The sequence below is a fragment of the Centruroides vittatus genome, unplaced genomic scaffold, assembly GCF_030686945.1.
Source record: "Centruroides vittatus isolate TY-2023 unplaced genomic scaffold, ASM3068694v2 scaffold_435, whole genome shotgun sequence".
NCBI lineage: Eukaryota > Metazoa > Arthropoda > Arachnida > Scorpiones > Buthidae > Centruroides > Centruroides vittatus.
The window spans coordinates 4,265,840-4,321,655 of NW_027122708.1; the positions used below are offsets into that span (position 1 = coordinate 4,265,840).

General features: G+C 29.5%; 1 protein-coding gene across 2 annotated transcripts; it reads right to left on the bottom strand.

Moving 5' to 3' along the window:
* Window positions 1-5,098: 5,098 nt before the first annotated feature.
* On the bottom strand, window positions 5,099-53,039 carry ATP6AP2 (ATPase H(+)-transporting accessory protein 2). 2 transcript variants are annotated; one of them, XM_067287170.1, is made up of 8 exons: window positions 52,929-53,039; window positions 46,106-46,252; window positions 40,854-40,985; window positions 38,067-38,165; window positions 34,132-34,323; window positions 25,561-25,710; window positions 7,447-7,566; window positions 5,099-5,774 (listed from the first exon to the last, which is right to left on the bottom strand). In XM_067287170.1, the coding sequence occupies exons 1-8, from the start codon at window positions 52,953-52,955 to the stop codon at window positions 5,589-5,591; spliced, it is 1,053 nt and encodes a 350-aa protein (XP_067143271.1). In that variant the 5' UTR covers window positions 52,956-53,039; the 3' UTR covers window positions 5,099-5,588. The 2 variants fall into 2 exon arrangements, with proteins under 2 accessions (XP_067143271.1, XP_067143270.1); XM_067287169.1 differs by having other exon boundaries at window positions 46,106-46,248; window positions 52,925-53,039.
* Window positions 53,040-55,816: the final 2,777 nt, after the last annotated feature.

Genomic DNA, 55,816 nt, shown 5'->3' on the forward strand with positions numbered 1-55,816 from the left:
AAACCAAAATATCGAATTCGCATATATTAATAGACTTTATGTTCGATATTTAATAGACTATTTCCACCATTTTTGAAATTATTCTAAGCGTTTACCGCCTCCATTCAATCAGCTCTGTAAGTATAAAAGATTAATGCTTTAGATAAAATTATTACATTAAATTGAAAATTTGTTTCGGCATTTCTTTATTCTCTAATAAAATTTCCAATATATATTTTATTTTTATTTTTCTTGCTTTTTTTCCCTCTTCGTTAATAGCGTATGGTCTCAGATGAATACCGGGATCTTTTCGAATCCAATACAATGACTGCCAGCCATAAGCGTGGCTCGATATCGATGGAAAAGAAGTTTCGAATTTAAGAAAACTGCAGGGATATAATGGTTAGGACCTTATTTTGCGCCCGTAGTTCGCTGCAAAAAAGAAGAAGGGGGAAAAAAGATTGCATAAGAAACTTGATAAAAACGAAGACGTTGTTTTCTACCTCGAAGGTCCATTGTTCGCGTAGAGAAGAGAAAAAGATCTCTTTTGGATTTGGCAAAGAAAGCCCGTTATTAGTCTAATGAGCGTAGAAGGTCGGCCATTAGTCAGATGAGTTGCGCCACCTGCTAGCAGTAGCGAGAACTAACGAGATAAAGCAATTAAATCGAGTGCAGCGGCAGATAGATTAAAGCGGGCGGCAGATTGCTTGAAATTCTAAGTAGCTTTTTGATAGAATAGGCGATTGAAATACGTATCGGATGCTGGCAATCGGCGGTCGACACTCTTCAATGCTCCAACGTTTTCTTATTAACAAAAAAAAAAAACAAAAAAAAAAAAAAAAATCGTTGCTCTCTTTCTTGTCTTCGTTTTCGTAAGAATTAATAATAATTCTAATTGTACAGTACGTAAAGTTGAAAAATAACTTTGCCATCCTATATGCCCTTTATTCCACGAAAGAAAATACCGAAACTATTTAATATTTTCTACTGAAATTGTTTAGGCCTGAAAGTCAATTAAAATTGTGAAAATCCGTGGACATATTTACATTATCTCCAGATTAATACCTTGTGTTAATATCTATTTAAATATATTCTACAAATAAGACTTTGTTTAACTAACGTATATTAGCCGGTTCTCTAATAATACGGGTTTATTACTAATTAATTTGACGTAATTATATTTTATTCTGTAGAAATGAACTTTTTAAATATAATTCTCTTTTTTGATAGATTATAGCAAGATGGTCTGATGCTGCAGTATCATAAAAACCCTCATGTAAAACGAATTCTTCTTTTTATGAGGATTTTTGTATGTCCTATCGTTTTTCCTTTTAAGAGGTTGTAAGTCTCCAAATCCGATAAATTGGCTCTAATACTATGTATCTAACACCGCGGAGTGTGTACAGTAATGTAATATCTAGCTTTGCCAATAACAGCTGCAATAATAGTGATGGTTCTTTACGGGAAATTTCGCCTTCTTGATAGCTAAAAACAAGCATTTTCTCTCCATTCTAAGAATTTTTAACTATTCTAACAACTCATTACGTTCTTTATTCTTTATTCAAACGATACACGGCGACGCCCAATGAGCAAAATAAGCCACCCCCACATTAACAATAAAAAAGAACTCAATTAAAACCTATAAAAATCTACTAGTCTATGATTTATTTTAATCAAATCCTTTTATTTGGTTTATTTAATTTTATCAAATCAATCCTTTAATTTAACAATCTCTGAGGTTGATAAATTTAATTTTTAACTTAGATCTTAAATATTCCAGTTCTGCGAGGGCTCAACTCCCACACAACATATAATATTAAACCGGTAAATCGAATAAATTAAATTTATTTTCCAAAATTTTTCTATATTTTATGGTTATTTTGTAGTTATTAAACTCTTTAAATTAATATAGGACCTACAGTTTAACCCGTAGCGTGGGTTTTCTATGTATATTTGCATACAATTATAGTCTATGTAATCAGCTAGAATCTTTCTGAAGAATATTATTATAAATTAAATTTCATTTATTATATTTAACAGGAGATGGCGGCCTAGCCTGTTAGTTACTTAATATTTAGCCTTAGTGGACTGATAAATGAATCCAGCTGTTCGTTTGATATGGAACGGATATTCGGAATATTCAATAGAAACATAAGGTGTTTTGTATAATAGTAAAAGTAAAAGACAGTGCAAAATATTAACTTTGTATTCTTCATTTTAAAAATTTAATAAATTGGAGTTTTATAAAAATATGTTATCGAATTGTCCCAGATGTGTCGAGCCCCGTCCCTCACTACGTGGCCGTCGCTATTATGGGCCAGGATAGGCCCGAAGAAAAGGTTTTCTAATGCTCACAGGGAGGAGCGAGCTAAGAAAAATCAATTTCCAATGTTTTTCCTATAAAATTTCATAAGTTTTTTAAAATTTTACTTTACAAGTTTACAATATTTTCCGCTGTCTAAGTACTGATTCAAAGCTAAAATCTAGAAACCATATTTTCGTATAATCACAAGAAACAATTCGCATTTTTCTGGATATATCCTACTATAAAAATATTATTCTACATAATTTGGCATCCATCATAGCATATTAAAATTTAACTAATAGCCCAATAGAGCTTCTATGCTCCAAAGAAAAGGCTATCAAGTGCTCACAGGTCTCATTTTTGATCATATTGATCAAAAAATGTGCCAATTCAAATTTACGAATGTTAGAGACATTAAAGGCATTGACATAGCGAAATCGATTCAATATTTTATTCATTTTTCCTCGACAAAATATAAGTACATGCGATAAAAATAGCATGAAATCAAACGTAAATTCGCATCAGTTACTTCGTAATGACGAAATTCGTGTTTTTTTCCATAATTAAAAGAAAAGGTTATATTTTAGATAGGACGTTCGAAAATTAAAAAAAAGAATTTATTAATTTTAAAATAATTTGTAAGTCAATTCTTGAACTTTATTTTAAATAATATTCATTCGATTTTACAAATGCCTCCCTTTTTTCTTAAAATTTTTCTTCAGTATTCAACCTTATTTCTCCCGTCATTTAAAATACGTTATCCGTTAAGTTTCACGGACTGTACATAGAAATGAACCATTTTATAACGAAAAAATTAAAATATTTAAAACCATAAACATATAAAAAGTGTGTTTTCTGATTTTAGTCCAATTAAACCGAAGAATTGAAAAAAATATATGTATACAGGCCATTCATTAAGCTTGGTTTATCATCAGACAATCATTTTCAAATCTTTAATTCTATCTCATTCTTTCATTAATAATTTTTAGTACATCGCAGCAAATAAAATGAGTAATTTTCAAGTCGCCGAATCTAGAGAATTTATTCGAAAATTAAGTCCTATAAAAAAGTGCTAACCATAATTATTTACAGATTGTGTATATCATTGGCAAGGACGCACGACGGGGAAGGAGGGAGCAATTGATCTCCCAAACTCGGGCAAAGCAAGGAGGAAAAAAATTAGACAGAAAAAGCAGAGGTTAAATTATCAGCCATGGCAAATTAAAAATTGATACTTGTGTTTTTGTGTACAATTTCGGGAAAATCAACCCCCTCCAACTAGTGTCCCATTACGCCCACGATTATTGTTACTATACAAAAGCTACTTTAACTGAGAGATGGCAGAATTAAATAATTTTATTGTTTAGTGAAGGAAATATTATTAGTCTTTAATCAAAACTGCATAGCCTATATTTTGTTACGAAGAACTAAAATTCTGTAGACTATTACTTTAATTTTCTAATTTAATAAAGTGCTTGAAGAAGGTGGATTTATTCATTTTAAGAAATTATCACTGTTATAATTTGAAAATGCCTAGATAAAAATAAAGAGCATTTGTTTTATGTAAGAGTTTTCTACTTCTATAGAAAAACTAAAAGTTTATAAATATTTTATTTAAATATAAATATACTGGTAAAATAAAACGCCTCATTTTAATAAAGCCTCCATCTCCACATTACAATGGAGACTTTTATAGTAGTGTTGATAACTATTCGGCTCATTTTTTAAGTGCTTTAACCAGGAATTAAAAAAAAATAGACTAGGCATAAGACATTTTCTTCAATATTTCAATTCCTAAATAAAAATTTATATAAATAACGTGTACAATATTCTGTATATTCAACCACCATGTTGTTTTATTTATAATCTTTTGTCTGTCTGACTTCAATAAAAATTAAATTAGTGTTAAGATAATGGGCAACATTTATCACAATAAAAATATTGTAATTCATTTCTTATATCCTATTTAAAATTTACTGTTACCGATATTATTAAAAAGATTTTTATATATTTTAATTCTGTTAAGAATTAAGTTCGGGTTATGTTTGATAAGTCAGTATATTTGAGAAATAAAATATATAGTTTATATTCAAACAATTCGCGAGAACAGCTTCACCAAGTAACAATATTTGAATGGGCAAGATTTCGATTTCTGATGCAGGATAAACAAATCACTAATAAAATTTAACGTTAATATTTTCATTATCAATGACTACATTTCGAGTTTTTCTAACAGGAAACTACGGATACAATATATTAATTTTCAGTTATTTTATTTTTTGAAATGTTTTATTCATTTCACATTACGTTGTGACTCGTTGAAAAATTCATTGCTCAATTATATATTCAACGAAACTGTATTAGATAAAATTTTAAATGTAGAAATTAAGGCTATGATATCCGATATGTATTATTAGATATTCTTTTTTGTATAGTCAAAATACATCAATTTAATATTTTCTAAAATTTAGATATATATATATATATAAAATTTCTCCCTCTGGAAAAAACTTGAAATTCGTTAAATAATTTCATCTGAATAGTGATATTTTGAAATTCCATGAGAATTTATTTCTTAAATTTTAGTCTATTTCTTTTGTCCATTATACTCTATGCATGCAAAGAGCAGTTTTATTTTTCTTGTAAATTTTTTAAAGATAATCTGTTTTATAATCTTGTTAAGAATGGATTTTAAGTAGTAGAATTTAAAATATGAATGAAAAATTCACTACAAAAATAACTTATTCGTCATCAAAATGGAATTTTAAACCGAATTTATTCTTCTTTTTATGTAGTTTAAGTAAATAAAAAATATTGATATCACTATTTAAATTTATTCCTCGATTCAATTTACATACAAATTAATTAACTGACATTCTTTAACAATACATTTTACTTGATTCTTAAATAAATATAAATTACTAGTAAAATTAAAGTATTCTGTTTATACCATAATATGACTTTCATCCAGAATATTCAATAACTTGCTCTCTCTTAAATATACATAACTTACACATAATTACATCAAGAGTGTAAGTAATTATATACAAAGTTTCGTACGAATTTAAATTATACAAAAGATTTCTTTTATAAAAAAAGAAACGTGAAAAAAAGATATTACATCATTAATTTTTTTAAATTTTAGTGATCAGGTGATTAAGAAAAACTCCCTGGAATATAAACTTGATATAAGGACCATCGATAAATGGCTACGATATTTTCAATTAATATACACGCACGCTTCGGATAAATTAGGGGGGAAAAAATGACGTGGCCCCAAGAGTACGAGAAGGAAGAATCGTCTTCAATCTTTCTTCGTCCGTTGTCCAATCATGATCGAATCTCGGCCGGGATCCATATTCCAGATGGCCACCGATATTCCTAAAACGGCCAAAATCATGACGATGGCCAAAAACGAGATAATAGAGAAGGCGACGGGAAAATCCGGCGACCAAACTTCGGCCAAATTAAGTTCTTTCGATTCCAAACTCTAAATTAAAAAAGAAAAGAAAGTTACTAGAAATATGTTTCGTTAAGCTTTCGCGGAGAGAACACAGACAACGCGTAAAGAGCACGTATGAGGCTTCTTGGCAATCTTAAGATGCCCTGTAAAATTTTACAGGGTACATTTGTTAGGGAAGCACACACACCGAGAAAGCAACTCCATCTAACGGTAAAGTTAGTGACAGATCGATCTCATTATAGAGTGCAGAGACCTGTTAGGTTTGCCACCTGCCACGCTAGCAAGAAAAGAGGCAGGCCATCCATCAGACTTGTCACGAGACTCCTTGCTCTCTAATTGTCAGCAAATCACTGCGCCATCATGCTATCAAATTTAGGAGTGGCGACATTGGCGAAGATACTTCATCAAATCGCCCTATCAAAGCCGCACAACGTACCTACACCTCCGACGTCGACGTCACCTTAATACCAATGACTGGACCCATTAATTAAAAAGTACACCCTAGCGGCTCCGCCGGAACGAAAAAAAAAACGTGGAAATTTCGCGATGCGCGCGAAAATATTCCAATGTTTTTAAGTAAATAACGCCGCGGCAATTTACTGGCTCCGTATATAAAATAATGGAACGAACTAATGCCGAATATTTTTCACAATGGAAAACAAGCTTGATGGGTACGGTTTCCCGACGGTGTCTTAACTCGATTTGGTTACCCAGAGGAGGTGTGTTTACTGGCAGCCAGATTGTAGCCAATGGACCGACGAGTAGGTAATGAATGAATCGCTACTCATCCTTCACGTCTGACGCGAGAATCCCTCTCGGGATTTCCAGCCATTACTGGATAGCACGCAATATGTAAATAGCGGTTAGGTTGCCATTATCACTGACACTATGGAAGCAAGTTCGAGATATATCGAGTCGCCGTGAAACACAAAATGGTACACTAACTATATCAAGGGAGGAAGGAAATGCTTTGGACCTATGAGGCTATTTTAAAACTATCCGAAGTTTAAGCAGTTACTGAAAATACCCTGTAAACTGTACGCTTGTTTATAACTAGTAATTTTCCTTAATTACAATCGTGCTAGTGTCTTTAATAAATTTTTAATTTCTAATTGTTTTATTTTATTCATCGTAACGCAAATATTAATTCTGATTAATAAAATACGTAATTTATGCCTATATTATTGTAATTAAAAACACATCTGTATTTTTTCACCAACAAAAGAAAATTATAATTAAAAGAAACTATTAAATTAAAATTAAATATAGTATAAACATTTTAACTGTTACCTACATCATCATCTACTTTAATAATTATTTACACAATAATTGATGAAGTATTCCATTGAATAACATTTTAAATATCACAATAAACTAATAATAATGATTTAAAACTCAAAATCACATTTAGTCATTGAAAGGGAATTTCCATCAATTAAGTTTTATATATTTGTGTTAATTTATTTATTACTTTTAATAATAAATAACTTTTTTAAAATTTGAAATAAAAAAATATTTTTTATCTGAATTAAAATTTAAAAATTGAAGTTTTTTTTCTATAAACATAAGCCAAATTCCTATAAAAACATTGTCATAATGTTCCAATTCTTAAAACAGTAATTATAAATTTATTTATATTTCGTGCAATAAATTATACAAAGTATTAAACAAATCAGAATGTATTAAAATAAATAATTACCATTAGATCAGCTGCTAATAAATTTCGGGTTCTTTTCAACAAAGTATGCGATTCAGAATTTTCAGTAATTCCAGCAATCATTATTAAGTTGTTATATGCAGATTTTAATACTGGAATAATCTATAAAAGTAAATTTTCTAATTAATTTGGTATGCATAAAATAAATATATAAAATAAAAAGCTCTCTTTGGTTAATTCTTTCAAAAATATCACCAATAAAAAAATTTCTGTATATTAGAATGTTTGTTTTATTATTTGATATTCTTCCTATTTAAAAATTCCTTCAGTCTTTCTACAAATGAAATTAAGATGATGGTAATGAATAAATTTAATATGAATTATCTAATACAATTAGCATAAAGTTAGTTAAGATTAGTTGTAATTGCTGCAAATTAAATATAATTTTTTTCCCTCCACTTAAATTTGACATGCAAGTTTCCTTCCACACACACATTTTAATATGAATTATCAGCAGCATGATTAAATATATATAAAATGGAAATTAACCTATTAATAATTTACATTTTAAAATATATTAAATACCTTATGTATAATATTTGAATAAAAATGTTTAATGGCAAAATAATTTTTATAAATCATATAAACTTAATTATATTAAGAAATTAATACAATTTTATAATTTATAAAGAGTAACTCCCGTTAAATTTTCATTTTAAGTATGAAAAATTAATATTTTTTTCTCCACTTAATAGGAAGAATTACTTCAAAGGAAATTATTTATCTCTTGGTATTATATTATGTTGCATCCAAATATGTATGTAGTACACACACAATTCTTAGTTAATACAAAAGCTATTTACATAATAGTTTTTATATCTACTTTATAGCTAAAATTAGTTCAAGTCATTCTGTAAATGGCATTTATATATTTATAGAGATTAAAAAAAAAATACTGTAGTAACTTTTGAAATCATGAAATTAAAAGTATCAATATAGCCACACTACTAAACTGAAGATATACATGAATAACATACAGACTTAATTCAGCCAATAATTCAAATAATCAAAATGTTTTCAACTTCTTGAAGGCCTGTTTTCTAGACTGAACACCTAAAAAACAAAAATCCCTTCAAAGATGGACTTCAAGAGTTCAAAAACATTTTGAAATGTTGGCTGAAGATAAAGGTTGCTCTATTACTACCATCATTATAGTCTTTATAATATCTTCTTATTGTTTTTTTTAATATTTTATTTTAATTATATATATATAAAAACACAATGAACATTTTTATCATCAGCACAAATCATGTAACTTCTCATATTGGAATCAACACTGAGTTTCCATCAAAAAATCAAAATTATATATACATATATATAAACCAAACATCTTTTAGATAATGATTAAAAAAATAAATCATAAAATTTAAGCAGTGGTATAAAAATAGCATAAGAGAGATCTTGTGGTCAGATACTCAAAACATATCAAACTTTTTTTTCCAAACTGGATTATATTCTTCCAATAGAGGATAATATTCTGGCAAATTGCATCATCATCTATATTTCTGCACATGAGAAGCAGATTAAATAGCAACTAGAACCCTAAACTGCTTCTGTGTTTTCATAGCAAAAAAAGATTCTATTAACAAATAAATAGCTGTATTTTATCTGTAAGAGAGATTAAAATATTTGATTTTTGTTGTATTTATAAAAGACAATCAACTAGCTGGCTACAATATTAATCTTTATTTTAAAAAGTTTATATGTTTTAAGCATAAACAAATAAAATAAATTAGATCAAATTCTATCAAGAATTCAAAATAAAGTAATTCATATATATGTGAGAGAAACAAGCAATAAGTATTTAATACTTTCTCTTTAATACAAATGTTTTATGCATCATCATCTGCAAAAATATTCAGATAAATAGAAATTAATACTTCCTTTAACAATTAGAACTTATAAATTTATGCCATGAAATACAATTTATTCAATTTAATTAATAAGTACTTAAAGTAAAATTCAGTTGAATTTCATTTATATTTAAATAATAATGTTTCTATTTTTAAATTTTTAAAAATAAATTTTAAAGACTATTCTAATTTACTGTATATTATATAATTGATTTTAAAATTAGACACTAAAGGTTAAAAATGTTCATATTCTGTCTCAAAATTTTAACTAAAAATTACAAGTTTAACTTTGCTTATCTAAAATTCATAGCCATATTAAATCATGAAAAAATTAGTCTTATACAATTTTCTCTACAATGAAAATTTTAATTCATAAATAAAAACAAACAGTTAACTAAAAATTTTTGCTTTGATGTTTTTCCATTAAAGTAAAAATATTTTTTAATGATTTAAATTTGAAAAAATAAAAAAAAGCCAATAAATTAAAAAAAAGCATTAAATAGAGAATTTAAATCTTCCATCCAATTAAAATTCTCATTTCTCATGATCTTAAAAAAAACACGTCAAACAGAATAAAACACCAAATTTAAATTCCGATCTCACGATTTAACTGTGTAAAAATTTTAATAATATGAGAAAAACGTACAAAATGTCTTAGTTCATTTATAAATTATAGTTGCAAAATTTAAAAAAATTGAATAAAAAAAGTTTATAAATGATTAACAGTTTTCAATAATTTTAAAATGTAAATCTTTCTTATCAAATTAGTCACAAAACAACCTTTTTATATATTTTATTTTTGATCAGACTGATTCAAAAATTACCAAATTCCTCTAAATAGAATATGCAATATTCAATTTAGAAAGTTAGTTCTTTTTGCAAAAGTTTTAAAATTTTGTTTTCAGATAATTTAGTGCTAAATATTAAATCAAAATATAAAATTCTGTTGTTAAATTTAATGTAAATTTTTAAAATATACAATGTTTTGATTTTACAATAGGCTCATATAAATTATGCTATTAAATAAATATTTTATTAATTAACAGAAATAATTCTATCTTAAACTTAGTACATGTTTACATTTTAAAAATATAAAATATTTAAATTATATATAATTGGGGCATTTAGTGTGATATTTATATATTTACAAATATAAAAATTTGATATTTTAGTCAAAATATATATAAATATATCTGTATCTAAAAGCAGTTTTTTTTTTAAAAAAAAATTCTCTCTGCTTTGTGAGCAGTAAGAACACCTTTTTAGCAAGTGCATTATGGGTTCAGCCAGGCCCACAATGGGAGTAACTGGTGGTGGGGGACGTGGGTTGACATATACAAACCATCCCCAAAAATTTCCTTGGGTTTTCTGACCCATCCGGATTCAATCCTGGGTCCTCTACAGCAGGGGTGGCCAACTTTTGTGCACATAAGATCTACTTTTTATCGTAAAAATGTGTCGCGATCGACTTGTTGTCATAGGCATAGTCTAAGTGGGGAGGGGGAAGTGTGAAATACATACTATGTTTATACACTGTTTCAGTACAAAGTGCACTCACTGCTTGTGAGTCGAGTCATAACTGCATGCACACAGTTGTGTTCGGTTACAAATATAATGCATTAAGTCAAGACATCGCTAGCGATCGACCAAAATTGGCTTGGCGATCGACCGGTCGATCGCGATCGACTTGTTGGCCACCCCTGCTCTACAGTGATAGGTTGCCACCTTAACTGCTTGGCCATCTAGCCATCTGCAGATATGTTTAATATAATTAAAAATTTTCTACTACTATAAATTAATATAGTTTAAAAACAATAAAATTAAGAAACAAAAATGAATTTCTCAGCTAAATTTAAATTGAATAAAACAAGATCAGAAATACATTCATTACTGTAACTCTGAATTTGAAGGCAAATGCTAACAATACTATAGATACACACAGACTGGTTCACTTGACATCAGAATTAACTTGTATTAAATTTTATTAAATCAAAATAGTGAATATAAAGAATACTGAATGAAATTGAAATTTTTATACATAGGCAATTGTTCAATTCTTTGGAAGGATGAAACAGTACAGATGTGAAGAAAGATAAAATTATAAAAAGATAATCAAGTGGGAATTAAATCAAGTTTATTTTCATCAGCTTCAGATAATAAACAGAATTAATCACACAGACCTTTTCCCTGATATCCAAAGTGAACATATATAATAAATAAATATTTGAACTAGATTTTATACATATTGAAAGATTCTAGAAATTATAAAAATGACATTTTACTTACTACACATTGTATTTAATCTGGTAAAGTTATTGGTGCAATCACTGAAATTTACACATTTAGTGTGACAAGCACAATAACCCCCATTAAATTAATAGATTAGGTTATAAAGTTCAGACTTATATTTATTATTTAGAAAAGTGCACAAATGCAAGAATTCTTTTATATGATCATCTCTTCCTTGTTGTAGTTGCAGATATTTTCACCTTCTGCAAGTCTTACATATACCATGGATCTTATCAGAACAACTTTGTAATTCTGATAAAGAAACTTTTGACATCTGACATGTTCCATATTTAGAGTCATTTTTTCCATGGGAAGTTGACTACAATTTATTATTTTTATGAAGTTCATTGACTTCAATGTCTTTTAAATACAGATTTTCCTTTTGAGTCTTAGTAATAGTCTTTACATAGTATTTCCTTCTTCTTCTTCAACCATTGAGTCGTGTACGACTATTGGTGACTTCATAGATGAGTTTCCTCCAGCAAGTTCTGTGTAGTACCCAGTCTTTCAGGTATTTGAGTTCCAGGCTGGTGATCTGCTTTGATATTATCCATCCACCTGGTATGTTGCCTTCCCCTTTTCCTATATCCCTCTACCATTCCCAGCATGATCTGTTTTTCCATGGAGTCAGCACCATTCGTGCTGACTCCCTGGAGTATTTCCTCTAACTCTGTACAAATTTGGAATCATTAATTTAAAATTTTTTGACTATACATGAGAAATAAAACAATAGACTTTATAATAAAAAACTGAATTATGAGTACATTCAAATAAACAGGTCTTTGTATTTGTGTATTGAATTCAGAAACAAATGAATTTTCACCGAAACTTCAATACTTCACAGGTTTCATGCCACATAGCATTCAATTTTTTTTTTGAAGATTTCAATTCTCAAAAACCTTCAAATGACCAAACAGTATATTTTGTGTGGTAGAATTTAAAAAATTTCAGTTTATTTATTCCAACAGTAATGATTTATGTCAAACAAAAATATATCATCATCTAGTTTTAATTAATACAGATATTTTTAGGAAAGTAGGGGGTTAATAAGAGCAATAGAAGCAATCTCAAAATTAAAATATCTGGGGTCTTAAAACTCCATTACACCAATGCCAATGCAAGAATACATAATTATTACAAGAGAGAAAATTCATATAAAATTAATCAAATGACTTGCTACCAATTTCAGTTATCTAATATGATGTTGAAAGTACAAAAACTTGAACACAATATTGTAACAAAAAGAAAATAAAAAAAAATACAACTGAAATTTTTATAAAGCAAATTTTCAGAACATTAAACTGAAATGTGTGAAAATGGTAATAAAGAAGTTATCTATTTTTATCAATTAAAAATAAGTAATACATAATGTTCTCTCTGAGAAAAAACTTGGTTGACTTTGAGTGTTTGCTAGTTGCTACTGCAAATTTGCATACAACAATAATAACAATAAAATAATACACATACAAATAAACATGCAAACCAAATATATGTATGGAACTTTTCAGTTATGTTATTTATTGGGATGGATCATAAGAGATATTAAAACTTATAAAAAAAATATTTATTCAATCCAATAAACGATGTCTTTCATTAGATATGACATTTTTCCAATTTAAATGTTTTTTGATTTCTTTCTTATAAAAAAACAGATTTTGATTCAAAAATTGTTTCTGCACATCTCTGGATAGCTCCTTTGAATTAAAATACTTTTATCATTAAAACTGTTTTGAAAGGATTGAAAGAGATACTCTGTAGGTGCCAGATCACTGCTATAAGAGGAATAAGGGAAACTTTCCAATTAAGTTCTCTCAATTTTTTATTTTGTGGCTATTACAGCATGGTTTAAGCATTATTGTATAATAAAATAATGCTCTTCCTGTCTGTCAAATACAGACATTTTTCTTGGAGCTTTTCACAAAGTTTTTTCAACAGCATAAAGTAGCATTTTCTGATTCATTTGGATTCAACAACTCAAAATGCAGTATTCCCTTCATATCCCACCACACACACAACAATACCTTTCAAGAATGAAGACCACATTTTGATTCTGGTGCTGAGTGTTGCCTATTAAGAAGCAAATTGCATATTAATAATCAATCTAGACAATTCTGTTCAGTAAGGTCATATCTCATACTTGTTTATCTTTCCTAGTTGATGAAACTGCCTAATTGCTGTTGATTGGGACACTCAAAGTTTTTCTGGAAACTATCTAGATTGTAGATAGTTTTGGTTAGCTTCTATTACTACAGCAATTTCAATGTTTTATGTCTGAAGATTGTCAAGAGCAAGTCTCATTTTCACGGTAGAAATTCCACATCCTTAAATTTTTTGAAACAACACTAACGTATATTTTGACATTTAAGGCATCTTTTTAAATTCATATAATGTTACAGGCCTTAAACGTTCTTCTGAGAAACTCATTTTGACTGACACTAATAATTTAACTTTTTAAAAAAATAATCAAATATCATTATGAGAATTACTATTAAAAAGTTAACACTTGAGCTGATTGGTGTGTTATACATGTTATGTTATAGCATGAAAACAATTCTTGAAAAAAACAACATGATTCAACCCAAATAAGTTAGACTGAATCATAAGTAATGATAAATTACACTAGAACCTCAATTATCCAAGGTAATGTGGAACAATGATACCTCAGATAACTGAAAACTAAGTTAAAATGGACTTGTCTCAGCCATTATGAATTAAAAATTACAAATATAAAAAGATTTATAAGATATCACTTTCAGCCTTTTTTTTATATCTTAGTGAATTTAATCATATTTAAAAACATTTTTTTTTTTACATCATATAGGTCAGTCCATAAGTCCATGCACATTTTTATGATCTTGAGAAAAATCTTGTTTTGCTGTTAAAAATGTCAGTCTAATGTGATATTTTTTACACTGAAGTGTTAAATTGTATCTCATTTATATAATACTGTTTGGAATTGTGAACATTTCAGTTGTTTATTTTCGTTAAAATGGAAGTAAAGGATGAATATAAAAGACATGTTTAATACTTTTTATTTTTAAGTGGTGAGAATGCTACAAATGCAGCCAAAAAAATAAATACTGTACATAATCAAATTGTAATTAGTGCAAGGACTGCGCAGAAGTGGTTTGAAAGATTTAGAAACAATGATTTTAGTGTGGAAGATAAGGCTCGTACTGGAAGACCCATTGACTTTGATGATGATGCTCTCTCTGCTCTAGTTGAAGCAGAACCATCTTTAACAGTTGACGAAATTACAGAACATTTAAATTCATCCCATGGAACTGTTCATTGACACCTACGATAAATCGGAAAAGTTTCAAAGCTAAGAAAATGGATACCACATGAACTGTCAATAGCTAACCGACAACCATAAATATCCAGGACAGACACTCAAAAGTTCCTGGAATTTTTCAACTGCCAAAATTTGATTCCAGGTCCCCAAAGTGGCTGTTGCCTTAATCATCTTAGCTATCCAGATATCAGACATTAGCCACTCATTTGGTATAGTTAAGATTAAAAGTGTAGTAAAATCTCACTTATGTGGGTGGAGTTATGAAAAAATTGACACACACAACTGTAATTAGAGTACCATATTGAATCCTAATAAAACTTTAACACAGATTATAATAGTGAACAAGAAAAAAAGAATTGTGGGAGATGATAATGCATTAATTTCTTGGCAATTTCTAATAACAGAGTTATTGATTGAAAAGGAATGTGATCAGATACACATTCATTATTGTTTGATTATTACATAATTATCATAAATTGCACTCAATTGACATTTAAAGAGTAAACCTGGCACGGGTTCTTGCTCAACTTTCCTGGCACTCAAACAGAATGTTAAGGAGACCATTAGGAAGTTTAATAAATTTCAATTATTCTAGGATATGAAATACAAGTAATAACAAAAGCTTAAGAGGGGTAATTTTGTTGAACTGTAAAAAATTTCTTTATTTAAAAAATATTTATGTTTAAGAAACACACAGACACATTAGCACAAAGTTAAATTGTGTGTGGCACCATCTGTTATGAAATTTCATATTATTAATTATTATAAAAAGGCAAAAGGCTTAATTGTGAGGGTAGAGATGCTTTTTTAACAAAAAATTGTAAATGCCAATAACAAGTAAAATTTTCATTAAGTCCAACGTCACTCAATACATGACACATGCACCCTTTTCTCTCCATTGCATCAACCACCAAAGTTTAATAGCATCAATGTTCCATATATACAAGTTACCATGCCAAATTTTGTTTCTTAATCTTTACCCTATCCTGAGTTATTAAATGAAATAGATGCAAACACGCACCCGCACAATTTTTTCCCCACTTGACTTTCTTGGGTTCAGGGGTATCAAAATGTCAAGATTTGTAGAAAACCCAGAGTGTCAATTTGAAATGATTACAATATTTTCCTGCATTACATACATAACAGCTGGGAAAGTAAAATAGAAACCCTAGTACTAAATGGAATTTTTTAGTACCCATAGATAGAATCAATAACTCAACAAAATCAATGTTTATGAAATGGTAATAAAGATTTTATTTAAATATGTATTTTAACAGGAGAATTCAGAAAAAAATATTAAACAGAAGATACTAAATATGTAGAAGTGTCCAAGTTTTGGAAGAAGTGTTAACAATTAAACCTGATTTTACATCAGGCTCATCAATATTTTTCTTTGTCAAGTGTCGTAATGTATCAGTGACAGACTGATCATTGCTGATTTACACCATTATATTTTTACAAAATATAATTATATTTTGTACAAAATTATTGAAAATATATAATTCTGAAGATAAATTTGTCAAGTGTAAATGAATCGTCATTTTGTTTTAACATTATCTGTCAGCAGGATCTCAGCAAACTGTTCAAAAACTATAAATGGAATTGAGCTTTGTTGCTAAAGTTACAATTTGTTGAGTTTAGGAACATGAACTTTTCCTATTTGCCACGTAAACACGGATAAATGTCACTTTAGAGCACTCCTGTTTTGGCTACTTAAGCAAAATGGTCACTTAAGTGAGGTGGTCACCAAGATAGAGTTTAATTTATAAACAAAGGTGAGGTTTTACTATACTACACTATATAATATATATAATATTTGTTATATTATTATTATTATTCCCTATTAAATAATTTTGTAACAAGATTTTCAGAACAAACATATTAATTTTAAAACTACATGAAATTACATTTTAAAAATGCAGTTTCCAAAATAAATCTGCATCAGTGGCGTAGCTAGCATGGGTGACACCCAGTGTGGATATTGTGGTGTCACCCTTTTCAACTCTTTTATAAAACACTGCTGAATTGTAATATTTTTGCACTCGAGCAACTTGAACGCTATATTGAATATGCGATGTTGCGATGTATGAGTTTAGATTTATAGAATAAATCACAGTAAGATTTTCAGCTGGTGCAAGCTCTCGTGGCGTCTCCTCATAGCGAAGAAACTGTCATGGGAGGCGAGCTGTTAACTTTTTTTTTTTTTAGGTACAGGCCTACCGGGTGTCACCCCTACACGGGTGACACCCGTGGGCCGTCCCCACGGCCCCCCATAGCTACACCTAAGATCCGCATTATCCAGTTTTCTAATTTTTAGTTATTTAAAAAGATCTATATATATATAGATGTTAATTTGATATATATATATATATATATATATAAAATTAACATCTTTAGTGAATCAAATCTAATATTAAACATTCTATCTCAAATGTTCTTATAAGATTCTACTCTTTCTTCAAGTCACAATCTTAGTGATATTTTAATTTAAAATGTAATATAATTCTGTGCAAATAATGATAAACTCATTTGAATTTACAAAAGAATAACTGCATGAGTATTTCTTTGATATTTTAAAATTAATATAAGTTTAATCATAATTAATCAGTAATTCAATCTATTAATCATATAAACACAAAATAAAATAAAATTAATAATAAATACAACTAACCCAATAGTCATTACAAATGCCAGATTCTTTATCAGGCTAAAAATTACTAAGCAATTTGGCAGGTGGTAGACAGTTAGGCTGCCATTCCTGTTATATATGTAATTATAAATAAATTTAATTTAGCATATTCTTAAGAAAAAATCAGCCCAGAGTAGGACTCAAACCTACAATTCTTGTTTACTGTGCAGACACATTGCCAGTTAGGCTAGTAGACTTCCATCTGATCTCTGCTTCCAGACTAATTAAATGATTTAGATAACCGTATCAGTCACTCACAGCACTGACTGGAGATGATCTACAGTCCTCCATATAGTATAGTCCTTATTATATCTGTTTTTCATTTAATGATCTGTTTTTTAGTAGTTATTATTTCAATAAAGAAATTTATGGAATAAACATAAATATATTCTAGTCCTATTCCTTATTAATTTAATTACTAAAAATTAATGTTTACAGCTTTATTTTAAAATGCAGAGATAAAAGTTCACTAAACTGCACAACCACATTAGAACAAATAGTACTACTATTAAACAACAAAGACGAAGTCCTGAAGGACAGTTGATATCTACTCCCCAAAAATTTATTAAAACATACAAAATCTACATTATTTGAATGATTATTTTAAGTGCATGTCTCAGCAGTAACTTCTTTTTAAATATGTATTTAAAATAATCAATCAATCATTATAAATATATTGCTGGAATTGGAAGAGCAATAAATAATACTTCATAGAAACCTTTAACCGGTGTGAGGAATGAATAATTTTCTACACTAATGTTTTTGAATCCCTCCTGGGTCCTTTCTCAAGCTATGTTCGACAGAAACAAACCGTTAGAATGAAGATCTGTCGTTTATGGAAGAGCAATTTTGTGTTAAAAACTTTTCCAGTTTAACAAATGTAACAAAAAGTATCGTTATTATTTTTACAAAATTATATTTATAATTTTAAGCTTTTTTAAAATGAAATAACCTTAAATAAGAATACATAATTATTCTTTCACTAATATTTATAACTGTTAGATATAAAACATGAATTTATTTTGTTTTAAATTATAAATATTCCATATTGTTTACAAAAACTACAAAAACAATAAATTTCATTGTAATTTATGATAATTATTCTGTATCCTTTCAATGGATTTAAAATTTAATAAAATTCAAATTTTATAAATAAAAATTATCATTGGTATTAAATTTTTAATAATTTCATTAAAGAGATAATCAAAATCAATAAATCTGCTAAAATCTATGTAATTAAAACATTTGCATTTAATAATTGCCACAAATAATTATCAATTTTTGAAAAATGACAACTGTTCTATTACATCAGAATATAAGATCATCAAGTTTCAAAACCAGATTTAATAGATTAAAGTCAAACAATCTGCCAAATACAAGATGGCAGCATATCTGTCTAGCTCTAGTCAAATTAACTGGTTACTAATTATTAATGCAGCCTAAAAATAGCCTGATAATTTAATCATTTGGCTTTACATCAAAAATCATGTCAAATTTTTAATGTAACAAAATATTAATTTATTTTTATTAATTATTTAAAATTGGCAAATATTGATAAATATGTAATGAATTCAATTGAGATATTTTAATCAATTTATTAGTTGCAACAAAAATTTTTACTATTAACTATGGCAACTTTGATTATCTCTGGCAAAACACAAACTTTTTCAGGCGTTACGAAATATAAATCTAAAAAACAAAAAAAAAAAAAAAAAAAATGAAGCCAACACAAGATTCAATAATAATTTAAATTATGTGCATGTGCTGTTCATTTGTCATAAAAATGTATAAATATAAAATTTGAAGTACAGTAGTGAACCGAAATTCGGAATCAATTGGGGACTGGGGTCGTTCAGATTAGGGATTTGTTCCGATTACGGTTTATGTATGAAAAAATACATTAACCTGTCTGATGTTCAAATTTTTCTCCGTTGCGTGTCGCTTCCTGTTGAATTTTTCTCCGTCGCGTGTCGCTTCGTGTTGAATTTTCGTCGATTTTAAGCCTAACGAAAATTTTTATAATAATAATCGAGGCTATCGTATCGTTAAAAATTATTTCTGCATTTTGTACAAACAAAATAAATATATTGAAGAATATAAAAACATGAAAATTATACTTTAGAAGTAAATTTAGTATCAAAAACGTTCGATTCAGCACGACACAGTCCGACTGAAAATCGCGCCGATTACCGGCGATTCCGATTACTAGGGTGCCGATTTATGAGTCTCTACTGTACTTAAATTTTCTATAAAAAACTAACCAATGTGTTTGAATGCTTCTTTTTACCTACTTCCACATTAAGGGCTTTGAAATTTTTAAATTTGATCACTCCGTACCAGATATGTATTCAGAGTAGAAATATAGCTATTGGAGCTATTAGAAATATAGCTATTTGGCATTATCAAATTGTTTAGAAATTTTCTCAGAAGTATTATTCAATAACAAAATTGCTGAATTTGCATTATTACAAAGAATTATTGATGAAACAAATAAAAGTAAAATTATACAAAGGTTTAAAAATCTTTGTTTCTTCTTCAGGTTTCAATCTCAATTATATATTAACTAACTTAATAAATACTGGCCATAGATCAATGTCTGGTGGTTAAATAACACAACAAACTTAACCTTGGAAAGTTAAATAGTTCCAAATTTCATCTGTGATACTCATTAAAAAATACATGATCATTTTCAATATAAATTATATTGAATTATAAAAATTATATTATGATATATAAATTCAATATTAATTATATTGAAAATGAAATTTATATACCATATTTTACGGACTATAAGATGCACTTTTTTCTTCGAAAAATTGCCTCCAAAATTCAGGTGCGTCTTATAGTCCGTAAAATACGGTATGTAATATTACAAACTAGATTAAATAAATTAAACTTATGATACAATGATAAACTATTGGAATTATTTCCAGGTGTTTGTTTAAAATGTCAAAGAGAATTCAATTATACACTATTCTTAAAATGTAAAAAATTTAATTTATTGAGAAAAATATTTCAATGTAAATATATTACCAGAGAATGACTGCTTTACAATTTTGTCTAATCTTCTGTGTATAAATATGTAACATTTATTGGGCTGCAATTTGAAAAAATTGAAGACCTATAAATTCCCACTGTTGTTCATCTCTCTGTTCTTCCTTAATCTCAAAAACAGAGTTAGACAGATGAAAGGCAAGACCAGATATGGAAAGATTAGGGGCAGGAGGCTCCGAGTAACTATATAGGAACTTCCGATGTAAACTGGAAGTCATGTTATTTCAATTAAAAAATTCCCCTGAAAAGAGTTAGATAGATGACTGGCACAACTCTATTGCTGACAGGAAAAGTATTATGTACTGTACAGTGGCAAGACACTACTAATTTAAGGTGGAGAGCATATATTTTAAATTAAATAAATTTTAAAAATATGATTAAAAATTGCAGCCCGGCATTGTGATGATGTCACAATAAATAATTGCTCATAAAATATATTTTTTCTTTGTTAGAACAATCTTCTAATTAATGTATAAAAAAAATCTAATATTTATACAAACTTTTTTGTATTTTTACTAATAATTGGTTTGTTATTTTTCATTGTTTTGATTTATTTTGCATTTCTACCCAGATATAGATTTCTTGTGTATCTTAAACAAATAAATAATTTTCTATGAAAAACACATTTTAATAATAAATTAATGCTTAATAAAATTCTATTGAAAGTAGCTTAAATTTTAAAAAGATTAGCTTTAAAAAAACAAACTGAATTTTATTCATATATTTATCATTTAACAAAGCTGTATAAAAATTGAAATTAAAATAGTAAAGTTAAAAATATAGTCAAACAATCTCCTAAAATAATAACTTTTACAATTAATAGAAATCATAAAATGCTAGAAATTGGAAAAATATATTTGTTTTTTTAAAATAAATACTGCAACTATATACAGTGTGCCTCATACTTTGAATTTAATTCATTCCAGGAGGCCATTTGAACTTAGAATTGTTTGAAGTCCAAAGAAATTTTTCCCATTAGAAATAATGGAAAGTGAATTAATCCATTCCCGAGCCATAAAAAATACTATTTCAATAAAGTTAAAACAGCAAATACACATTATCTAAGATAAAAATAACACAATTAAAGGCACAAATAATAAATTTAAAAACAAAAACAATAAATAAAATATGTAAATACAGTATAATAAAATGAAAATTGCATTTACTAGTCACATATAGTTGACTTTGGTATCTTAAACATTGCTGCCAGATTCGTGAAACGCTTACCGCTTTCATGATTTATGATAAGTTCCTTTTTCATTTAAATCGTCAACATTACAGCCTTCTTACTTGTTAGACTTTGCGGCTTCCACACACTTCTTGGATGCCATGATTAATAAGTAAAGGTGATATTAGGTTGGACAAAGTTTTTGTGTATTATTAACAGCTGTCATTACTTAACATAGATGTGTAATTTAATTATAACAATGGTGAAAGTTAATGCATTATTGCTAATTTGAGATTGTATTTTTTGTTCAGAATCTTATATTACACTTTGAGTGCATTTTTCACTGCACACACAGTTTGAACCTTGAAGCATTCAAAGTTATTTCTAGTCATTCGAAGTATGAGGTACAAATCTATTGATTTTGTCAATTTCAAAAAAAAAAAAAAAAAAAAAAAATTAGTATATCGAAATCACAAAAGTTCTGAATTTTATTGATATTTTTTTATTGATTTTTTAATTGAAAGTCTATATTCATAATTATTGAAAGAAATCAATTATGTCATATTTAAACAGAGAAAATGTAATTTAAAAAAATATATATTTTATATATATTTCATTGTATATTTTTCATTATATTGTACATTGTATGGAGACAAAATTATTGTCTCAGCATCATAACTTGTATAAAGTAATAATAATAAAACCAAGCAATGAGTTGCATAACTTTCCTAGTTTCACCAAGAAAGTTAGCAAATGCTTTTTTGTCAGACTCCATTTGCCAAGTACTTGGGAATAAAATCCAGGACAAAATTAGTTCTTCATGAAAGATACTGGGATATTTCAATTCCAGAACATGCAGTAAATGTATATTTTTACTCTGCCAGTGACAAATACATTTAAAATGTGGAAAAAAGAAAAAGACACTTCATTTTAGGAAGAGTTTTTAGAATAAAGTCCTCCTGTCACTAAAAATTGGGACAATCATAGAAAACCAGGAGACATGGCAACCCTAACCAAAAGTTTGTTGTCCAGGCTTTGCCTATCTTTGTAGAAAAATTTCCTAGGACAAAATCTAAATCAACTAGATGCATATTTTTATTTATTTCAGCTAATAATTATTTAAAATAAAATTGTGTGATACTATCTGTTATGAGATTTTATTAAAAAGTTTTTTTATATTATTATTATTAATATAATATAATTTAATATCATTAGAAAATGGCAAAAAGTTTAATTTTGAGGGTAGAGAGGAATGTAAGAAATTGTAAATGCCAACAATGCATTATTAAGTCCAACTCCACTTGAGATATGACAAGTTCTCCTCTATCTCCATACCTCTTGACCATTAACCACCAAAATTTATAGCATCAATGCCCCTTGTATACAAGTTACCATGCCAAATTTAATTTTTTTTAAAACTTTACTCCAACCTGAGATTAAACAAAATACACTCCAACACACACACACACAAAAGTTACCCTTCTTTTGACTTTTTGGTTCAGGATCTCAAAATGTTGAAATCTACAAAAAACCCAGAGGGTCAATTTGACAATTCCAATTCTTTCCCATGCTATATACATAACAGTCAGGAAAGTAATAAAATAAAAATATGTTTTAATCCAAGGATAGCATGATGGTGTTCATTTTGTTATTTCAAAGTGCTATTTTGTAATATTTTATTTTTTCTTTTAGGAATGCCTTAAATAAGAGCTCATCAATCTGTTGTCAATGCTAAATCTAAAAACAAAAGAGCTTTTCCTATATTTTTCATTTTTTACTTATTAATCTCTTTTTACATATCCCAGGCATCTGAAGTTTGTCTGCGCATGTGTGATTGTAAAAATAAACTACGTATTTTTGATGATGATGACAAACAAAAACCATAGATATTGATAGAAGAAAAAACATTTTTGTTATTTCTTCTATCAATAATATAGATACAGAATTTTGGCTAATTCTAATAATTTTGCCAGGTAGCATTGGTGCTTTATCTTTTAATGTTTAGAAAGTGGAAGCATTTCTGTCTAAAAATGTTTCACTATAATAATTTAATAACTTGTACTGGTGAGAAAATAGAATTATATCAAATTTTATTTTATTTTTGGTAACTACTTTTGTAAATTTTTAGCATATGCATTAGTTTTGGGGAAGTCACATCTTTTAAATATTTGCTAATCTTGAAGAATAAATTAGTTCTCCTCCAGAGTACCAAATGAAGGTGAAAAAATCATAGTGACAAGAAGCCTTCTAAAAAGTCATCCATGATCCAAGCCAACAAGTTAACAGCTAAATTATAAATCACAATATTGTGTAATGTTAAAAAAAATTCTACTTTACTCAAGTTATATTATATAAAAGTCTTCCATTTCCATATTAGAGAGGTTTCTAGCCCATAGTATTTTACATAGCAAATTGTTCCATTCTAAGATTTGTTTTCTGTTTAAAGAAGTTCCCTTTTTTTACAGAAGGTCCAGTTTAGACAAGTTTTATTGTATTACAACAGATTTTAAAAAAACATCAAATATAAATCTTTTTACAATTTATTGTCAAATGTCTGAAATGAATATTTACAAAATTATGCAAAACTTTAAGCAATACATTATTATTGTTTCTTGATGATAGGAAAGTGTGACAATTTCTTGTTAACATAATTGTATGATTGAAATATCACCTGATTGTTATATATATTAAAGCCAAATGATTTCCAGATTTTAAATGGGCTATATTACTACTACTGTTAATAATTAATTGTACATAATCTGTCACTAGTGTTAGAAATCATATTTTAATAATTAATTTAGAAGAAGAGCTTTAAAAATGAAGATTGGACAAAGGTCCTGGTTGCATAACTGGCAATGCTACTGCATGGTATGTGGGAGTTGCAGGTTTGTGTCCTGCATTGACTGATTCTTTTCTTTCAGAACTTTCTAAATTATTAAATTTAGCAAGAGATGGTACCCTAACACCTACATCTAGTTCCAAATTACTCAGCATTTATAAATATGCCAAGTACACTTCTGTTATCATATTTTATTTAAAAAAATTTTTAAAAATATTTTTAACTATTATAAAATGGCAAAAAGCTTTATTTTGAGTAGGGATGAGTTTTATAAAAAATTGTAAATGCTAATAACGAGTAAAATTGTCATTAAGTCTGACCTTACTAGAGATATACACAACCCCCATTATCTCCCACCCCCGACCTTTAACCATCAAAATTTAATAGCATCAATCCCACTAATAAACAAACCTCCCTGCAAAATTTCAAAAATTTTCAACAAAAAGCACAGGAGTTATTAAGCTTCAAAGAGGGTGAACAAAATCGTGCCCCACACAAGCACAAACATCTATACATACAGAAACTACTACCCGAATCATTTTGCATTTCTTGACATTTCAAGATGTCCTAAGTCCAAAGAGGTACAAATCTGGAGGGTCATTTTTTGCCAGATTGCCATACTTTCCCTCTGTATAACAGTCAGGAAAGCAAAATTATCAAAATGAACACTTTATTAACTTATTTCTGAAATATGTAAACTTGTGAAGCTGAAAATTTTTATTGTTATGTACTCACATAACTAATATGAGAACTTCTAAAAGAGTTTTCAATGACACACAAAAAGCACAATAGAAAAAAAAACTGCATCAAATATCTGATGCAATTTTTGATTCTTAAAGTTTTCATTATATAGTAATTGAATTGTTTCATAAATTCAAAAAGACAGTATATTTTAAGATATTAACTTACCTCTAAAATTGTCTGTCTCAACAATCTTACAGCTTCACTAACTTGATATGAATCAATACCATGCTCTTCTATTAAATTTTGCAATCCTGAAAGCTTTACCCAATAAATATCTGGAACTCCATCCACAATTAATGATTTATGTTTTGATATCTAAAAGAAAAAAAAATTGTATTCATTTCAATTAATTGCTTATTTAGGAAAATTAATATAAACAACAATAAAAGTCATTCAAAAATTGTATTCCATGTAGAATTCAATATAATTAATAAATTGATGTTTAACCAGCAAATGTTCTATTTGCTGGTGTGCACACATTCTGTACAAAAATTTAAAATGATGTGCAAGTCACAGGCATAAAAACTAAGGCAAATTTTGTACCAGAACATACAAGGTCCGATCAAAATATTTGGGACAGAATTTATTGTAAGAAAACAAAAACAACAAGCAATTATTTGATTTCTAAAAGTATCTGACTTATGAAACAGTTTTTTTTAGAAAACTGTGTGTCTTTTTTAATTTAAAAAACACTATGTTGGCTAATAACATGTAATGCCTCTTATAAAATGGTTATAAGAGACATAACACAAAATTACATGTTATTAGCCAACATTGTCTTTTTTATTTAAAAAAACGCTATGTTTTCTAAGCAATTTATTGTGACATAGTCACAATGCTGGGTTGCAATTTTTTAATCGTGATACACAATGCTCTTGATATTAGTATCTTGCCCCTGTACATCATACTTTTCCTGTTAACAAGTAATTCGTACAGTCATCTATCTAACTTGGCTCAGTCCCAGAAAAAAATCTTTGAATTGAAACATGACTTCAAGTCCAAACTGGAATTTCATATACAGTTAATCAGGGCCTCTGGCTCCTAAGATTTCCACATCTGGTCTCAACTTTCATCTAACTCTGTTCTCAAGATTAAGGAAGGACAGAAGACAGACACAAGTGGGAATTTTTAGGAATTACTGGTTACTGGAAGTTATCTCCTTCAAAGTATAACTCGCCAGATTGCATACAGCAATTCCAGCAATCCTTCAACTTTTCCATGCATATCCAATAGGCCTGTTTGGGAATGGCCCACTGCTGTCATTTTGCATTCACAGTTGTTGCTCCATGATGCCCGATATGTTTTCTCCTTCAGGGTGGTCTTTTGAGCCTGGGAAAAAAGAAAACAAAGTCACAAGAAATCAAATCTGGTGAGTATAGGGATGCTGTGCTTGGCCAAAAATGACTCTCAGAGCTGCATTTCTTGCTGACTCTCAGAGCTGCATTGATGAGGTGCAGAAACCAGTTACCAGAAGATCATTTGTACAGGCATTGCCAACAATCTGCATCTCTAAAGCATTGCAGAACAGTTCTGTAACCAATCTAACAATCAACAGTCTCATTAATTCAGGTCCTTGATCAGTTTGTGTATGGTCATCATCAGTTGAAGTGAAGCCATTTCTGATATGTGAACACTACTCAAATGTTTTGGACTGACAAAGCACCATTTCCAAATGCTTGTTGAAACATTTTGTAAATTTTTGTGACCATTTTACCAAGTTTCCAGCAAAACTTGATGCAAACATGTTGCTCATTCAACTTGTCCATTTCACAAGACAGAGAGAAACATGTGCCTTCATTAAAGCTCAGCCCACTGACAATCAAGGCATGCTGCCACCTGCTACTCTGACATCATCATCATCATTTTTTTTGGCACAAAATGTGCCGACTGGTTCCGCAAAGCACTACCAGGCAGCAGGTACAGTGAATATATAAAAGAATACAATGAATTTAAGAATACAAATGAATTTACATGAGAAATAATACAGTTGAAATTGTTGAAATACAAAATACAGTAATACCCTGACATATGCAAACCCAGAGTTATGTGATTTTTAAATCTCGTCGATTCATCTTTTGTTTGAGCGCTATGCAACTCTTGATTACTCACTCCCCCCACACTATTGTTCAGCTTACATGTTCAGACGTGTTGCGCGGAATCGACGCATAGCTACAATTTATTTTGTGTTATTTATTTCTGTGTTTGTTATATCTACAGAGACTTGAGACACTCTACTATGTCATCCAAACAAAGTAGAACTGATTCTTCTACACCAAACAAGAAAAGAAAAACTTTATCTTTGGAATGTAAAGTTAACATTATTAAAGACTTCGATACAAAAATGAAAAGGGGTTACAAATTTTAGAAAATATAGACTCCAACGCAGAGTGCATTTCTTCTACAAAAAGAGAAATAAAAAAATTATTAGCATGCTACAAGGAAATTTTGCAAAAGGAAAAAAATCTTTGAGCCATCAGACAAATTTGTTAGATTTTATGAAGCCTTCTACATCAAAAGAACTTCAGTTACAATTTTAATATAATTTGTAATACATATGTATTATCTAAGATTTTATTAAACATTTTTTTCTAAATTATTGTTTTCTTTAGCCTCCAGCCCCAATTAAAAATAATTTGTATGTATTTATATGCGAAATTATACCCCGACTTATGTGAATTCAACTTATGTGGTTATCACTCAGTCCCACCTATTGCGTAAGTTCAGGTATTACTGTACAAATATAAATACCATTCCACATACAGTGTACTGTACAGTACAGTAATAATGTATATAGTAAAACAAAATGAGTTACAGGAAAAATAAAATAGAAATTAACTATAAAATATGTAACAAACATATTTACATAAAATTATTTACAAAATTGTTGTAGTTGAGTAATAACAATAGTGACAAAGAATGAATGCTAGCGGGAACTGAGTTGAAGGACTGTTGTGACTTTGTTTGATGAGCTGTTTGAAGTAGAAGTAAATGTTCTTGTCTTCTATTAAGTAATTGCACTCACATGGTCAACATCTCCCTTTGTCCAAAACAGCATGCCTCAAGAAGTGACGAGGCATGGATAGCATAGGACAGATATAATGGAGGGGAGAATCAGGAATGCCACAGATGGTGCAAAGGTCATTATCGTAAAAGGTGAATCTTTGGAGATAGTTTAAAAAATGGCCGTGACCATTGAAACTGCTACTCTGACACATGGCATCAAAAGATATAGTCAGATATCCTGCAAGGTTACTACATTGCTATTAGCAGAGTCAATAGATTATCTGGTCACCAACTGCAAGCAGAATAGTAATGGAAATAACTGCATTGGCCACTAGGGGCACTTCAAATGTTTGGGATCTGCTACAATGTGAAAAGAGTAGAAAGCATTTTATTTTTCAGTCATTTAATCATTCGTCTTTTAGTCATTAACATTTATTAATTATCGTATATGTGACAAGTATTTTGAGGATCAATTCTTAATAAAATCATTCAGTCACACAATCGATGGCCAATTAGTGCAGCTTGCACATGATAGATGGGCACTGACTCCAAATGCTTTTCCATCTAAATTCTCAAATTGTCTATCCTATCTAAGCATTAAAGTGCCCCAAAACCAATGATGTTCATCAGAGAGAAAAGCTGCAGCTGTCTCCAAGAAACAAGTTAATCTCACAGGTAAGGAGTAGAACATGTGTTTTTCCATAATGAATGCACATGTTATGTTGTTTACATTTACATGTTGAATATTTTTGTTTTAAGGTACTTGGTCCACTTTTCCTAAATATATTGAAAGCAATGATCAACTGCCCAGTACTTGTAATGACAGTAACAGAAGTACAACAATGTATACAAACGCACATTAACATATATATATGTATATATCTTTTTACATGTGAAATAAACAAACAGTTTATTAGTAAAACAAAATCAAAAGTTTATGACACAAAAAACTTTCAATTTTGGCATAGGTGTGTGTAGTAAGAAAAAGTCATGGCTTTGACCATTGCCAATTTTAACGAATGTTTTGTCTATTGTTTATTAGTTCTTTAAAATGTCAACAAAATATCTAGAAATTCATAAATGTAAAAAAGAGTTTTGAATATTTAATGTTTTATGAAGGCTTTCTGTGAAATAAAAAATTATATTACAAAAAATGTAAATAATAATTTTAAACATGTCAATCCTAATACAGACTGTATTAAAACTTTTATTATGAAGTTTATACACATGTAAACCACATAAAACTGAAAATTTTTTTAATACAATTTTTCACATCAGCTTTGAAAATGTTTATCAAATCAAAGATGAAAAATGATCTAATTCATCTTCACATCTGATTTGTTTGATGCAACCAAATATCAATATCACCATAAATAAAATATATTTTTTAATAATTATCAATTTATATCCAATGAAATGTTATGTATGCATAACAATACTTAAAATGTTTCAAAATTTTTGTAGATGTTAATAATTTACTGTACAAAAATAAACTTTATTTAGCTTGAGTATAATGTGTAACAACTAGATGATGATGATGATGAAGATTAAAATTTTAATTTTTAACATCAACTTTTTTATTTAATATGACGAAATCAGTATGAACTTAATAATATAAAGCCTATAAAAGTAATTTAAATAACTATGTTTTTTAATGCATTGTGACGATCAGGATATTGTGAACTTTATCATTTATATGTACCTTTATAATCTTTTAACTATATTTTATACAAACTCTACATTTTATACAAAAACGGAACGAAATAGACCAAAAAGGGTTAGTTAAACGGGAAATCAACTGATAAATTCTGTTGATAAGAACAGTTTAAACTCGATTCCCACGAGTTGAGTTCCTTGTTAAGATGAGTCAAATTTCGGTGACACGACTACGTCACCAATAATTTTATTGGTCCAAGAAGATCATCTCTTCTGACGAAATCAAAGAAGGGCCTGCAAACTCCCTCCCCATATAAAAAGGGAGCACGATGAGTAAGACGAAGAAGTTGTTACTGACCGTGTGTTTGTGCGCTCAAAAGGATAGTTACCTGTCGCCGCCGATCCTCCCTCATCATCTATATTCAAGCCGAACTGTCATCGTTACACTTCCTAACTGAACAACTATTACCTGTTAGTGGACAGAGTCATTACCGACGATCTACTACAAGATCATCTATTCTTAGTCCGAACACCTACAACAGTCTATAAGGATATCATCGATTATTACATCGACATCCGACTACATATCTTAAGGTATTTATCCTACACGCGAATATTTGTAAGCTCTCTCTCTCTCTCTCTCTCTAATCCGCGTAGAATTTATGTTCGCGGATCGTGAGCCATGTACCTTATCACGTGTTTCTCTGTAAAGTAATCGCTTGTATCTAATTAGTCCTATGGAAAAATTTAACGGGTATATTTTTATATATAAATCTCTGGGTGCGTTCTTTCCGTCATCCTCTCCACTCGCTTCATTCCGAGTCTAACCCATACGTAACCGCTCGCGCAATTGATTTTCTGTATCAATCTAAGGATACAGTGGTGTCATCCTGACGTGGTATCAAAGAGATACCGGCCCTATGGTCACAGCATATTATTTACTTGACTGACATATAATTTAATATTTAATGAAATTTCATTAGATTCGAAATTATTTAGATATTATTATATTATTTAGATTTATCTGTCACTTTTTAAACATAACCTTTACTATATAAAACAAAAGTTTATGTAAAATTAATTTTTATGCATTTTATGTATTATTAGTTTTTATTCACTTATTTTAAGTTTACTTGTATTAAATAAGAATATTAATAGGAAGATTAGCTCTATAAAATACAGTTGCTTATGCAATTAATGATAGTATAACATTTATTTTACACAAATACAATGTTTTTCTACATAAGATATAAACAAACCAAGAGCCCAAACATTTGCAGTACACCTATCAGCAACTTGTTTATTACCTCTATTTTTAAGGGTGAGAACAATAGGCATTCAGAGACCAGATAATCTATTAAATTTGCTATTAGTCCTCTCACACACACATCTAGTATGCTAATATTTTGAGAAATTATAGATTTAATGTATAATATATTAAATCTATAATTTCTATTCTATAATAATTATTATAATTATATATTTTGTATTACAAATTATACAAATTAAATGAATTAAATAAATAAAAATGTAATAAAAGTAAGATCTAACTATAATAAATCCTAACTAATATAAGCAGTATCTTATTATAATAGCATTTGTCATTGTGAAAGAGTTCATTCATCTGGAAATTTGCCTATTGTTTTTAAGTATCAGCATGATAAATAATATATTCTATGTATGTGTAAAATATTCAACATCAATAGCACACAATCAACATAGATTAATTGTTTTCAGAATAATAATGTTCTAAAAATATTTAAAAATTTTAAATTAACTCAAAGAAAACACTAAATTTTGTTATTTTCAACAAATTTTGTCCTGTATTTTATTCTTGAAAAAAAAAAGAAATATATATATATATATATATATATATATTTCTTTTTTTTTCAAGAATACATTTAATATATATATATATATATATTAAATGTAATTGCAAGTTACATTATCATTATTTGAAAATAAGAGTGAGATTTAATTTAGATAATTTTTTTCAGAATACTGCACACCATATACCATATGAAAGTAGAATCTATTCCAACTGTTTCTACTTATATTCCTAGATTTATTTAGTACATGTAAATCCCTACTTAGTGAATAAAAAAACAAAAATGCTGTGGGTTGGGTATTAAAGAGATGATAACAAGAATAGGGATGCAAACTAATACTAATTGGATTATTTAATTTTCTAAGATATGGTTTTTGTTAACAAATTATTTTTCAATGTATTATTTTTATTTAGATTGCAAGCTTTCCTCATTGTAGGCCTGGCTGAAACCACAATGGGTATAGTTTAAAAGGCCTTCTTAGTGACCAAAGAGCAGAAATATGAGGAAGAGAGTGGGAAAAAAAAAAAATGATAGTAACATCTACACATTTCACTTTGACTGATAAAAGTGGAAATTCATTAAATTTAATACATTAATATTTATTATACTTTTTTGTACAAAAGAAAAAAAAAATTACTATCAGAGCTTATTTGCTTTAACAAAAAAACAATGGTTTAAAAACAGTAACTTTACTAATTGATACATATAAACTATTAATATCAATATCCACACTGCCAAATATTTTATCTTGTATTGAGTTTTTTACATTACAAATTTTAAAAAAATTAACATTTTCTTGGTTTGAAAAATTAATTTTTTTAAATTAAGATATTTATGTAAAAAGATAAATCAATAATTACTGAAATTTAACTGTAAACAAAGACACTGATAATTTACATCTATTAAGTCAAGGGAATCTTCAGAGGAGCGATATCAAACTGATAAAGAATTACAGCCAAAAATTCCTATTGAAATGCTATATTAGGATAAATCTGAATTATCTCTATCATAATTTCTTCAAGTAAAGAGAAATTGGCAGACTGCCAATGAGCTGTCACTATATAAAAAGGATTGAAATTCTCGCTTTACTTTAATGAGACTTACAGCAGCAAGCTTATAATCTTCAATTTGTGAGACTATCTGGTTCAAAGAATTGTAAATATAATGGGGTGTTCAGACTGAAGAATATGTTGGATAACTTGTATATTCTTGTATTCTTGTAACTTGGAAATTCTTATGTTTTTGAACATCAATCACCACACTTTAAACTTATTAAATTTGTACATTTTCCTCCATATATTTGTATTTGTATAGATTATTATAAACACTTCAAAGTGTGAAATTTACAATGTCTATTAATTTTTGTTTGCCAGTTTTTAATGCAATATTTAGCATTTTTTTATACTTACAACAATTGAAAAAAAAATAATAAAATTCATTCTAAGAGTATTAAGCCAGGAAAAGAGAGATGGCTATGCAACACTTAAGGCCTGAAAAAAAAAATCTCTCTTGTCCAGATAGTGCCAGATTAAAGATGCTCAACTGTATTATGTGAATAAGTAGAATAAAAATGATAAGCTAAACACCAACCAAATGCTGAAATTCTATCAGGCTAGTATAAGGCTAATTACTAAATTGCTTATGTAATTTATTTAGTAATTAGCCTTACACTAGCCAGATAGAATTTCGGCATTTGTTTGGTGTTTAGCTTTAATATATCAGGTTTAGTGATGATGTTTAATAAAAATGATAAAACTTAATAGTTTAGAATATCATTTAGGGATTTCTTGTGGTAAAGATAACATATTAGTGGGTTAAAAGATTGCATCTAGTATATTAGTCATTAATATATAATTAAAATTACCTACATAAGTTGATTTATATTTTGTTTATAGTTTCTTCTTTCTTTAAAATGCTATAACTCTTTAATGATTTCATTAATGATTCCACAAATATATGACCAGTTTAGAAAACTGGTCATATATTTGTGGAATCATTAAGTTTAACAGAAAGATTTTACTGTGTATGTATATTATATAAGATTTAATTCTATTCCATAACAAAATAGCTTATTTAAAGTTGAAAGTAAAAAAGCAATTATACTTTGTTATAAAAAATCGTGTTTTAAAATTCTTTAATTTCAAAATCATTAGTTTGTATATGACTATTCACAAAGACATTTAAAAATTATAAATTAATTATATAAAATAAATTATTTTATATAATTACTTATAAATATTTTACTCACACAATTCACCAATGCTTTTACTGTTGCTAGTTCTCTGAGTAGCTGCATATCATTTGGAACAGAAATATTAAATGTTTCATCTTTCAAACCTTGGTTTAGTTCTGTATCAGATTTTATCCATTTTAAACGTTTTTCTTTATTAGGAGGAAGATCTTTTAACAACAATGGATATTCAGATATAGATGAATGCAACTATATAAAAAAAGCATTTAAACATAATTAATTTTAAAACATAATAAACAGAATACAATAGTTAAGAGTTTTGATTAATTAGAAAATTTTCCATCACCATATTCAGTTTTATTTTTGTACATTGCTATTTTATTAAAAATTATAAACATCTTAAACCAAATATTTATATATTATAATCCAGCCACCATTTGGCTTTATTAAAAATTAACAAAAAATACTTAAATATAATTAAAAATATGTAATAACTTTTAAGTAAGAATGCAATAATACTATAATCATCATCATCAATAGCAACACACTAATTCTTATAATTATATAGATAGGTAGTTTTTGGAAATGACTATGTAAATTGGAAAGTTATTTCTAGGAAATTCTTACAGTCATAAAGCATTAAAAAATCATTTTAAGTAACAAGATGAAACATTTATGCAAGAGTATTATATAACACATTAAACAAAACAATAAATGATTGTTGTTGTTGTTGTTATTATTATTATACGGAGTGACAAATAATATATGTCAAAAAGTAAAGTGCTAGAACTTTTTAATGAACAAACAGATTTTAATCAAACCAAAAACATATTATACAGTATTAAGTTCATTTTAATGGTAGATATTTTCAAAGTGCCCCCATCTGATTCAGCACAAAATTCAAGCCTTTTTTCAAACCCCTGAAAAACCCTTTCTAGCATATCACTTTTAAGTCTTAACCATTTTAATTGCAATCGTTAATTGTTCTGCATTCTTTGACCCTTCCTTGTAACATTTGATATCTTCAATATAATCCCAGAGAAAAAAAATTCACAAGAGTTTAAGTCAGGACTGTAAGGAGACCATTCAATCCCACTACCCACAAATTTTGGGTAACTTAATCCTATAACACGATCCTGATACATATCGAAAATACTTTTTCAAACACATCCTGGATACAGTGGGGAGTACCACCATCTTGCATAAAGTGATATTTCTTGACAAAATAATTTTTCCTTGTCCAAGGGAAATTTGGTCTCCGAGAAACTTTTATATATGGGACCTGTGATTGCAATCTCAATGAAATTTAAGTATACAGCATTCAATGTAATTGCTGCCCATGCTTTGATCTTCACTGCATGCAATGGTTTGAACACAGTGACTCTGGATTCAATGTTCCCCAAATTCAAAAGTTTTGCTTATTAACATAGCATCAAGATGAAAATGTGCTTCATCCTTGAATATTATCTTATTGGCATCTAATGTCCCACTTGCAAACATTTCCATCATTTTATTAGCAAAGCTCACTTGAGTTGTCATTACACCATGGCTAAGTTTCTGATGAATGGTAATTTTGTAAGCATGCATCTCGAGAAAATAATTCAGAATAATGCAGAAAGATTCCTTGTTGATGCTCGATCTTTGTGCTGTCTTCCTGAAGGAACTGCTTGGACTGGATATGAAAACTTTTGAAATTTCTTCCAGCCTTTCAGGAGTTGAAACTGAAATTTCAGGGCCAGTGTTGTCATGGCAAAGATCATCTAGGGTACCATATTCAAGAAACTTTTGAATCACCCTATTGACATCAAATTACTTTTGTAATATGATGTCAATAGGGTGATTCAATAGTGTAATAATTAACTAATTATTACACTATTACAATAATTTAAAAAGGTAACATTCTTTTTGGAATACCCTGTATATAGCCAAACAATTACTAGATTAAAGTGGGCTACATTACTGCTACTAATTATTATTAAATACAAAGTAATTTGGCACTAGAAGCAGATGTTAGGTACCATCTCTTATTAAATTTAATAATTACAATTAAATTGATATTTATTAAATAATTTAGAAAATTCTGGAAGAATTAACCCAGAGCAGTACTTGAAGCCACAACTGCTGCTTACCATGCAGAAGCTTTGCCAGTTACACTACTCAGACCTCTGACTGACCTGGAAGTGAGAGATCAAATGGAGGTCCAACTGGCATAACTACCAATGCATCCACACAGTCAGCAGCAATTGCAGGTTCAAGTCCCATTCTGAGTCCATTCTTTTCTTCCAGAATTTTCTAAATTAGTTAATAAATATCAATTTAATCGTAATTATTAAATTTAATAAGAGATGGTGCCTAATGCCTACCTCTAGTGCAAAATTATTCGGTATTTAATAATTATCAATCAATCAAGCTTTATTAGTTGATATAACTGGAGTTATTACAAAGGGGGTTAATTTAAAATAGAACAACTGTAGTCCTTCAAATCTGTATGCTAAGAGATCAACCAAAACTGGAAAAGCATTAAAAAAAACACTTTGTTCAATCAAGAAATTGAATAATCTAAATTAATTATTTAATGAAGATGCTTTTATTTTAATAAGTAATTTGATAAGATTAGAGATTTTAGCTCTTGCATCAAGTAAACCTTTAAAAACAGCATACCATGAATACAAAATTAAAAACATAATATGTATTTGAATTAAGTACAAAAATGGAACATTTTTTACCTCTTTTAGGGGCCTTCATTAATTAAGCATCAAATTTCTAGCAAGATGTTTCTAATAATAAACTAGTAACAACTCTGGTCCAATATGCAAGTGAGCAAAGAGTGTCAATAATCTGGGACAAGGCAAAACTCAAAGAAAGTCTTTGACATTCTAAAACTAAGAACCTTGTAGACCTGGGAAATTTTTAATGCATCAATTGATGGAAAGTGCATTAACAGTAAAGACTGTAAGACAATATCTGCCGCATGGTAGTTGTTGGTAACAACCCTCTAAAAGGAAGCACATAAATGAAATTTTAATGTGATGATATTATGGATAAATTAATATAAGTACTACATGCATATATCTTCATATCATAATAATTTTATTCGTTTAAAGTTTTTATTTTATAATAATAATTTGTTAAGTATATGAAAAATGTAACATGACTTAAACATTCAAAAACAGATTGACATCAAAAGGAAAACAATTTTAAAATACATTCTAAAAACAGAATCTCTAATATTTGGTAAAATTTGATGCTCAACAAAGGCCCCTAAAAAAAGAGGTCGAATGTTAGACTTGACAGTTCCAAGACAAAATTCTCATTACTAAGGCATTCTTGTTAGCATTTGTTTCAATTAACCTTTTTGGCTAGATTTGTCTAAAAAACAGTATTAATCTTCTGCAATTCATTCATTTTTAGATTGAAAGTGAATTTATCACCATTGACCATCCAGCAATTGGCTCTCAGAAATGCTCTTTTATACAGAGATTTAACTTCTGATAATTTCAATGTTGGTTAGCTTGGCAATTGATGATGTTTACCAGCAGAAGTTGAAGCTTTACTATGGTAGAAGATGGTGGTATATGAAACATTGGGTCTGGATTAAGTTCAATTCCTCCAATAATTAGTAAAAAAGAACAGAATTAAGAAAGAAATTATGACAGTAGTTACGACAGTCTCAATAAAGTCAATTGATGGCAAACAGTTGAATTGTAGATCATAACAGTAAGTCATAAAAAAAAAAAAAATATGCTAACAGCCAACACTGTCAAGAGCACACCTGCCATATTTAATAATTATTAGTAGTGATAACACAGCCAGAATTAATCTGGTAATCATTTGGCTTTAAATATAATTATTGGGCTTTGAGATGTTTAAATATCTGTATATAGCTTAAATTAAAATAACTTTTGTATATTTGTAATAGACATTTTAAATATAATTGTTTTATGTTAAATCATAACATAACATTCAAAACCAGAAAATTAAAATTTACTTACATTTTCATCAGCTTCAAACTGTACAAGAACTGGTTTACTTGTATATCTATTGTTTGTTCTGTATTTTAAAATGTTATATTGAGCATCAACATCTCCCATCTGTAATACATTTGAATAACTATCATAATATATGATGATTATTATGAACTAAATTTAGTTTTATACAAATTAACACAAAACTGGAAACTGCTATATATTATTATAAAATCACAAAACCAATCTTTTGTAAGTTAATTTGACAAATGATTTATATGATTTTTTCCCAAGCCAATATATCAAACTATATTATAGCATTTATTTCTAGAAAAGTTTTAAATTATTCTATAATGCTATATTTAAATTATTAAAGTCAATAATGCTATGATTAATGTTGTTTATAAATCAGTTTCTTCACCATGGTAGGAAAACTTGTTATAAGTCAGTTAACTTAAAATCAAGATCAATATTTATTTTATAACTTCCTCTTGATAGCTTCAAAATTGCTGATAACATAAATAAGATATTCTAAGTTAATCACATTAATCCCAATTTAAATTAATTTTTGTTGAATTTATTCCTTTTTGATGTGTATAGAATGAACTCATTGATCAACAAATTCATTTATTCTTAAACCACTTCTTGCCCGATTATATCTATTATATAAATTATACTATTGTATTGTATTTTAAATTTACAGGCTTATCATACATATTAAACTATTATGCTATTTAGACTATTTTTATTAACATATCCCAAATTGCATTTTGGCTATCTTTACATACAGTAGCTCTCTTCAGTTAGATATAGGTTTAAAATACAGGAAATTGTTTTGAGATAATACAGAAATATATCAACAACATGCATACAAACACATTTAAATAATTAACAAAACTGGTTTAAACCAGTTTTGTTAATTATTTAAATGTGTTTGTATGCATGTTGTTGATATATTTCTGTATTATCTCAAAACAATTTCCTGTATTTTAAACCTATATCTAACTGAAGAGAGCTACTGTATGTAAAGATAGCCAAAATGCATTTTGGGATATGTTAATAAAAATAGTCTAAATAGCATAATAGCATCTCATATGTATTTATATTAAGCCCATAAATTTAAAATACAATATAATAGTATAATATACAGGGTGAGTTTTTTTATCTTGAGACAATGAAATAACTTAATTGGATCTCATTATTTTGGGAAAATGTATAGACAAAAGTTGTAGGTTTCGAAAGGCCAGTCAATTGGTGACATTAGATGTGACCTTGATGTTGACCTTCAAGGTCATTTGAGGGTCAAGTCTGTTTTTTTTTTTTTCAATGGGAACACATTTTTTGACCCCAGCAATGGAAAGAGAGAAATTTCACAACCAGATATACCTTTGACCTTACGGTCTAGGTCAAAGGTCAAGATTATTTTAAGGTTTAAATTATAAGCTGTTTCTAATTGGAAACTATACTTTTTATTATTGGAATAGACAGGGAGATAAAAATTACATTTACATGGAAAGAGCAGAAAATTTCACAATCAGCCATGACCTCGAGTACTCCAAATTTGACCTCTGAAAGTCATCTCAAATGTGATAATTTTAAGTGCGGCTCAACAAATGTATCGAAGTGGAAGGGCATCATTTTGAATATTTGTTATAAAATTTTCCAACATCTCAAGCAATGGTGAGAAGTAAAGTGACTCACTGAAAACATGCATTGCAATAGTGAGAGGCAAGGGGACTCACTGAAAATAAACATCTCAAAGGGAGCAAAAACTACTATGTCCACATCGTAGTGCTAAAAGTAATGAATGCTTTTAAAGGTCAAAGTAATAAGGTCATGAAAAAATGTAACTTTTACCTCCCTGCCTATTCCAGTAATAAAAAGTATGGTTTCCCATTAGAAAAAGCTTCTAATTTAAACCTTAAAATAATCTTGACCTTTGACCTAGACCAGGCCTGGCCAAACTGTGGCATGCGGCCTGTCACATTAAATTGTGTGCCCATTAAGCGATATTATATATCTATTAAAACTTTTGTTTCCTGTTATGTGTATATCAAAACAATTAAATAAATAAAAATTTGCATGTCATTGTTATAATGCACAAGTGTGAGTACAAACTCTTGGTATAACAATAAAATCTTATTCATTTTGTATTTGTTTTACTTTTTTAAAAGTATGTTTGCCTAAATTCTGGCCCACCGTAATGTTACGCGTGATCAAAGTGGCCAGGGAAACAATTTGGGTTGGCCAGGTCTGACCTAGACCATAAGGTAAAAGGCATATCTGGTTGTGAAATTTTCCGCTCTTTCCATTGCCAAGATCAAAAATGTGTTCCCATTGAAAAAACAGACTTGACCCTCAAATGACCTTGAAGGTCAACATCAAGGTCACATCCAATGTCACCAATTGATTGGCCCTTAGAAACCCTACAACTTTTTCCCAAAATAATGAGATCCAATTAAGTTATTTCATTGTCTCAAGATGATAAACTCACCCTGTATATAATAAATTCATTTATCATAATAGTAACATATTAATTGAAAACAAAAATTAATAAAAAATACCTTTGAAGTTAATCCCTTAGAAATTAACTAAAAAAGCTTTAAGAAAAATGTTGATAGATATTATGTTTTTTCATTTTTTTAGTAGTCTCAAAAAACAGATATTTTGATAATACAATGGAATTCAAATTAAGACCAAATTTAATAAATTTTACACAACTATAATTTTAAAAATATTGTAAAAGTATATGTTAAAACATTAAAAATTTACATAAATTTTTTATTTTAAATCAGAAAAAAAAAAACCACTTACATTTTCCAACAGAAAATGATTTCCATCCAAATTCAAATCCAAATTGTTATCAAATCCAATAATTTGCATTATAAATAAAGCTTCAGGTCTGTGGAATGGATTAACAGGTTCAAGATCAGGCCATTGATCTTCCTACAATATTAATATTTTCATATATGTATGTATAATTTATATATATATTAAATATATGTACAGTACATATACAATTTATATCATTTTTAATCTCTTTGTATCTGTTAAATAAAATCAAATATATAATTTTATTTAAAAAATTAAAAATGATTTAATGCATCCATCATAATCAGAATCTATAAACCTCTATAAAATTGTTGTTAGTATTTTAAAACAAATAAAAGAAAATACCAGTCATCCAACTGGGTTTCAAGGCTTAAAAAGTAGGAAAAGTAAAACTTTCTGAAGGAAAAATTAAGATAAGTAGACAAATTCTAAACTAGCCAAAATCATCACCTAGAGGATGATGTTGGATAAAATATCTTTTCATTAACAAGAAAAGGAATGATAGAGTTAATTTAGTATATATTTCAATTTTATTAATTTTTTTGTGAAAATTTCCTACCAAAAGACTGTCATTCATTAGTTACTAGAATAATTCTGGATAGGTTATAGTCTTTATTTTTCAACATTTACAATTAGTATGAGGGGTGTTCAAATGAAAAGGCACAAAACATCGTCACAACCAAACTGGTTGAAATGGAAATACGCTGCTTTGGGATACCATAGTGAGACATCTAGGGACATAAATGTAGTGTCCGGAGTGGTTGTGCGTCATGCGCGTGTGCCCGCACATGATGCAGGAAAGAAGCAGGCAGTTGTGTGCTCTGTCCAATTGATGTGGCAGTGCATGTGAGGACATCATGACATTCACATTGCAAAAGTCATATTATGGATGGAAAAACCATTTACAGTGATGTGTACTGTGAGACACTCCATAGCCTAAGCAAGTCCATCAAGAGCAAACAGCCTGGGCTGCTCATGGAGGGAGTGATTCTGCTCCACGATAACATGCATTCACAAGTCTCCAGGGTCACACAAAGTGTAATGGCCAAGTTCAAGTGGGAGCAGCTTGAACTTCTGCCCTACAGCCCGGACATGTCGCCCTGCGACTTCCATCTGTTTGGTCCACTCAAAAAACATCTCAAAGGGAAGCACTTCAACTCGGACAATGAACTGAAGGACACAGTGGAGGACTGGCTCTTTTCATAGCCACAGAAATTCTTTACCTTGAAACCCAGTTGGATGACTGGTATTTTCTTTTATTTCGCAGGTGATTACTTTGAATAAAGACTTCAATTATACCCACAGTGTCGTTTTGTACCTTTTCATTTGAACACCCCTCATATATACAGTATAATCTCTGAATAGTGGACACTGTCAGGACCAAGAAGTTTGTCCACTATTTATAGTGACCACTATTCAGAGGCGCATGCTGACAGCTATAATGTACCTTAACCTGGTCATCATATAGTGAAGGATATGATGGATTATGAAAACATCAAATATGCATTAGGAATGTAAATATGCTGACAAGTATATGTAGAATATATAGTTAAAATATATATACAGTATATTATTTATCTTTTAGCTTTAAAAATCTTGTTTTAATTGAATCTCATTCCAATGTCGAGTTATGAAGGTGATTTGCTATCCACTCAAGGAGTGGGAAATATTCGGAATTGTTACATTTATAAGGTCATTTATGATCTAAGTGACTAATAAAAATCGATACAGGGATTTGTCAGCTTTGTAGTTATCAAGTAGATGTAACTTTTCAAACATTTTTGCTTTTTCAGTAACTGATTTATTAAAAATTTACACTTTAGCCACCACAAAGCTGTTAAAATGTTTACGACAATAGTGTTTGTTTGGTGAAAGTTCAAAGATCGTGTTATGAAGGCGTTTGCTGACTACTTTAAAGTGTGAAAAGAGATTCGGTTTTCTCACATTTATGACATCATTTATGATCTAAATCTTTTTTTTCATCACTACTATACTACGGTTCTTGTTAAATGAATGAATGATTTCAGAAATGCTTATAGTTTTATTGGTATCATAAGCTTAATTCCAACAATAAGACAGAAGTTTAACAACATTAATATGTATAATGATAAATAGTGATTTGACAACTTAACCAGATTAAACTTCTCTAACAGCTAAAGAATATTGTTCAACATGCCCTCCTTCCCTATTCCTATTTTAAGTCAGTCTTTATTTGATGCCTATGGTCAGAATTCGTAGTCTGAAACAGCATTTGAACTAATATAAATGCTTCCATCATTTCAGTACTGTTCCATATTCTGGATATGGAACAGTACCAAATATTCTATAGCCTTGAAAAAGGTTTCTTTAATAATGAACACAGAACCAATTATCAGTGTGTAGAAAACAAAAAACAATCTCTGCACAAATGTTTTTAAACTCCTCCTGAGTGCTTCATTAGGTGTGAAAACAGTTACCTGATGAAACGTCATTCGAAACAAATGTGAATTTATAAAAGCTTTTGAAAGAAAACAATTTAAATAACCGTTCTAACTATAAGTATAAATTTAAAGCTGTGCATGCATTATTCTGTGCATAAGGAACATTCAACCAACGACTATACTGTATAAAAAATACTTTTTTCAAACAACACGTGGGGATATTGTTGAAAGATAATAACAATAGTAACACACCCCACCATCAAAAGTCCGTAGCATAATCACTAATCACGCATAATGGTATCCCCAGTATTATTGACTGACTGCACAACATTTATTGATCTGTTGCATTGTACAATCGGCAGCATAAGTTTTTATTTCTATTTTTGCATTTTGAAATGTATAACAAAGTTTGTGGTTGTTGCAAGAAACATTTTTTACCTAATAATTTTTTAATACTATTAATTTGTGATACATAATATATTATTTTTTCTTCCATAATAACTAACTTTTTTCTGTACCCCTAAACAACCTATGGCATACCCCCAGGGGTAATGCATACCCCAAGTTGGGAATTGCTGGCTTAAGGAAAGAAAAAAGTGACAAATGAAACTACATAAATTTATCACAAAGAAACAAGAATTTCAGAAAAGCCAGGACCTTCATCACAAAAAATGAACTTTACATTTCTGTGTGCATATGTTTGTGTGTTATTTAACATATTATTATTATGCAAATTAATATAAAAATAACTTAAAATTATAGTAAAATCTCTTTATTTTTGATCGTGTGTTCCCCTTTCCTTATTTACTCTGTGCTAAAATGACCTTGTTTAATGTTGTTTTGTTTAGCACTTTGTCATCTAGGAACGTATCCCCTGCATCAGGCGGGGTGTATTATTATTATGTTGGGTTAAGTTAGATATACTCGGTTAACACCGGTGGCTAAGTACTATGCCGGACCAAAGTCAAGGCATAGTAACCAAAACAGAAATTAAAGAAGTGTATCAGTGTGTGTGTCTGTATTCAGGAATTTTCTCACAATATGACATGTATTCAATATAGTGGCCTTCTGTAGAGTGATGTATGTGTTTCTATTAAATTCTAATGTGCCCAGGCTTTTGTGTAGTGTGTGTGGTATGACACCTGTAGAGGAGAGAACTACAGGTACAATAAGCACCCCATCCATCCTCCACAGATGCCTTATTTCCTGGGCGAGTTCTGTGTACTTGCTAATTTTTTCAGTGCATGCGTTTTGTATATTGTGAGTGTTTGGAATGGATATGTCTATAATGTATGTGATTTTATTGTGTTTGTCAATGAGTGTGATGTCTGGTCTGTTGTGGTAAATTGTTTTATCTGTGATTATGGCTCTGTCGTAGTACATTTTGTGCGTGTTGTTTTCCAATACTATCTGTGGAATGTATTTGTAGTATGGTTCGTGGATGTCTGCTAATTTGTGTTTCTTTGCAAGCTCTTGGTGTATTATATTTGCTACTTGATTATGTCTGTGTAAATAATCTGTCTGTGCCAAGAGCTTGCAACCAGAGATGATGTGTTGTATAGTTTCTGGCATAATGTGACATTTTCTGCATGTGTCATTTGTGAGTGTTGCATCTTTGAGTATGTGTTTTCTGTAGTTTTTAGTATTTATGACCTGATCCTGTATGGCAATCATGAATCCTTCCGTCTCCCCAAAGAGGCATCCCCGAGCTATCCAGCTGTTTGACGCAGTTTTGTTATTATTATTATTATTATTATTATTATTATTACTAGATCTTGTAACAAGCTTGCAACAAAGATTTTCTGATTTTGGAATGCTGCAATTATTTACAGTATTGATATCCAGAAACATTCTCAGTATAAACTCAGAAAGTTTTTATGCCTTTGAAGATAAAGAAGTATTAGAGCTTCATACTTTGCTGCAGTCACAGTTAAATGTAGAGAAGACTGAGTTGCTTGTGGAATGGGGCATGTTTAAAAGAATACTTATCAGCAGGTGCAATGGACCTCTGTCTCAGGTTTCCACTAATTAATGGTCACAAATGACTTGGTTTCTGATTTTTCTCATATGTTCCTCATTTTAGAATAAGCCCTTGCAATTTCAGTACATACTGTTGACTGTGAGTATGATGAGATTCATTTCACTAAAACCACTTTAATGAAATGAATCTCATTAAAATCCCAATACGCAATACACTACATGTAATAAATGTTAGTAATTTTATGAATATATCAATCAATGGTCTACCTCAAAGAGAATTTGATTTCCAAGCTTACCTTTGTATGGTTCCAGAAAAAACACACACATTCAATTGTGACCTTATGGCTATGAAAAAGTTATAGCATTTCTAATTTTGTTCCAGCTGATATCAAAATAAGATCTACAATTTTTGCTATGTTGAAAGCATTTTTTTACATTACTTGTTTTGCTATAAAATTTTAAATTTTGCTACAGTTTTCAAGACAATATTAACAAACAAACTACAGACTTGAAAAAGCTAGCAAGATCCCTAATAATACTCTTATGTCATCAGATGCTTACAACTATGAGAAACAAATTTACTTCCTTCAGATGAAACTAAACTTTTGTATGTAGACCTATAGTATTTTTGTGTGTTCATTTTATTAATATTAATTCTATACATTATTAATATTTATCAATTTGGCATTCTTTACGATTTATTATGATTGAAATAATTATTCTTCCAATGGTATATTCATTAGTATCTTCTTTTCATCAACAATGCATTATGACTATTATTTTGTAAAAGTTAAATTAGGAATTTTTATTTAGAGAAAATCAGCAAAATATTACCTTGGGCAGTGTGAAACTAATACTTGCAGAGAATAAATCAGAAATAACAGAAGATCGTATTGGTTCATTTCCAGAAAACTTTACAGATGAAGGACTATGTAAAATTATCAATTCTTCTTTACCAGAAGAGTAACAAATAAAACCTAAAATCAGAAATAAAATTGAAAAAATCACTATAATTTACTACAAAATTATATCAGTATTATTACTATAAAACAATGTATGCAATAATTTTATCTGCAAGATTAAATCCTATACAGGGTCTTCAAAACTGAAATACTACCATTTTAAATTACTGTAATTATGTTAGTTATTATCTTAGAAGTAGGCAATGCACACTAATTGATAATTTTACTGTCCGAGTTTCATCTTGCTTCTGCATTCAAACATCTCAATGTCTACTACTTCTAGGAAGTGCTGTAAACAAAAATGGCAACTCTGCAACAGAAAAGGTGTTTTCTGTTCTGAAGTTTGCAAACTCTGAATCTTTTTGTTCTAGTGGAACTGTTGACATCACTGGAGAATATTTGTCTTACATAGTGGATCACTTTGAAATTGTCTGCAAAATTCATGTTCCATAATGAAGAGTGTCAACTTTGCAAGTTGCAGAACACAAAATGCCTTCTCTGTTGCAGAGTCACCATTTTTGTTTACAGCACTTCCTAGAATTAGTAGACAAGATGTTTGAATGCAGATGAGAGATGAAACTGACAGTTACTCTCTGTTGATTGGTGTAGGTTGCATACTTCTCAGATAATAATTAACATAATTACAGTAATTTAAAATGGTAATAGTATTCAGTTTGGAAGACACTGTATTTGTAAAAATCACTAATAAATGATTGCTAATATCATAAAAAAATTACTTCTAAAAATTTTGACATTTTAATGAAATGATATAAAAATAAAAAATTTAAAAATTATTATTCTTAATTTGATTGCACTGACAATTAACAGATTTTAAATTTAATACAAAAATCAATGTCAGGACAAGTTTCATAAAATAATCTTTAAAATGATTGCTGGATGGCTGAGGCATTCAGAGGTATTAATCTCTCTCTCTCTCCAGATCCAAGACTGAATCTAGACAAGAAATTTTTCATGTCCCAGATATGTTGGGCACCTTCCCTCACCACTCAGCTTTCTTATCATGAAGCTGGCACCATGGATATATATATATATATGTGTGTAAAGACCCACTTAATGCCTACAGATCAGAAAGAGCCAAAATAAAGAAAAAAAAATTTTTAAATGTGATGCAATCTATGAAAAGGTATCTTAACCTTTTTACTATGATATGGTCAGTTGTACTTTACCCTTCAAAACACCAATCCAAATTGTAGTCACTCCAGACCACTCTATATATTTTATTTAAAAAATTCACCCAATATTGAATTTTTATCATAAAAATTTAAAAAAAAAACTTTTATTACTTTATGTAGTTTTTGGCACAATAGTGTATAATCATTTGGAGTAAAAATTACTTACAGAAAAAAAAAGTTAAATTATGACGTAAGGTTTTGATGTTATAAATTACTTTACTTTGACAGAAAATAAAATTGTTCAATTTCGTTATTTGTTTTTGGCACCAAGCCAGCACAAAAGAGAATATTGTTTTGTACAGTACATGATGATATAAGATTTATGCATATTTATCTATCTTTTCGTGAACAATATCACTTTATATACTTTATATGGAACAGTCCATATATACTAGTTTTCTGTTTCTCTTCAATAAACTCTTTTAGGCTAGTAGGACGTTTCATTTTAGGCAGCAGGTGGAAAATACCAAAATTGCAAAACAGGCAGTGAGCAGCAAGAAATCTTCAAACACAAGTAAAATGATGCAGAGAATTTTTGATTAAAATTAGACATTTTTCAGAATGACAAAATATCATCATTTCATAAGTTTCAGCTAAAGCCAAAATGGTGATATATCACGTCGTTGTAGAAAAGTTAAATTCTAAAATTTGAAAAACCACAAAATTTACAAGTATCGCCTAAAATATTTTTGTATAATATATATGTGTATATATTATTCATATTATATATATATATATATATATATAATATGAATAAAAATTTTCATAGAAAGGCAATTATCTTTAATTGATAAAAAATTGAACTTAAACTACAAAAAAATTAAATTTTGTTAAGTAAAAATTTATTTCATCATAATATAACAAAAAATTTATAAAAACTACTTAACTGAAATAATTAGAAGGTAAATTAATTTAATAAAGTATTTATTTCAGAAGTAAAAAAAATTTTTTAAAAATCATATAAAGATAATACTTTTTCATATATAAAGAGTCCATTTATATGAACAAATACTTTAACATTTTTCAGTGCTTTATTATTGATAGTGGTAGGAAATTACAAGTATTAGTGCAGGAATTACTTTAATTGATATCAATAACAACCACCTACAAATATGAGTAGATCATAGTGAAAAGTACTATTTCCCAGAGACGCAGAATATTTTCATGACTGAATTTTCCCAGAACACATGCAGAATTTCTCTGAAAATTATTGCACACTAGTATACAAAATAAAACAATAATTTACAAATCAATTAGTAATTACTACTATGTAGTTTGGAAAATTCAATTAAATCATACAGATAATTAGACCTACTGTATAATTTTCCATTCAACAATTAATGGTCACAAATGACTTGGTTTCTGATTTTTCTCATATGTTCCTCATTTTAGAATAAGCCCTTGCAATTTCAGTACATACTGTTGACTGTGAGTATGATGAGATTCATTTCACTAAAACCACTTTAATGAAATGAATCTCATTAAAATCCCAATTATAAAGCACTGAAAAATTGATATGTAAAGTTTAAAGAGACTGGCAATGTTGGTGACCTGAAAAGAACTGGAAAACAAACTGTGAATTCGTTCTATGTCCAGGTGTTATGAAAAATTGCAACTGCTTTTTCGAAGCAAAAACCCTATTGACTGTGGACCCATTGCATTATTCACAAGGGTGCATTCATATCAAAATATCTGAGTCCTACATTAAACTAGGCCTTAGAATATGTAGTAAATGTAGTAAAGTATTGTAGAGTATCATTGAATATCATTAAACTGCTAAATTAACAAAATTTTTTAAAATTAAAACAAATTAATTTAAGTATCTGTCGTCATCATGGAATAACAGAATTATAAACTTGATGTAACACATTAATAGAAATAAAATTAAATCAATTCCTCAAATAACCTATTTTTTAGCAAGGCATACTGAGTAAGGACTTTTTGATGCAAAATGCAAAATTATTTATGAAATGCACAAACTTTTTTAGTTTTTGACTGATTTTTCTTTATTATTTTTGAAAATGCAATCATATTTTTATATTTTAAAATATATTTCAATAATAATATTTTTTATTTTATGAAAATTTATAAAAATTGACAAAAATTATATAAAAAAAAAAAAATAATGTTTGTAAAGTGATGATAAAACTTCTATTTAACTATTGTAGAGTATCATTGAATGGTAATTAAGTTTAAAATTGAAGACAGTGTCAAAAATATTCTACAGTTGAATTGAAAATATTCTACAAAGATTTGTCACCAGGGGCAGCTGAAAATATTCTATAAAGATTTGTCACAAGGGGCTGCTGAAAATCAACACTCACCAGTGCTTGCTTCTAGTGAATATAAAGTTCTACAGTCTCCAAGGGGGAAAAGAAACACATCTATGGTGTTTTTTTTCCATCATATTTCAATTTTCTTTTTAAAATTGTTGTTATGTTAGGTAGAAACATACACTTTGTAGCATAATTCAGGCTGATTCTTATGGTTATTGTTGTAATGTTGCATAGACTGATCAATCCAGGGGGAACTGCAATCACCAATACCAAAATACAAGGGTGTTTTTTTTTTCAAGCTCCAATGGTCCATAAAACAAAGACAAGTGTAAATAACAAAATGAATTTATTACGAAAAGTTAGGTACAAACATGATTACTCTTCGACATAACCACTGTGAAGATTGAGGCATTTGTCTATCTGTGGACGAACTTTGCAATCCCCTTTTCATAGAATGTTGTTGCCAGTGAATTGAGATGGCCTTAACAACATTGTTTTGAAAATTGTCATTAGTCTCAAACCTCTGCCCTGCTAGCCACGTTTTCAGTTCAGGAAAGAGGTGGAAATCTTCACCATCTTTAAACACCCAGCGTATAGCCTCGATTTAGCACCGAGCGACTTCCACCTCTTTCCTGAACATAAAAAGTGGCTAGGAGGGCAGAGATTCAAGACTAATGACGATCTTCAAAACAATGTTAGGGCCCATCTCAAGTCATTGGCAGCAACATTCTATGACAAGAGGATGGAAAAGCTCGTCCACAAATACGACAAATGCCTCAATCTTCACAGTGATTATGTTGAAAGGTAACCATGTTTGTACCTAACTTTTGGTAATAAATTCATTTTGTTATTTACACTTGTCTTTGTTTTATGGACCATTGGATCTTAAGAAAAAAACAGGTATATTTGTAGAAGAATACTATTTGTTCTTCTGGTCTGGTTTCACCAAGTAAAATCATCAATTATGATTCACTGAAACTTCAAGAAAAGAGTATGGATCATTAAAATCCCAATTATAAAGCACTGAAAAATTGATATGTAAAGTTTAAAGAGACTGGCAATGTTGGTGACCTGAAAAGAACTGGAAAACAAACTGTGAATTCGTTCTATGTCCAGGTGTTATGGAAAATTGCAAGTGCTTTTTCGAAGCAAAGACCCTATTGACTGTGGACCCATTGCATTATTCACAAGGGTGCATTCATATCAAAATATCTGAGTCCTACATTAAACTAGGCCTTAGAATATGTAGTAAATGTAGTAAACTTTATAAAAACACGGCTGTTGAATGCAAGATTTTTCAAAAAGCTATGTGAGGATATGGAATCTGAGCACACATCTTCATTGTACTACAGCACTTCGAGAAAGTACAAAACGTTACAATGGGAGAGCGATTGCTCTCTTGAGGTATTGTTTTGAATCGTACGTTTGAACTGCAAGAGGAAATTTATATTTTTCTTAAAGAGGCAGACCACAAATATGCCAAAAATTTTGTGAATGAAGATTTTTTGGTAAAACTAGCATACTTACGTCATATTTTTGAAAAGCTGAATGCTCCGAATCTCTCCCTGTAGGGAAGCAACATGTGTCTTTTAAAGTCGATTGAGAAAATTTCAGCTTTTATAAAAAAAATTAAAACTATGGAAAAGAAAAATAAATGAAGACAAAGGAAAAGAAGGTTTCCCCTTGTTGCAATGGTTTTTGACCTCCTACGGAGTTGATTTCTCTCGAGGTATAAAATCTATTTTTGAAGAACATTATCACAGCCTATCCATCTGGTTTGAAAAATATTTTCAAAATGATAATATTGATCAATTTGCATAGATTCAAGATCCATTTAATGTCAGTGCTTCATCTGAATTTACTGCTGTAGAAGAAGAGAATCTTATTTAGTTATCTTGTGATAATATGGTAAAAACAAAATTTAGCAGCATAAAATTAACTGAATTTTGCATAAATTCAGTTAATTTTGCAAAAAAAGTAAAAGATAAATATCCCTTTCGAGTGGTAAAGTACGGAAAATTTTAATTCCATTTGCGACTTTTTATTTGTGCGAAGCTGGGTCTTTGGCTGTCACTGTGATAAAAAATAAGTATCTCACAAAAATCAACGTGGAAGGTGGCTGTATCCAATTTGATTCCAAGATTTGAGAAAATGTGTGGTGAACAACAGGGTCATTTATCCCACTAATTATAATTAATTGAATTTGTTCAATTAGATTTTTTGTTATCTTAAATATATGTTTTATTTTTTTTTACTTAATGTCCTAACTCTTTAATTTAAAAAAGTATTGGCTATTTCGCAAATTGTACTTGTTAGAATTTGACATAGGGTGCCTTGGGAAAATCTGCATTTAGCAAGGGCACCAAGAATCAAGAGTTTGGTAACCACTGCCCTATGTAGGATACAATACAAAGTACAAACTGTTGGTTTATTTTGTTATGACAATGTGACACAGGCAATGTGCCAAGGGGGATTTTTCCCGGGAGGGCTTTCTATGGGAAACTAGACCCTATTTGTGTGTTACAAACACGAAGAAAACTCAAAACTCCACATAGCCAGCCGGCCACGACCAACTACCAGTGTTCACAGATTTTATCCACTTGGCCACCAGTAAGCAAGTACAAACCGTACAAGGACTATTCAGAAATCAAACTCCGGTGAGCAGTTAACAAAACAGTTTTCTTCCCATCTTGTTCTTTCCCATACATGAACCCACATTTATTTACATGCATATAAGGGTAATTGTAATTGATGCCTATTCAATGCCATATTTAGCAGTCTAAATGTAACCAGATTTTGGAATCTTACCATGCCTGCAGAAGTAATATATAGAGGGAGGGAGGGATCCAATCTCCTTTCAGAACTTCAACTTTATCTTTTGTATGTACCCATATACAGACACTGAATCTAAAACTTATTAGACTTACTATTACCGAAATGTACGGTCTAGAATACATTTTGTAGATGACTTAATCCATGTGAAGATAAATCCGCTTGAGAAACATTTAAAATTACGCCAACTTACCTGTATTTTATATATTGAGAACGAACCTCAATATGGAATAAAGTACTTCAATCATAATTTTACAGTGAAAAATTAAACACAAACAGAAATAAATTAAGATTCATGAAATATACAGCATGAGCATTTTATCTTCATATTTTCTAGCTTTCCGATTTAAATTAAAAACGGATTTTAATACATTATCTACGATCCCTTACCTGCGAGAATTAGAAGACAAACTCGGAACATTTTTCAGCGATTATAAATTCTTCAAAATAGTATTTCTTCTACAACATTCACTTTCGTCAGAGATCACACTTCGTACCGAGGATCAGATTTTCATCACAAGACATGTACAACAGCTCCCTCTGGACTTTTCGTACGACTAAAAATCCAGTAGATGAGAAATAAATTTTCACTTATTTTTAGTGAAAAAATGTCTTTTCTTTATTGACGAAATTATTTTAATTAGAAGTTATTTTTAAAATATAAACTTTCGAAAATAAAGTATTAATAAAATACTTTTTTTTTAAAGGTAACAGACTGCCTCCCCGCTCTGGGAAACCCGGAATCAAATCCGAACGGGTCGAAAAATCCCCAGGAATTTTTCGGGGGTGGTCCATCCGGATATATCCCTGTCCCTCACCACCCGGCCAATTCGGGCAGGCTCCATTGTGGGCCTGGCCGAACCCATAATGGGCCTGCTAAAGAGGCCCTCTTAGTGCCCAGAGGGCGAAAAAAGTTTAAACCCCCACCGCAAACGCTCAGACGTCTGGTTGTCTATCAGTTTGGCCTGACAATGCTGCATTTCAACGGCTGATTTTAAACTGTATTCGCGTGGCCTACGTTATACCAGAGTCGATAGATACACTGGTTCTTACTTTGTCCGTTACTACTAGCAATTTCCTTTAGGGTCAATTTACACACAACAGTGACGTGCCGGCACAGTGCAGTAAGCATCAATAAATATCATACATAGCCAATCAGAATTTCATGTACAGTACGACACTTGTATGATTGAGAGAATACAGATCACGTGTCGTAGATGAAAATGATTGGCTATGTGATGTTTATGCACCAAACGGTCACTATACCGGCACGTCACTGTGTGTAAATCGACCCTTATGGTTTAATAAATATTTCTGCCACTTCGATCGCATGTAGTCCTAAGTTTGGCTGGAGCATAGGGAAAGTCAGCAGTAAATATTCGAAGTCCTATTAATATATGAAATTCTCTCGTTTTGAACTCATTTCTTTTGTCTTTTCTAAAGGACTGCTTATAAATACTAACTTAAATGTCGTTAATGTTCAAAATCGAATTAATAGAAATATAAACATTAAAGTGAGTTACGAATAAATAATCAATTTAAAGTCTAAAATCGCGAAACTGTTTACATATAAGCACAAATTATAAGTAAATATATTTAAGGGTTTTCGTTAAAGGCAAGAACATGTAGTCAGAAAATTTATATAGTTATAATTATACGATGTTCTAAATTCGAGAACTTTCTTAATCAGGAAGAACATGACGAAAATTTAATTATGATATACAAGTGTTTTAAAACATGTCTTAAGATAAGATTTATTGTTACAAGAGGTTTAGGATGGCTTTGGAATTTATCAAGGTTAAACCCATTTTTCTTCTTTTATATTTATTATTTCATAGTCAATTGTTTTCCTCCCAACTTAAAGAACGTTCTTGATGTCGCTAGTTTCGTGACAATATACTGCACTGAAATTGACCAAGAAAAATTCTGGAGAAGAGTTTAAATTTTTCGTCCAGACACTGCTTTCTCGTTTTCGGTCTACGATCGTATTTCGATGTTTTGAGGATATTTGTCGATATATATTTTAAAAAATTAACTTAGGATAAATCGTTCTATCCTACGTTAAATTTTTTAATAACTAAAACGTTATAGTAACTATTATAACGTTTTAATTGTGCAACGTTTTCGTGACTTGTTTGAAAAACACGGATTAAAAGTAAGTAATTGCATTTAATAACCAAACTCATTACAAACAACTCGTTAACAGAACATTAGCAAATAATCACGATCTTGACATCTCTCATTTAACAAAACAAAAAAGTGTTAACAAGTTTGTTAACAATAAGAACAAAAAACAAAAGAGTTATTAACCAGTTAACAAAAGTAAACTAAACATGCTGTTTGTCGCAGATAAAGGAGAGAGGTTCAGAACCTCCACAAGCCTACTCTTTCCGAGACATCATTCAGCCATACTTGGCTCGGGCATACTTGCCACGACTTTAGCAAAGTATGCCCTCGCGAAGCTTCTTCCCAACGAACTCTGACGATCTTCCAAAGTTCGTCGGGAGTTGCCGCCTGAATGGAATCGCGGCAGAGGTCGGCCCAAACATTCTCGATTGGGTTGAGGTCTGCACCTCTCCCCGGCAATCCGATGTCTCGCAGTTCTAGCTGGGCACAGCCACTTTTACGTTTTCCGGCCGTCTGGACAAACCAAAATGGAGTCTCACCGTACACCCTCCTCACCGATGACAGCGACACGTCTTCCAGTATTTGAACGTACTGACGAGAGTCCAAATATCCGTTAATCCTCACCAGCTTCCCGGGTCCCGTTGCTGTCATCCATCCCCAGACTCCTGCAAACAGAAAAAAGGTCAATCAAGCTGTGATTTATAACATGAAAATTCCCGTTTTGAAAGAATAATTATGCACAAATGAATGGGCTGCAAGGTTAATAAGAACATAATATATGACTTGTCACGTAGAAATCAGTTAACATTACATAAAGTTTTAAAATATGCTAAACAAGTTCAGCCTGGCATTTTAACAATGTCATAATAGTTCGATGTGATATAATACACGACACACAGTGTATCGTGTGTTATAATTACGTGTATATATACTCTAAATTATATTGCTATACAACATAGGCCTGAATACATCCTGACATCTACATTCGCTCATGATGTTTTTTCACTTGTCGTATGTAATGACATTTAAGGTTTTTGCTTGTCTTTTTTACCTGAAGCTTATGTTAGTTGAAAAATTGGTAGAAACTGTCGTATACACTTCTTGACACGTTACTTCGAACACGCAGATATGTTTTCATGTTATATAATTATTTCC

Bases quoted from the DNA above. Each gene is read 5' to 3' on its own strand.
- ATP6AP2 (XM_067287170.1), bottom strand. From the start codon at position 52,955: ATGTTCCGAGTTTGTCTTCTAATTCTC. The intron at 7,567-25,560 runs GTAAGTTAATAT...TTACTTTTATAG, and splicing joins TGAGACAGACAATTTTAGAG to ATTATTCCAGTATTAAAATC. The intron at 5,775-7,446 runs GTAATTATTTAT...TTTTTAATTTAG, and splicing joins TATTAGCAGCTGATCTAATG to AGTTTGGAATCGAAAGAACT.